Source organism: Ursus maritimus, assembly GCF_017311325.1.
Source record: "Ursus maritimus isolate PB19 chromosome X unlocalized genomic scaffold, ASM1731132v1 scaffold_X1, whole genome shotgun sequence".
NCBI lineage: Eukaryota > Metazoa > Chordata > Mammalia > Carnivora > Ursidae > Ursus > Ursus maritimus.
In genome coordinates, this window is record NW_024423319.1 from 26,714,534 (window position 1) to 26,778,713 (window position 64,180).

At 40.1% G+C, this 64,180-nt stretch overlaps 1 long non-coding RNA gene and 1 pseudogene across 1 annotated transcript; both read right to left on the reverse strand.

Moving 5' to 3' along the window:
* Positions 1 to 15,879: 15,879 nt before the first annotated feature.
* Positions 15,880 to 26,313, reverse strand: LOC121102426. The gene is made up of 3 exons (XR_005834501.1): positions 26,105 to 26,313; positions 25,467 to 25,664; positions 15,880 to 16,661 (listed from the first exon to the last, which is right to left on the reverse strand). It is a non-coding gene; the product is annotated as an uncharacterized LOC121102426 (long non-coding RNA).
* A 3,409-nt stretch (positions 26,314 to 29,722) lies between these two features.
* On the reverse strand, positions 29,723 to 30,683 carry LOC121101487 (annotated as a pseudogene).
* Between the last annotated feature and the right edge of the window lie 33,497 nt (positions 30,684 to 64,180).

Consider the following 64,180-nt stretch of genomic DNA (forward strand, 5'->3'; position numbering starts at 1 on the left):
AGAGAGAGACAGCCAGCGAGAGAGGGAACACAAGCAGGGGGAGTGGGAGAGGAAGAAGCAGGCTCCCAGTGGAGCAGGGAGCCCAATGCAGGGCTCTATCCCAGAACCCTGGGATCACTCCCTGAGGCAAAGGCAGAGGCTTAACGACTGAACCACCCAGGCGCCCCATATTAAGTTTTGAAATCAGAAAATGTAAGTCCTCCAAAATTATTCCTTTTCAAGGTTGTTTCCACTATTTGGGGTCCCTTATAATTCCATATGAATTTTAAGATTGATTTCTTTCTTTCTGCAAAAAAAAAAAAATGCCATTGGGATTCTGATAGAGATTGCATTGAATCTGTAGATCACTCTGGGTAGCTCTGCTATCCTAACAGTATTAAATCTTTCAATCCATAAACACAGGACGTCTTTCCATTAGGTCTTCTTTAATTTCTTTCAGCACCTTTTTTAGTTTCCAGTATGTCTTGAACCTCCTTGGTTAAATTTATTTCTAAGTATTTTTATCGATGTTATTATAATGGAATTGTTTTCTTAATTTTATTTTCAGATTGTTCATTGCTAGTGTATAGAAGTAAAGTTGATTTTTTAAAACTTCTTAGGTAGGCTTCATGCTGGGTGCAGGAGTGAGCTCACAACCCTAAGATCAAGACCTGAGCTGATGGGGCGCCTGGGTGGTGCAGTCGTTAAGTGTCTGCCTTCAGCTCAGGGCGTGATCCCAGCGTTCTGGGATCGAGCCCCACATCAGGCTCCTCCGCTAGGAGCCTGCTTCTTCCTCTCCCACTCCCCCTGCTTGTGTTCCCTCTCTCGCTGGCTGTCTCTCTCTGTCAAATCAATAAATAAAATCTTAAAAAAAAAAAAAAAAGACCTGAGCTGAGATTGAGAGTTGGAGGCTTAACTGATTGAGCCACCCAGGCGTCCCAGTAAAGTTGATTTTTTTTTTTTTTGAGAGAGAGAGAGAGAGAGCAGGGAGGGGAGGGGCAGAGGAAGAAGGAAAGAAAGAAACTTAAGCAGGCTCCATGCCCAGTGTGGAGTCTGACTCAGGGCTCGATCTCACAAACCTGGGCTGAAATCAAGAGTGGGACGCTTAACCAACTGAGCCACCCAGGTGCCCCTGTAAAGTTGATTTTTGTATGTTGATCTTACACTCTGAAAATTTGCTGAAATTTATCAGTTCTAACAATTATTTTATGGATTCTTTAAGGTTACCACATAAAAGATCATGTCATCTACAAATAAAAATAGTTTTACTTATTCCTGTCTGATTTGAATGACTTTTTGCTTGCTTAATTGCTCTGGCCAAAGCTTCCAGTACAATGTTGAATAGCAGTGAAGAAAGCAAACATCCTTATCTTCTGCCTGATCTTAGGAGGCAAGTTTTCAGTCTTTCACTATTGAGTATGATCTAGCTATAGGTTTTTCATTGATGCCTTTTTTAAAAAGTTTTTTAAAATTTATTTGACACAGAGAGAAAGCACAAGCAGAGGGAGCAGAAGAGGAAGAGGGAGAAGCAGGCTCTCCGTCTAGCAGGGAGGCCGACTCAGCGGTTCAATCCCTGGACCCTGGGATCATGACCTGAGCCCAAGGCAGATGCTCAACCCACTGAGCCACCCAGGCATCCCTCCTTGATGCTTTTTATCATATTGAGAAAGTTCCTTTTTATTCCTTGTTTTCTGAGTGTTTTTCTCATGAAAGGATGTTGCATTTTGTCAAATGCTTTTACTGCATCAATTGAGATGAGTTTGTGGGGTTTTATTCTTCATTCTATTAATATGATAATATTAATTAAGGAATATTCTCCAATATGGTATATTACATTGTATAATTTTTATATGTTAAAACCACCCTTGCATCTCTTGCATAAATCCCACATGGTCATGGTGTATAATCCTTTTAATATGCTACAGGATTCAGTTTGCTAATATTTTGTTGATGATTTTTGTATCTATATTCCTACAAGATATTGGTCTGTATTCTTCTTTTCTGGAGCGTCTCTGTCTGGCTTTGGCATCAGAATAATACTAGCTTCATTGAAGGAGTTAGGAAATGCTCCCTACTGTTTTATATTTTGAAGAGTTTGAGAAGGGTTGTTTCTCTCTTTAGTGTACTTTCTGAACTAATTTTGTAAGGTTTATATTCCTGGTGGCCACTGAATTCCTCATTCCATACACTTAGTGGTCAGCTAGTGATTTAACAGAGAATTCCTTAAATGCCTGGAATAACAACAACAAAACCCCCAATGTCTGAGTCTTTGGGAGGGGCTCTGTGTGTATTGTGGTATGCCGTCAACACTTAGGTAGTTAACGAGTCTGCCTGAGCCTTCTTTACCTGCTTGCACGGAGACTGGAGGTGAGCCATACATGAGAGCTTACGGCTTTCTCGGGACTTCCCTGAGCATGTGCCCTGTCTTGGGCATGCACATGGCCTTCTAGATTCCCAGGAATATATAGGAGCTTTCCAAAGCTCTTTTCCCCAAAAGCAACTCATTTTCCAGCCTCCTCTCCAAAGCTTTTCAGTTTTCCATTGTTTGCCATTACTGTTATCTCTTGCTCCAGGCAGCAGCAGCTAAAACATTTGTCTTCCTATATTTTCAGCAAATAGCCCCACCTCAGCTCTGTGGGAGTTCCAAATTAGGTAAAATAAAGGTAAGCCCTTTGAGCTAATCCTCCAGGGGGATGTCAGACAGGCCAAAAAATTAACCACAGTTCTTTGAGAATAAAGTCTGTTCTATTCCCTTCAGCACTGGGTGATTATACCAGGAATGCAGCCTGTTGTCTTCAAGGCCTCTGCCAAGCTTGGGAATGGGGAGGGGTACCACGGTAAGTTTAAATGCTACAAAGCTCTCTTCCTGAGAGTCAGACATAGTTTTTTTTTTTCCTTTTTCAAATTTTTATTTAAATTCTAGTTAATTACTATATAGTGTAATGTTGGTTTCATAGACATAGTTTCTTGATTAAGCATTTCCCTGGTTGTTGTAAGGATTTGATTAATTTCCAGAGTTCTGAAAAAGTTCCTCCTGACAGTTTCTGCCAGTTTATTCATTGCTTTTGTGGAGGGATGGAGTTTTGGAGTTCCCTATTCTGCCATTTCACTGATGTCTCAGGCAATTCTTTTTTTAAGATTTTATTTTACTTCATTAAGTAATCTCTACGCCCAACATGGAGCTTGAGACCAAGAGTCACATGCTCCACCAACTGAGCCAGCCACAGGCCCCCAGGCAATTCTTAAGATGAAAAATAGATGTGGGGTGCCTGAGTGATTCAGCCGGCTGAGCATCCGACTCTTGATTTCTGCTCAGGTCATGATCTCAGAGTCTCGGGATCAAGGCCTGCATCGGGCTCTGTGCTCAGTGTGGAGTCAGCTTGTCCCTCTCCCTCCCCCACTTTCTCTCTCTAAAATAAATAAAATCCTTTTAAAAACATAAAAAATAGATGACTGTCACCTCACTAGTTATTAGTGAAGCACTTATTAAAATGAGATTTTTTTTCTTGGTCCATCGGTTAGCAAAAAACAAAAAGATTGAGAATATCTAGTATTGACAACAATGTGTAAGGAAATAGGAACTCACATGCTATTGGTGGTATAACTTCTAGCATGCAATTGGTAACGTCTCTCAGATTTTTCAATGTGCATTCCTTTTGACTCATTAATTCCAGTCCAAGGAATAACTTACGGACACACACATGTATAAAGATATATTTACAGGGATGGGTTTTGCACAAAGTAAGTAAAAATCTGAAGACAAACAGGGGTGCCCAATAGGGGAGTGGTTAAGTAAATTATGACATCAAAAAAACCTGCAATATACACCTTGTGGTAACACAAATTCCGTCCTAACATCATTGGCAATTGGCTTCTTCCCCTGCCCAAGTCTTGGATGGGGAGGACTAATGTTCTTAGCTTGTGGGGTTAACAGGGGAAGGAGTTTGGGACTTGGAGAGGAGAACAAAATCAGACAGCAAAACTGCAGGCCACCATGGAGAGGGAAGTGAGGAGCTGGAGGTAAATTCCTTGTCTCCAGTATTCTTCCAGTTCAGTCCCCTCAGATTCAGTCTATGAAAGCAAATGACAAACCACGATGCATAGTATGACCCCATTTACGTAAGTGTGAATGTGCGTGTGTGAATTGCACACATGTATATATATTTATGTATGTAAGTGTATTTTAAAAGAACTAGATGGAAACACACAAGCTAATAACCGTAGCTACCCCTAGGAAGAGAAAGAGGAAATGGGGAAGGAATAAAGAAGTCTCCCATTTTATTCTATGTAGCTCTGTTGTTTGAACTTTAAAACAGGAGTATTCATCTCACACAAAAAAATCATCTAAATCAAAACCTTGTTTAAGATGAGTAATTAAAGCAGATTGGGAAGGGGAATCAGTAGTAGTCCCATTTCTCTAGCAACAGCAAGCATAGTTAGAGAATGCCAGAGCCCCGAGTGAACTTACAGATTGCAATCTCAAGAGATGAGAGTTGCCCACATTAACATAGTGAATTAGTGACAGTTATGCGTACAACCCAGGTCTCCTTAATGCAATAGGAAAACTGGATTCCCAAACCAGAGAGAAAACCTGAAATGACAGTGGGAATCAATGAACCACTAAATGTGAGAAATGTGCTAGAGGTCAGTTGCAGCTCAGGGTGCTCTCCATCTCCGTGAATGTGGAAAAAAGACCAGAGGCTTGTTACAAACCATGGGATGTATTGAGTTGGAGGCGTTCAGAAAGAGGCTGTGGCAGTTTTGCCTTCTATGAGGCCTCTAGTGCTGGTGCCTGTCACTTAGAATTCCCCAGAAAGCTGTTTGACAATCATAAGAGGAAGTTAAGTGCTTTATCGGTATCTGTGGAGTTCTTGACTTTAAAAGAGTCCCATGCCATGTTTAACTAGAAGCCTCAGCAGTAATAAGCTGTTCTCACTCTTCAAGGTACACTTTTTCACTAACTGTTTTACTTCGAGAAGCTAGGGAGAGAGGTAACAGAATCCAAATCTGGCTAATCTGAGTAAAAAAAGAATTTCCTGGAATGGTATGGTCAGTGGTGCACTGGTAAATGTTTAACAGCCAGCCCTTCAGAACAGCAACAACAACAAAAAATCTGATTTGTAGTGTTTACTTATTCCCATCAAATAAGTACTCCCAACCATGGCCTATTGTAAGCTACCAGTGTGACATCATCTGGCTCACAAAATTCCTAAAAAGTTAACAATGGCCCTCAGAGCTGATAGGGAGAAGTTCACAGAATGGAAAGGAAGCAGAAGGTCAGCAATCAGGTGGTACCAGTCTCCATGACAAGAACTACGCAAAGATATTGTCAGGTCACACCACATTAGCCTCTCTGCACAGTTCTCTATATTGCTTCAATCACTTATCATAGGTTTTATGATCTTTAGGGGAAAAGTTACTCATTCACTTCAATATCCACTAACTATGTAACCTAAAATTAATGCCCCTGACCACACTGCTACATCTCAAAAACCCCTTAGCTATGGGCCCTAGTTCATACCCACAAGCTCCAACTTGCAAGGTTTCTTCCTGCTGGCTCCCAATCTATACGAAATTTGTTTGTACTTAGTTTGGGGCAATGGCTGAATTCATGGCTTCTTACTTTTTTTATCTTTTAAAAACCCTTCATTATGGAAAATTCACACACACATACAGAGGTAGAGAAAATAGGGCAAGGAACCCACATTCTCAATAATCATCAACTTGTAGCCAATTTTGTTCCATCTATATTCCCATTCTTTTTCCCCCCCAAGGAATAAAAGCATCACATGGAAGATTAGATGAGTTGTTAAGACAGTTATTTGAAATTGGAATAACCTAATAAAATAATTAATAGTTATGATTTTAAGAGTAACTATGGGTTAGGTGCTTTACCTAAATTATCTCATCAGATCTTTACAACAGCTCTGCTAGATTGGCATTATTACCTGCTTTTCAGATGAGGACATTGAGGCCAGAAAAAGTTGAAAACTTGGCCAAAGTCTAAAACTCGGCCGCAGTCCAAAAGTTGAAAACTTGGCCAAAGTTGAAAACTCAGCAGAGTCATAACATAAACTTGGAAGGATATAAACTGTTTTGTACCCCAAGTGTTAAGTACCAAAGTGGTTGCCTCTGGATAGTGGAATCATGGGTCATTATTTTCTTTTTTGCTCAGTTTCCCTTATTTCTCTATAATTAACATTCCTGGGTAGCATATCAATGCAGATATTCCAATGGGAGCTTGGAATTTTATCTCCACAGGCTCAACTGGTTTGCTGCCAATGCATCCCCCTGAAGCAGCTTCAAAAGACCCAGTTAAGTAAGCTTCTAGACTTTGTGATGTCCGTGAGGCTTGGGGTAGAAGCGAGCCCAACAGTCATTATGGAGTGATTGTTATCATATTACCAAATGTGGTCTGAGCTCACTAGACTGTATTCAGATAAAGAGCACATCTCAGCCAAAGAAGTAATCACCAGTCTGTATGTACAGTTGAACCCAATTTGACTGTATCCAGAAGACTGACCAGGAGAATCATTAGTATAAACCCACGTGAATGAGTCAATTACTATATACCTACTTTGTGCCAGACCTGAAGATACAGTTCCTGTCCTCAAAAAGATGACTCCAATGAACCATGGAACAGCTGAAGAAACTGGGAAGTATGTTTAGCCTGAAAAAGAGATAGCTCCGAGGTAGAGGGGATGGAGAGGTCAAGTAGAGTATAAGGCTTGTTTTATTTATTTTTTTTAATTAAAAAAATTTTTATTTATTTATTTGACAGAGAGAGAGACAGCCAGCAAGAGAGGGAACACAAGCAGGGGAAGTGGGAGAGGAAGAAGCAGGCTCCTAGTGGAGGAGCCTGATGTGGGGCTCGATCCCAGAACGCCGGGATCATGCCCTGAGCCGAAGGCAGACACTTAACGACTGTGCCACCCAGGCGCCCCTTGTTTTAAACTCTTGAAAGGAATGTTGTATAGAAGAGAAAATCACTTGTTCTACCCGATTCTAAAAGGAAGAATAATTCAAACCTTGAGAATGTGGCAAACACTGTCCACAAAACAGCACTGTGAAGGGCTATAATAGGGAATTTGCTAGGCTTCCTATGATGGGCTAGAAATAATTGAGGAAAAGTGAACTTCTGGATTGAGCTGAAGATACCAGGGACCAGCTAGGTTGGCAGGCATGTGGTGAACATCTCTCCTTTGTCCACCCAGCATCTGTTTCCTCTGCACTTCTTATGATCCCCTTGTACTGCCAATCACTAGCTCCCACCTCCATAAAAACAAGGGTGGGTGGGTGACCCAAGAACCTGAGCTCAGGGCTGGCCCAGCAGCAAGAGTGACCAGAGGAAGAGTCTCGGAGTACTGGCTACAAGCACTGACTTCCCTCTGGCCTGTGGTCAGGATAGATCCTTAGAACCAGGGACAGAGCTGAGGTTGTAGCTAAGGGATTGGATGATCCCCTAGTAAATGGTCCCAACTGGGGGAGTGTGTGAGTCAGGGTTTAATTCAAGAAGCAAAGCCACTAAGAGCGGCATTAGCTTCTAGGAACTTCTATACATATGTTATATGGATTTGTTTGGCATTACAGGCACACCTCGGTTTATTGTGCTTCACTTTATTGTGCTTTGCAGCTATTGCTTTTCTTTTACAAATTAAAAGTTTGTGGTAACCCTGCATAGAGCAATCTATTGATGTGATTTTTCCAATAGCATTTGCTCACTTCGTGTCTCTGTGTCACATTTTAGTAATTCTTGCAATATTTCAAAGTTTTTCATTATTATTTTATTTATTGTGGTGACTTACAAAAAGCTCAGATGTTGGTTAGCATTTTTAGCAATCAAGTATTTTTAAATTAAGGTATGTACATTGTTTTCTTAGACATAATGCTATTGTGCACTTAACAGGTTACGATATAGTATAAACATAACTTTTATATACACAGGGAAATCAAAAAATTTATTTGACTCTCTTTACTGCGATAATTCATTTTTTGCAGTGGTCTGGAACTGAACCTGTAATATCTCCGAGTTGTGCTTGTGTAGAATTGTGGGAGCTGGTGGGGGTGGTGCCTGGGTGGCTCAGTCGGTTAGGAGTCTAACTCTTGGTCTTGGCTCAAGTCTTGATCTCAGGGTCATGAGTTCAGGCCCTGTGTTGGGCTCCATACTGGCCGTGGACCCTAGTTTAAAAAAAAATAAGACTTGTGGGAGCTGATAAAGTAGTCTTGGGGTCTCCAGAAGGCTGTTATCTTTGTGTCTGATATTACAGCTTAAAGTCCACAGGACGAGCTGTTTGCAAGAGAAGATGAGCATATGGTGCAGAAGAACAAAGGTATGCTGAAACCCACAAACACAAGCTGGAGCCCACAAGGATAAGACCAAAACTCATGTCAGTCTTGTTGCCTCTGACTCTGGTAATACAGGTGTCCTGCTAACCATACACACTTGTCCTAGGACTTGGTGAAGCTGAAGAGAGATCCAGGAGCAGGTGGAGTCATTGCAGGCCCAACCATTGCCTCATTGGAATGAGGCAAGTCAACAGATCAGCCACATGTATGAACTACAAAATGGCTGTTGCTTCATTTCTGCCTTTCAAATCTCACACAAGAATCTCTCCTGTGGCTCACCCAAATGAGAAAGAGACAGGAAAGGAAATTCTGGGGAATGGAGTTCAGCCTAGCCAAGTCAACTGCTCAGAGGTAGAGGCTAAGAACCAGGAACAGCATGATGGGTAGACAAAAGCCCAATAGAAGTTATAGGAGTAATTCTCAAACAACCCGAGTTATCTAATAATTGTAATCCTAAGTCATATATCATAAACCAGGAAGCTCCTCAGCTCTAGATGTGTTCAGGCAGAGGCTTAGGGCCAGACTGTGTAAGGTCTTAAATACCAGTGAGGATCCACACAGTGTTTTTAGAACAGTCACTCTGGTAGATGAATGGGAAGAGGCAAGACTGAAGAAATGGAGACTCACTAGAAAGCTTTTTCAGGAACATGGGGTAAAGGTAATGGGAATGGGACCAAAGGCAATGTGGTAGAGGTGGCATGAGAAGAATGAATTTGAGAGACAGGTGGAGGGAAACTGGAGAGAACTTAGCAGCTGCTTTGAGCTGGGACGGTGTATTCATTTCCCATGGTGGCTGTAACAAACTGCTTAGTCTCTTACGGTTCTGGAGGCCAGAAGTCCAAAATGAATCTTATGGGACAAAAATCAAGGTATTGGCAGGGTGGTTCTTTCTTTTTTTTTTGTCTTTTTTTTCTAATCAAGAAATAAAGTTTAGAAACATTTGATTATTAATTCTCTCAACTGTCTTGTGAGGACAGCTAACAACTTTCGTGTTACAGACACAGTCATCCAAGGGCTCCATACCTTCACTGAATAGAAAAGAACATCAACACCTTTTTTTTTCAATATCAGGCTTGATTAATATTTTTAAAGAATAAGATTCTTTTGGGGCACCTGGCTGGCTCAGTGGGAGGAGCATGTGACTCTTGATCTTGGGGTCATGATTTGAGCCCCACTTTGAATGTAGAGATTACTTAAATAAATAAACTTTTAAAAAAATTCTAAAAATAAGGTTCTTTCAAAAATCACTTATAAAACACATGCACTACCCATACATGAATATATTCAAATATATATACTCAGGGCTCAGTAGGTTAAGTGTCTGCCTTCGGCTCAGCTCATGATCCCAGGGTCCTGGGATGGAGCCCCACATGGAGCTCCCTGCTCAGCAGGGAGCCTGCTTCTCCCTCTCACTCTGCCTGCCACTCCCCCTGCTTGTGCTCTCTCTCTCTGTCAAATAAATGAATAAAATCTTTTTTTATTCTTTCAAAACTTGGTCAAAGTTTAAAAAAATAGGCTGCTCATTGGGGAAGGAAATCTTTTTTCTTTTTTAAATTATTTTTCATCCAACTAAAATGAACATACAGTGTTATATTAGTTTCAGATGTACAACATAATGATTCAATAATTCTATACATTACTCAGTGCTCATCACAATAAACGTACTTAATCCCCTTTACCTGTTTCACCCATTCCACCACCCTCCTCCCCTCTGGCAACCACCAGTTTGTTCTCTATATTGAAGAGTCTGTTTTTTGTTTCCTTTTTCTTTGTTCATTTGTTTCGTTTCTTAAATTCCACATTTGAGCAAAATCATACAGTATTTATCTTTCCCTGACTGACTTACTTCACTTGGCATTATACCCTCTAGATTCATCCATGTTGTTGCAAATAGATTTCATTCTTTTTTTTTTTTTTTTGGCTAATATTCCATTTTATATCTATACCACATCTTCTTTTTTTTTTTTTACATCTTCTTTATCCATTCATCTATGGATGAACATTTGGACTGCTTCCATATCTTGGCTTATTGTACATAATGCTGCAATAACATAGGGGTGTGTATGTCTTTTCAAATTAGTGTTTTCATATTCTTTGGGTAAATACACAGTAGTGGAATTACTGGATCATATGGTAATTCTATTTTTAATTTTTTGAGGAACCTCCATATTGTTTTCCACAGTGGCTGGATCAGTTTGCATTCCCACCAACAGTGCACAAGTGTTCCCTTTTCTCTACATCCTCGCCAATACTTATTAATTCTTGTGTTTTTTATTTTAGTCATTCTGACAGGTACGAGGTGATATCTCGTGGTTTTGATTTGCATTTATTTCCTTGATGATTAGTGATGTTGAGTGTCTTTTCATGTGTCTGTTGGCTATCTGTATATCTTCTTTGGAAAAATGTCTGTGTCTTCTGCCCATTTTTTTTCCTTCTGCCCATTTTTAATTGGATTTTTTTTGGTGTTGAGTTATCCTATTTCAATATTTTTAATCACATCTGCAAGTCCCTTTGTCATACAAGGTAACACCCACAGGTTGCAGGGATTTGGATGTGGATATCTTGTGGGGAGCCATTATTTGCCTATCGCAGATAGCAGAAAGATAGAAGGCAACTATAATTCAGGCTTCACATATGCTGGTTCAGACCATGATAGAAAAACTAACCAAAGTAAGAATATCAACAAAAAGAGAAAACAGTTTGGGGGAGAAGAATATACTTTGGGATATGTTACCTATGATACAAGGGGTTGGTGGGACGTCCATATGGAGAGGCCCACAAGAAACAGAATATCAGAGTTTGAAGCTTTGGAAAAGTATTCAGGCTGAAGATAAAGATTTGAGAGCATCTACTGAAATATGATAGAGGAAGAGTTAAAGCTCTTTGAAAGTAGAGATTAGATGTTTGCAGTTTTATCCTCAGTGACTACCATGGTGTCTGGTTCATAGTAGATGCTCTCAACAAGTGTTTGTTGAATGAACAGATGAAAGTAAGATCCCAGAGGAGAACAGCAGGGTGGGGTAGAGAGTATGGAGGAGTGAAGTTTGGATGTGAGAAGAAAGTTTCCTTCTTTGAAACAAGAGGTAATAAAAGGGAGAAAAGGCGTTTACATAAAATAATTTTGAAATGAACAGGATATGTTGCATGATCTCACTTTGGACAATTCTGGTACCAACATGGAAGGTGAAGTCATCAGTGAGGAATGTTACTGAGAGTGAGATTGAGATTTGAGGAAAATAAACCATAAAATGTCAGAACTGAAAGGGACCTTGTAGAGTAGCTCATAGCCCTCATTTTACAGATAGGAAGACTGAGGATTCAAGAAAGGAATACATTTGCTCAGATTACCAAAGCAATCAGTTTGGTTCAATTCATGCAACATATATTTATTGAATGTTGACTCTATACCAGGCAGAGCCTAAGCTAGGTGATGGAAGCATAGTGAAAAACAAGGCAGACATAGGACCCAACCTCACGGAGTTTTTAGTATAGTGGCAAAGACACAGAAGTAAGCAGGGTGGTAAGTACTATGGTGGGAAGAGCTTAAATTGCTTAAGGAGAGCATAGAGGAGGAAGCATGTGAGGTAACAAGAAATGAATAGCAAGATTGGTGAGCTGATATTCCAGCCCAGCTGAGGGCAGACAGTGATTTGGCTGTTCACCCTGGTACCAGTTTCATGACCTAAGTGGTATTTATAATTCCAGGGAAAAGAAAAGAAGGCAACTCCCAGGGCTTTGACTTTGGTTCCAACATTCTTTTGTACTTGGCTCTTTTCCTCATGTTCCCCAGACAGGCCAGACCATGGGAGGAGCACTTCAATAAGATGAGTGATCGACTGGTGGATTAAGTCCTATAAATCGGAACATATTAACAAATAGGAGAAAAGCTCAGAAGTTTAGCTCTACTTTTCCAAGGGTGCCCAGAATTGATGAAGCTGACAGAATAGGGATTAGTTGCCTGAAGAAAGTGAGGTTTGCAGTGAGATTTCAAGTCCACAAGTGGGGAGATTAACAGAGAGGGCAGACCGCTTTGTTTCACTACTTTAATGTGCCATCACATCTCTCTTAAGACCAGTTGTGCAGGAGCCAATAATAGCTTAAGGCAATTATGTTTTGGCAAAGAACACATTTAAAGTGTACAAAAATATATATACCACTTCTCTAGCTTGAAGTAAAACAATTCCATTTCTATTACTTTTCTGATTAAATGATCCCTAGCCCCTCAGCTTACCCATCATTAGAATATGCTTCTTCACTTTCTAGGGTGCCTCCTCTTGCAAGGGTCCTATGAATCTCGGGGGTCCATACTCATTTCAAAGGGTCAGTACTGGCTTCTGTTGCCTTGAGGAAAGAAAGCTGGAAGGCAGCTCAGTCTACCTAGGAAATGTTTTCTTCAGCTGTTGTCCCTGTTGCTAAAACACAGCATTGCTAGGAGTCTAGCAGTCCAGCCCCATCCTGGGTGCCATGGTGGTTGAGGCATGCGCTGGCATAGAAACTTCTCTAGGTATTGGGGGTAGTAACAGAAAGACTGCTGTACTCAGCTGTGGGGAGGTCACGCCACCCGTAGGCCTCAGCCTCAAAGCCTGGCCGACCTGGGTAAGGGCAAGCTTCCATCTGCACTCAGATGAAGAAACCAAAACACTCTGGAGTACATGAGGACATGAGTGTAGTTTCCCAAAGAAAAGGGTGTGAGTGCTAGAGGGGCTGCAGATCAAATACTGGGGGGATGTTAGAGAGAGAGGTTGAGAGACAGCAAGCAAGAGTGCCAGTGAGACATCCCTCTCCTGAAGGCCTAAAAAGGTGAGATTTCCTGCCATCTCCTTGTGGAATTCTAGTGAAAGATTTCATAGATAAAGCAGAGCTTTCCAAACCATGGCCCTGACACACCAGGGTGCTGTGGGCACCCTAGAAGTGGGCACAGATTATTGATCTTTTAAGTGTTTGGGGCAATCAGAAAGGACTTAGGGAAGCCAGAGCCCCCAGGTCAGTGGTCACCAGCTGCTGGCAGCTGAGGTGGGTTTTTTTCAAAAGACAGACCCTGTAGATCAGAGTCTGTAATCTGCCCTACAGTCTTCACAGCCAGCCAGCACAAAGGGCACTTCCCGTGCTCCCTGCTCTGTTACTTCATGCTGAGCAGACCAAGGAGGCACTCCACCACCAGGACATCGATCCGGGGAAGACAAGGGGAGAGAGTGAGGACGGGAACTGCTGGGGTGGGGGCTGCAGCTCCAAGTAACAGACTCAAATTCACGTCTTCACACGTCACACACTTAGTGTCTATTTGCTGTGCCCTCTCAGTTGCCCCCAACTTAGCCATGTGCAGACTACACGTGTGTTCTGCAAATTGTAGTGTCATCATGATTTCAAAATACTGTGCTTGACATTAAAAAGTTCAACAGGATATGAAATCCATTTGTGTCATCAAAAGATACTTCATCATAATATTTATCAATAAGGGAAAAGGACTCTTTAAATATACTTCAACTCTTGCAAATTTTGGAATGATTGTAAAACAAGGTTTAAATGGTCTTTTTTAAAACAATTTTTTAAAGTAAACTCTACACCCAACGTGGAGCTCAACCTGGAGATTTAGAATCATGTGCCCTACCCACTGAGCCACCCAGGTGCCCCACATTTAATATCTTCTTTAACATTTTGTATTAATTTTTTCTTACAATTATATGACATGAAAAAGTAATGGATATCGTCAGTGGGTCTCCTATACATACCCTCTATTTTCTCCCAGGTGTTATACAGATGTTATCACTTTCCATTTGTGTCCTGATATAAAAGGGTTGGGAAACCACATTAAGATAAGAAGAAAGAGAGTTGCTTAAACCATTTTACTATCAAGACTTATTTAGTTCTAAGTGGCTCAACTACAACTAGTTTAAGCTGAGTAAGCAGTGGGGATGGAAGAGTATATTTACTGACCCGAGAACAAAAAGGTATCAATGGCAGAGAAAGAGCTGGCCGCAGTGATGACTGGATGAAGGAACGCAAATACCATTAGCTTGCTCTCACTATCTGTAGATCTCCATTTCTCTATTTCTCATTGCTGCTTCTCTTGCAATGTTTCCTTTTCTACCTCCTCCTGTCAGATTTTCTTCATGAGGCAGGGAAGAAGGCCCTAAACAGATCTGGGCTTATATCTTTATAGCTATGTCCTTTATTGGTATAAAAATTCTTGGGAACAATTCTGATTAGTCCACTTTGGGTCAGGTGGCCACCCCTCGACCAAGGGTACAGGGTCTGTTAGCAGAATAGTCACTGAGGAATTCATGACTCTTGATAGCCTCAAATTTTTGTTTCCCTAAAATCTACATCGTAGTTCTGTGTACTCCAGTCTGGAAGAGACAAGATTAGAGGGTTTGTGGAAAGGAATGGTATCAGCTTCCAGATTACCTTCTAGGATTCCAGTTGTTACAGAGCTGAGGGGGCACAAGTCCTTCCCCGGTTGATTATTAGGTAAAGCCACCAAATAGTCTTAGAGGGATACTACCGATGGTCAGATGGCTCCTCTAGCATGACAGACTCTAAGATTAACATCCCTGACTTCTCCTCTGTATGGAAGCAAGCCCCATGCTGCACCAGGGTATATCAATCAGGATGAGCTAGGATCTGTTGGAGTAAGAATCCTCAAATCTCAGTGGCTTAAAATAACAAATATTTATATCTCATTCATGCTTCATGTCCGTCATGAGTTGGCAGGAGTCCCTGCTCATTATGATCACTCATGGACCCAGCCTGAAGGAAAGAGAATGCCCCAGCGAGTCTACCATTGGTAACTAAATTCTTTGGTTTAAAAGCAACATATCACTACTACTGTCTTATCAGCTTGGGCTGCTATAATAAAATACCATAGACTGTGTGTCTTAACAGAAATTTATTTCTCACTGGGAAGTCCAAGATCAAGGTGCTAGTCAAATTAGTTCCTGGTGAGAGTTCTCTTCCTGGTTTACAGGTGGGTATCTTCTTGTATCCTTACATGGCAGAAAGAGCATCTCTCTTGTGTCTCTTATTTTCTTACTCCTCTTTCCCCAACCTTCCCCCTCCCCTCCCTTCTTCTTCTTTGGTTATTCTTTACTTTACTCTCTATTATTTTTTGTGTCTCTTCCTGTAAGGGCACTCCCATTTCTGAGCCCTCTACCTTCATGACCTAATTACCTCCCAAAGACCCCACCTCCAAATACTATCACATGGGCTTCAGAATATGAATTTTGAGGGCACACATTCAGTCTGTAGCAACTACTCACACATCACAGGCCCCACCCAACCTCAAAGAGGCCAGGAAGTGAAATATTACCATGTACCTAAGGAGAACCAGACAAACATGGTTAATAGCACCAACGTTTACAACATTGGTTTACAACTGTACGGATTGGAGAATGGGTGGTTGAGGCCTACAAAAAATGACATAGATAGGTGATCTCTCAGTATTATTGTACCTGATCTCAGAAGAATACAATATGAAAAATGCAAATTATCAAACCAGATCAAATGTGGGTTATGTATTCATGGTGCATAAAGGACACAAAAGGATTCAGCTTAGAATCTCTCTAACACATCTAAATGTTTATTTACAGATCATTTACTAAAGAATTCTGTAACTCTTGAGTTGAACCTTTCAATCAGGATAACTCTTCACACACGTTTGAATCTTTACTGTATGTTGTGTTGCCTATCCCAGTGTTTCTGACACAGCATATAAATTGATCCACAGGTTCTCCAGGGTGAGTTGTAAAGAGTCTCTTGTTAGTCAAACCCAAGGAGAAGACTAAAAGGCACAGTGAAATAAAAATTGTGACATCAATTATGCAGAATAAGAAATTCACAGGGGTCGGACGAGAGTAATCTCTTCCCCCACATGAACAGCTCCCCTTTTTCTTTTCAGAAGTGGCTGGTGGGATTTTCCAAGGAGACTCAGTAGTTGACATGTTTACACATTAAAATGAATAACAAAGGCCAGAGAAGACACTTTATTCCCACAGCAAAGTTGTTATAACAATAACCCAATATTAACATATGGCAATGCCTTCACTCAAGAGGACACCCCACGCCTCTGTAAAACAAGGACAAAAGCACACTTCTGGTCTGGTTATCTTCATCAATGAGACGCAAAATCATCAGCAACCAACGCACAGCCAAACTTTGCCGCCTCTGGCAAGACGAACCAAACAAAACACTCAACCTCCCTGAACACAAACTTTCAGTCAGCCCTTGGGGATGCCGCTTATCAAGTGTTAAGCACTGGGCCAGCAAAGTTGGAGGCCTTCAAAAGTGGTAGAAAACTTGGCATCAGTCCTCATGGACTTGACATTCCACTTGAAAGAGACCTGATATTAAGAAAATTTGGGAAAAAAAGAGGAAGAAAGAAAAGTTGTTATTGCAGGCATGTAGCCTTCGGCTACACAAGCAATACCACTAACTCACCAGGAACATGAGCACCACCATTACCCTGTTGCCCCACCCTCCAACCCCTTGAACTTGGCTGCTTTGCCCTGAATGTATCTGGAAGATTACATCGCATTCTTGGAGAAAATCAAATAAGAAAATTGGTGGGAGCTCCTTCCCAAGAAAACCCATCAAATTTATTGAAGGCTGAGGCACCAGTAGAATCCTGACACCAGGAGATACAGAATGTCTGACATTCATTCATTCCTTTACTTATTCATTTGCAAATGTTTATGAACATGCATTAATTGCTAAGCTGCGGGCTAGGCGTTGGACAAGATGGACATGGTCCCTGCCCTTATAGAGCTCACATCCTGGTGAGGGAGACTAGTACAGTTGACCTTGAACAACCTGGGGCTGTTCCAGGGGAACCAACGTCCCGTGTAGTCAAAACTCTACAAATAAATTTTCACTCCCAAGAAGCGTAGCTACTAATAGCCTACTGTTGACCAAAAGCCTTATTGATAACATAAACAGTTGATTAATACATATTTTGTATGTGGTATGTATGATATACTGTATTCTTACAATAAAGTAAGCTAGAGAAGAGAAAATGTTACCAAGAAAATCCTAAGAGAAAATACATTTACAGTACTCTACTGTAGTTATAAAAAAAAAATCCACACGTAAGATCCACACAGTTCAAACCTATGTCGTTCAAAGGTCAACTTCAAACTGTTAATTATGCTGCTATGACGGGAATACAGAGACCCATGGGGGCACCGAGGAGGGGTCCTCAGCACAACTTGGGTGACTCAAGGAGAGGTTCCGGTGACATCTAAGCTAAAGACTGATGAAGACGTGGAGAAAGAGCTCCAGGCAGAGTGAAAGTTATGTGCAGAAGCACCAAGCTAAAAGACTCAAGTGGAGATCTAGAAAAAGACCGCAGAGCAGCTCTTAGAGCGCAGGAAAGGAATGCGAGACTGACGGGAAGTGAAGCTGGAGAAATACTCAAGGCACAGGTATCGCAGAGCCTTGCAAACTGTGGGATCAGAATTTGGACTTTATCCTAATGGCAGCAGGAGTTTTAAGCAACAGAGTGGCCTGAACAGGTTTGCATTAGAGAGATGGGTCTGGTTGCAAAGAGGAGAAGGGACGGTAGGAAGGAAGGCAAGAGTAAAAGAAGGGAGCCCGGGTAGCAGCGTTTGGTGCCCTAAGCAAGAAATGATGGTGGGCTGGGAGAGGATAATAGATGTTAGAGTGGAGAATAAGAGAAATTGAATTTGAGAGGTGTTTTGAAAGTCAACTTGACAGGATTTGGTCATTGATTAGATAAGGAGAGCCGAAGAAAGGTTACAGAGGATTTTCGGATCTCTGACTCGAGCTATGAGTGAGGCCATTTACTGAGCTCGGGGAGGCAGGGTGTTAAAAATGAGAGGCACCTCCATGGAAGATCGGGGCTTATCAGCATGACGTGGTGATGGGAACCCTAGTCATAGATGAAGCCACCTCGCCTCACTACTCAGAGTGTGGTCGTGACCAGCAGCAAAGGCATCACTTGGGAACTTTTTAAAAATGCAGAATCTCCAGCCCCACCCCAGGCCTACTGAAGGCAAACCTCACTTCAGCAACCTCCCCAGCGTTCTGTATGCACATTAAATTCTGAGAAGCCCTGCTCTGGGAGGCATATACATTTCTCAACCTGGGCTCTATATAAACACTGCCTGTGAGGCACTTTGTCCCCCTCTCTCAAATGAAGTTGTTTATTTGCAATAAACAAAAATTTGTAAGGCAAAATCACTTTCACATATGAACATATTATAGATACTACAGAAAAGAGACTCAGGCTGTGGAATCACACAAAATTTGTGTGCCTTGCTCAGAAGAAGACAGAGATGCATTTTTTTAAGTTTTAGTTATTTAAGTCATTTCTACACCCAACATGGGGCTCAAACTCACAACCCGGAGATCAAGAATTGCATGCCCTTCCGACTGAGCCAGTCAAGCGCCCTCAGAGATGCATTTTGATGAAGAAATCAGCCCCTATGATAGACAGAGCTACATGTCACATGATCTGTTCGAGAAAGAAAGTTACAGTCTCAGCAAAGTGGCAGACCCTTAATCTTCCACTAGACACATTTTGTGACTCCACTTAAATTCATGTGATCAACACCCCTTACAGACATTCTTTTGAAGTGTCTTAATTATAATATTTCATACACCTCATCTCCCTACCAAGGAATCTCTACTAAAATTTTAAGAGTTTCTTCCCATCACTGCTGGAGCTATTCCAGAGAACCTTGAGAGGATGTTCGGCTAAGAATGAATTTTACCGATTTGTTTAAATCCATCAAAGTGTGGTTATAAAACTTAATAGATACTGTTTGTATTAGGATCATCCCAAGAGATAGTATGTGTGTGTGTGTTGGGAGGTATATGTGTGTGTATACAGGGAGAGAGAGAGAAAGATTTCTTTTAAGGAATTGGCTTACATGATCGTGGGGACTGACAGATTTGAAACCTGTAGGTCTGGCTGACAGTTTGGAAATTGGGGTAAGAGTTGTTGCAGTCTTGAGTCTGAACTCTATAGGGCAGCCCAGCAGGCTGGAAACCCGGGCAGAATTTCTATGTTATAGTCTTGAGACAGAATTCACTTCTTCAGGAAACTTCAGTCTTTGCTCTTAAGGCCTTCAACTGATTGAATGAGGCCCACCCACATTATAGAGAGTAATCTGTTTTACTTAAAGTCAACTGGTTGTCAATGTTGTGATCAACATCTAAAAAATATCTTCATAGCAACATCTAAACTTGTGTTTGACCAAACAGCCAGGTGTCACAGTCTAGCCTAGTTAACACATAAAACGAACCGTCAAACTGTTTTTCATTTCACTACTTTGTTATGGTGATCTCTGAGAATCCAAAAGAATGGAGCATTATTCTACATGTGCTTCTCTTAGGCATAGGAGTGACTTTTTCTAAGGACAAATGGCTCCTTTCTCTCCACAGTATGCCACAGCCATACATTTGGGGCTTGTACACTGTGGCTAAGGACCATACATTTTTCACTTATTTTTTATGACACATAATTTGCAAGATGGAAAAAAGCTCAGGCATGCACCTCTGTGGTAGCAACTTCTAACGTTCATTAATGTCTGGTTCTCCTCTCTTTCCTTTTTTTTTTTTTTTACTTATTTATTTTTTAGTGATCTCTGCACCCAACATGGGGCTTGAACTCATGACCCCAAGGTCAAGTGTCTCACACTTGAGAGGCCAGCCAGGCACCCCAGTTCTCCTCTCCTTCCAAGCACACAGGGAATTACACTTCTCCATCCATCATGAAGTTGGTGAGGGCCATGTGGCAAGTTTGGCCAGTGGGTTGCCGGCCGAAGTGGCATGTATCATTTCTGGAATGGAGTATTTAATTGCTTGTGCAAGATCCTCAGACTGTCTTTCTTCCCATGCTACATCAATCAAGTTTAAAACAATCATATGTTTAAGACGGTGCAGTTATCAGATGGTGAAGCCCCCATCAGCTTGGATGGTATAATTGCCATATAGAGGTGCAGTTGTGCTAGAAAGTCCCTCAGACTCACAGTGGATATGAGGGACAAATAAATCTTTGCTGCCATAAGGCACTACTTTGTTACTATATCATACTGGTATATCCTCAACTAATTGTCCCTACAAACTTGGAAGGACAGGAGGAGGCAGGCAGCTAGTTTTAACCAAATCATCCATTCTTCTCCTCTGCCTAAGATCTCCCTCCCTTCATCCTTTTTTCTTATTCTTTTTTTTCCAAGATTTTTATTCATTTATTTGAGAGAAAGAGAGAGAAAGAGAAAGAGAGAGAGAGAGAGGTGGGGGGGGCAGAGGGAGAAGGAGAGAATCTCAAGCAGACTCTCCGCTGAGAATCCCACCACCCTGAGACCATGACCTGAGCCAAAACCAATAGTCAGAGGCTCAACCCACTGAGCCACCCAGGTGCCCCCATTCTTTTCTCTGATGCACTCTCCATTATACACAGTCTCAGTCCATTTCCCATCTACTCCCAATATGCAAACTTCCCTGTGTTAAAACAAATGGTTTTAAAATGCAGTATTTTAAGATGCCTCTTTGAAACAGCCTGTACTTCTATCAAATAACAAATGAAAACTTGCAGAGTAATAAGCACTAATTTTCAAATTTAAAAACCAATAGGGTCCCTTCGGGTACCACCCTCTTCCTTATTCATAAAATTCAGTGTCTCTTTGATGTGTTCAAACACCTCTGCTTGAGGTTCTTAGCCAGTCAAAACAGACCAAAAACTGTAAAGCAGCACAGTTGACTCCATTGTATTAAGGGTCATCAACCAAAATGATTGCGTTTCTGGCATGTACTGGTAGAATGGAAAAAGCATCATCGGAATAAAATATGGCCACAGAGGTGCCTGTTTTTATAAGTAAATATGTTGGCAAGACCGATTTAGCAGCAGGCAGCTTTTATGAAAGGCCGCATTGTAGGTCATCAACCTTGTTCCATTTAAACTATCCAAGGTTGAGAAGGGGAAAGATGGAGGAAGGGATCAGTTGGAATCTGCCTGTTATAATGGAAAGTTAACAAGGCGCCTAGGATGAATTGTGAGGCCTAGGAATTTTTAAAAAATATTAGTGGATAAAAGTTGAGATAGCTGTTATTTAAAGAATATGAGCACAGAACTTGAGAAGTGGAAATACAAACTTGTCTTTAGTTGAAGCTGCTTCTTTGAGGGGAGAGGGGCTGGGGACAACGCTTGAATGGGCCCTTCAGTTCCAAACATGCAAAGTAAGTAATGACACTTTGTTCTTGAAGGAAACAATGAAGCAACCCGAATGAAGATATTTTGAGGCTGATAACCTGAGTTCCGTTTGATGATATAAATGGTCGTGAAAATTGTTGGGCGCTGTTGAACTAGCGTCACCTTATGTCTCTGTATATTTTTTTTTCTTTTTGCCCTGGGGACCTATCCCTGGCCTTATGGTTACCGTTTATTCTTATGGAAATACGTCTTCTCCTGTTCGAGTGATCACACACAAATAAGGCATTAAGCCTGAAAGGACAGACGGGAAGGGCCTTCACCTTAAGCAGAAGAGAAAGAAAATAAACTGGTTCTGAATTAAATGCTGGCTTCCTAATTCTGGTAATTGAGGGCTAGATTATTTGGACAAGCTTCCTACCGAAAACAAGTGAAAGAGCCGGAGAAAATATAAAAATCACCATCTTAAAAGCATAAAAGACCCAACATATGACAGTACGGAATTACAAGGCCAAAATGAAAGAGGAAATATTCACCGAGGAGCTGAATAAGAACGAAAGTAACTTTTCTCTAAGGGTTTTTGACAAAGCACTGGTGATTTCTACCAAACATTTAAAAAATAATTAACACAGGGGCGTGTGGGTGGCTCAGTCGGTTAATCATTGGACTCTTGGCTTCAGTTTAGAGCATGGTCTCAGGGTCATGAGATCGAGCCCCGCATTGGTCTCCCCGCTCAGTGTGGACTCTCCCTCTCCCTCCCCCTGTTTGTGCACACTCTCTCAAATAAATAAATAAATAAAACATTTAAAAAATAATACGAATTAACACTAGGGGCACCTGACTGGTTGAGTTGGTAGACCGTGCAACTCTTGATCTGGGGGTTGTGGGTTCGAGCCCCACCTTGGCAGAGATTACTTGAAAATAAAATCTTTTTTAAAAAATAATAATCAACACTAACCCTTCTCAAACTCTTCCAAAAAGCAGAAGTGGAGAAAATACTTCCTAACTCATTCTTGAGGCTAGCATTACCCTGACACCAAAGCCGGGCAAAGATATAACAAGAAAGAAAAACTACAGACCAATATTCTTTATGAATATAGATGCAAAAATCCTCCAGAAAATACCAGCAAACCAGATTCTGCAGCATATTAAGAGGATTATAGACCATGATCAAGTGGGATTTATCCCACAAGTGCAAGGGTAGTTCAACATGAGAAAATCAGTCAGTGTAGTAATTCTTCACACTAAGAGAACAATGGGAAAATCCACGTGATCATCTCAACTGATGCAGAAAAAACCTTAGACAAAATCTAATACCCTTTCAGGATAAAACATTCAAAAATTAAGAATAGAAGAGAATTTTCTCAACCTGATACAAGGCGTTTATGAAAATTCTATAGCTAACATCATAATCAATGGTGAAAGACTGTAAGCTTTCCTCCCAAGTTTCTAAGTTCAAGGATGTCTTTTTCTTCACTGTCATTCAACATCGTACTGGATGTTCTAGCCAGGTCAATTAGGCAAGAAAAAGAAATAAAAGACATCCAAATTGGAAAGGAAGAACTGAAATTTATTCACAGATGACATGATCCTATAAACAGAAAATTATAAAGACTCCAGAAGAATCTGCTGAAGCTAATAAATGAATGCAGCAAATTTGCTGAATTCAAGATCAACGTACAAAAGTCAGCTGTATTTCTGTACACTAGCAAGGTCCAAAAAGGAAATTGAGAAAATATTTGCATTTACCATAACATCCAGAAGAATAAAATACCCAAGAATAAATTAAACCAAGGAGGTCAAAGAGTAGTGTACTGAAAACTACAAAACATCAGAATGCAGGAAGAAATGAGAGGGTCTGAGTCCCAGCTGGAATCCAGAAACTATTACACCCTCAGATCTTAGCACACCAGTTTTACATTTCTTTTTCAATGGCTACAAAGATCTATCCCCATACCTTTTCAGGTATTGTTTTAGGATTCACCAGAAAGGGACGCTCACAAATCAACATATTTCAAAAGGTTAATATACATTCGAAAAGCAGTTTCAAGTCTACATTTTGAAAACAGGGGCAGTCAAAATAAAGAAGGTAAAATATTCATCAGATACACATGTTTGAGAAGAAAGAGAGTCAATCTTTGTCCAGAGAAACAAAGATGAAAGAAATAAGACATTAAAGAATTTTTAGTTGAATTTTTTTAACATTTATAATACATAATTTAGTTATTTGATTATGGAGAGACTGATTAGGTTAACAACATCCATTGGCCATTTTCCTAATTCTGATGCTGAGCTTTTTTTTTTTTTACTGATTTAAAAGAGCTCTTTATATATTAAGTAAATTTGCCATTTATCATAAATCTAAGTATTTTTTCCACAGCTCATTGTTTTTATTTTCAGTTTTCACGTGCTACTAGGAAACTATACATTTTTATGTAGTCAGATTTCTCAGTCTTTCTGTGATTTCTGAGTTTAGGATCAAACTTTAAAATATCTTCCCCAGGGTGCCTGGGTGGCTCAGTGGGTTAAATGTCTGCCTTTGGCTCAGGCCATGATTTCAAGGTCCTGCCCCTCCCCCAACTCATTCTCTCAATCTCTCTCTCTCTCTTGCTCTCTCTCTCAAATAAATAGATAAAATCTTTAAAAGTCAAACAAAATATCTTCCCTACCTTAGGATTATTGAAATGTTTATGGGGAGCAGGGTGGGGGGGCTTGGTGCGGGTAGGCACCTGGATGGCTTAGTTGGCAGAGCAGAGCATACGACTCTTGATCCCAGGGTTGTGAGTTCGAGCCACATGTTTCGTGTAGAAGTTACTTTAAGAAAAATAATTTCCAAAAAATAGAAAGACACAATTCTATTTAAAAAGAGAAATAAATGCTTACCGATATTTTCTCCTAATATTTTTGCTTTAATATTTAAATCTTTGCTCCATTTGGAATTTATCTGGTTTAAGGAATGAGGTAGGGATCAAGTTGTTTTGGGGGGGAGGGGAAGGGAGAGAATCAAGCTTTATTTTTTTTTCCCAAAAGGCTACCAATTGTTCCAACATCATTTCCTGAAAATTCCATCCTTTCTGTATCAGTCTGAAATGCTACTTTTATCATACAATTAATGTCCAAAGAGATTTGGGTCTCTTTCTGAACTTTCTGTCTACTCATCTGAAATGGAGTTCTATTTTTCCACTGAAAATTTTATTTCTGCTTACTGTTCTGAGTGTCCCTTTCCTGATACCAAGGTGTCTCTATGATCAAGCCAGAAAACAAATTAGTAAGCATGAATTGAGAATCAAAAGAAGTACACTGTTTGGGGACAATTTCATCGAGGCCATGTGTACTACCTCTATCCAGTGAGAGAGAATGCCTCTCTAATAATCAATGGTATACAAAGCCCTCTGTGATCTAGCTCTTGTCCCTTTCCAACATCATCTCTGGCCACTTTCCATCCTCTCCTCCCCTCGCCATTTGCTTAGGTGTTTCCAAAACACCTTGTCATTTCATATCTTCTTGCCTTGCACTTACTATTCCTTTTGCCCAGATGCCCTTCTCTTCCTTGCTTACCTGGTGAATTCCTACTCAATCCTTTAAAACCCAGCCACACTGTAAATTGTCTGTCACTCCTCCCACCCCACAATGCTTTTCACTGAAGAGTCAGAAACTATCTTATTCATATTTGTATTTCCAACGCCTAAAACAACAAGTATGCAGATATTCTGCTATGTTTGTTGAATGAAAAGCTTAATTCAAATCGTGCTAATGTTTCAACTGTGGAAAGTGTTCTTATACTATATTGGGGTGGTTGACATTCAGTAGTTCTTCAGAAAAAAAGTTTACTCTAACCAATATATCATCGCTTCCCTCCCTATCCCACTGGCCTAGTGCACTTTACTGAACTGGGCAGGGGTGAGGATGGGGACAAAAGAGGGGAAAGTAGGGAGAGGAAAATGAGTAGTATCCTTAAAACAGCAGTCAGGGGCACCTGGGTGGCTCACTCCGTTAATCGTCCGACTCTTGATCTCGGCTCGGGTCATGATCTCAGGGTTGTGAAATCCAGCCCCACATCCAGCCCACATCGAGCCCTGCATTGAGCTCTGCCCACGTCAGGCTTCTTGGTCATCAGGGAGTCGGCTTGACATTCTTTCCCTCTGCCCCTCCTCAGCTCACGCGTGTGCTCTCTCTAAAATAAATAAATAAATCTTTAAAAAAAAAAACCAGCAGAACCATATTAAACACAGCGGAGGGTAATAGGATTCTATTTCCATATGCATTTGCCTGAATTCATTGCTTGCGTAAAACAAGGCATACCGTAAAAGCAGCAGGATATCGATACCATAATAGAATATTCAAATTATAATAATGGAATTAGTCAGATATGGTGCTGCTTTGATTGGACAAATATTAAAAAGTAATTGAACTGTTTTCTTACACTGATAGGCACTCTATGGTGTAGTTTTTAAACCGGAGTTTCTCTTATAAAATAATTCTCATTTGGGTCCAAAGAAACCTTTATTTGCATGAACTACATTTCTAAAAACTAAAAATTTTAGAACCAAATGTGAACTTTAAAGTGTCCTCAAAATTTTACTAAAAACATGGCTGACATAGAAAAGTACTTACGCATTCAGATCCCTTTTCTCCAGGGACTAGTCATTTTAATCTGTTTTATACACACAGTCCTTAGAGTCAATTGTATTATAAATGACACAGGTTGGCTTGAATTCTGTCAAATTGTTCTCCAAGTTCTTGGCGCAATTTCTTAATCTCAGTTTTTCACTTAAAAATTTTTCCTCTTGATTTACCAGCATGCTTTCCACCATTTCCAACCACTATCTAATTTTATGGAAACAAAAAGGGTGAGGTGGTTACCAGATGATGAGGACGCAGTTGATTCGTGTTAAAACCAGCAACAAAAACTCCATAATTCCTTTTGTTCCCCTTATACATATTTCTTAGAAGTAGAATATATAGATTTTCCTTAAAACCTAGTATATTTACTTTGCATGATCTTTTCTGATGGCATTTTCCCGGAATAATGGAGAAAAAAGGAAGGCTTATCTGGATAAATTGCTTTGAACAAAGTCAACTCGGGAAATCCAGCCACTGAGTTATTTTCACCCTCTGACGATTTGTTTGGAGCAGCTCAGGAGGGATGAGCCGTAGCTTTGTGTATTTCACCTTGGCAGAGCAGTTCGGCCCACACCACTGGTCTTAGCAGCAGGCATCATTCGGCAGATGGCTAGGATGTCATGGAAGAGAGGGAGGCAATGTGATGTGACAGAGGTAAACCTATGACAGGGTGCTCATCGTCTGTTTTTATTTTCTATCTCGGTCTTTTAAAATGTGCTATGTTTATACTGTCACAGAATAAATAGAACCATGATTTCTATTTTACCAGCCTTCCTCCACCCAACAGCTTTTCTATGGGTAATCTGATTTCATTAAACTGAAAGACATTCATGCTAATCCCTGATGTCATCACCATATCTTACAACAAATACTACCGAACGCCATCAACCCATCAACGTGTCAGGCTTGATTAATAATATTCAAAGGACCTATAAGCAAGAACTCTAATAGGAGATTTCCCGGCATCAGGTCAGGCAGAGAGCTATTTTGGGTGGAACGAAGAGGCTACACAGATGACTGCTCTTCTGGTGGAGATAGTCTTGAGGCTCCTGTTTTCTTCAGTCTATTCCCTAATCCTGATCCTCAGTCAACTAAAAGATTTATTTACAGGATTCTACAAGAATAAGGAAATAAACCTTCATAGGAGCTTAAAGCGAAAACAGAACATCTAATCTTTGCCATTAAGATTTTTATGATAGCTTAACAGGAACTGAAGTTTCTTTTTTCTTTTTTTTTCTAAAGATTTTATTTATTTGTCAGAGCGAGAGAGAGAGAGAGAGAGAGAGCGCACAAGCAGGGGGAGGCTCCAGCAGGCAGAGGGAGAAGCAGGCTCCCCGCTGAGCAAGGAGCCTGATGTGGGACTCGATCGCAGGACCCTGGGATCATCACCTGAGCTGAAGGCAGAAGCTTCACCGACTGAGCCACCCAGGTGCCCCAGTAACTGAAGTTTCTACGGCCACCTTCAGGACTCTTGGCAGCAACCTGGCCTAAATGAGGGAATTTCCAGTGGCCTCTCACCATCTCATTCTACAGCCCATCCTTCACTTGCGCAGTCCCCACAGGAGCAATCACCCATACTCTGTACTCAAGAGCTTTTCTTATTCCTCGTCTAAGTTTACTGCTCTGGAAACCTGCCCTGCTAAGTGACTAATGCTCGCTCCCACAGTGCTCTGAAGCGCAGCTGCACTCACACAGTGTGCAGTAGAAGACACCTGCTTTTACAAAGGAACCTGTGGGGCGGTGTCCACAGAATGACCAGCAGAGAGGACATCGTGCATTTTGGCCCACCGATGGGCGGGGCAGGCTCTGGAGGCTTCAGTAGATCGCTGGTGCCCAAATTTCTTTGAGCACTTTCTTTGTTGAGACACAGTCATTGGACTTTTAACCATAGGCCCTTCCTTAGTCCCTCCGGTCTTCATACTATAGAACGTAAAATGAACAGCAGTATGCATTTTTACCATGAGTAAACTGGGCCTTAAAAAGAAAGATAAACAGTAAATTTTCATTACAGACATAAACTCAGGTAGAACTCAACATCCATACTACTTGATATTTAATACTATACTTTCTTGTACTGTGGCCTTATTTTCCCATAGACACCTCTCCCTAACTCAAATGAGGACACGAGGCCCTGTCTGGTAATTTGTGCCCATTGTACTTAGCCAAACCCATGCCCACAGTAAATTTTCAATATTCTTTGAGGAATTGAAGCAACACCTGATGCTTGACCCCAAGAGAATGTTCAGTGTCACATGGTTTGTGTATTTGTGTGTGTTTCATACAACGGTCAGAGGTCCTTTTTCTTCTCTCTCTTACGGTTACCACCATTTCTTATAGTAACTAACCTTTGAGGTGTCTGTCTACACAGCTCACAGTACTTCTTGCTTCTCTCAGCACCACTTTTCTACCAATGTGGATAGGAAGTCATGTCTACACTGTGTGACGCTGCCCCCATGATGGCAGTTGATTAGATGAGGGGTAGTGCCTGCCAAAAAGTTAACCAATCAGATTCTTTCTCCTGGGAATTTTCATGGCGCCTAAGTCAGCCAGTCAGTCTCTGTGTCGGCAGAGAAGCCAAGAATGTCCTTCTGCAAAGAGAGAAAAGCAAAGACGAGACACCCAAAGAGAGTATGCGTTCTGGGCTCCTGTGCTGACTTTCTGGTCCCTGGTTCTGATTTCTTCTTGAGGTCCAGCTACATCCTCGCCTGCAGATACCATGAGACCTCCACCATTTCCTTTTCGTAAGTGATCATTTGTGTATTTTTGCTGAAGCTGGCTTGAGATACAGTTTACTACTTTATTTTTTTATGTTGTCATGTTTTAAGCAGAATCGGATATTAAGTGGCATAAAACACTCCATCTATCACTTTGCTGTTCCCAATATCATGAATTCAAAGCTCAAATATGACACAAACAGCTTTAAGAATTATTTTGACTGGTCTCCCCAGTCCCAAGGGAGATTAAAAAGTAATCATGTAAGAAAGCTAAGGTCGAGGTGTCTTAATATCACAGCTAACAACTAACCATTTGTTTACTGGTGGCTTCTGTTCCATCCTACAAGCTGCTGAGCTTAACTCAATGTCAAGTAAGTGGTTAGTTATTAGTTCCCCGGGTGACTGTCCCTCAAAGTAAACCGTGCTCTGGGGACACACTAGGCACTTTCAGTGGAGGCGGTTACCTTTTCCAGTTTGGGCACACGTTTGGCTCTCAAAAGCAAGACAAAGAATTTACAAACAGAATGTACTGTGATTCTGCGCCCTTGGGATTAAGCCCTGAGATTTCAGAGCCTTCTCAAGAACATCTGTCCCAGATGTTCTGGAGAGAGATTTGTGGGTTGACGAGCAGGCCGTTTAATTTCTGCATGCGCTGCATGGGCACCGGCACGCTGCCCACTCTGATTTGTATGCTGGCGTCCTGAGTGCGAGCCCGTCTGTCCAGTGGTGCTTTCAATACTTAGCGACAAGCGGCCTGGCGCAGGCACCCGCGATCATCAGAACGATGCTGATGCAAATACCCTGTAAGCCTGCCGGGGGTACATGCTGCGGGGCATCAGCTCTGTGCAAGGAGCATGCGCAGCCCGCACGCGCGCCGCGACGCCTGCTCAGGGCCCTACTCTGCCTCGTCCACGTCTTCTGCAGGAGCTGCTTCTAAAGCTGCAAGGGCTTCGGCCGCGGCCGCAGCCGCAGCCTCGTCCTCCGCCTCCCCACCCGGCTCTCCCGCGGGGCCAGGTGCTTCCTCCCAGCCGGTTCTCGAATCGACCATGGACACGGCCTGGGCAGCATCCTCTTCTTTAAAGTAGGCATTTAGGACTTCTGTTGCCGCGGCCTCGTTGAACAAACCCCAGCTTCTCTTCAAGGGGAAGGACATAGTCGAACCATGCTTCCTCACCCTAGGGTGAATTCCCACCGGGGGCTCCTCCTCAGTCTGGCTCTTGGAAAGACCAGCCTTTTCTTCCTGATCAACTTTGTCTACAGCTGAGCCCCGAAGGGGAGGGTAATCGGGAGCTGGTATTGGAGATCATGGTCTTGTACTTGTAAGGCAGGACCTTCTGGCCTGGAAGCAGCTGAGGAATCCCCATTTCGGATGATCTGGGTCTCTTGTGAGGCCGGCAGCACACTGTCCTGTTTTCTGGGGTCCCCTCCTTCCTGGAAGAGTTGAGTGGATGGGGGCTGCTGTTTGCGGTACTGACGCAGGAGCCCCTGTCACCCCGGTGGGGCCCATGATCCCCAGAGGGCTCAGGGGCAGCCGCGGGGCCAATGCCACTGATGGCACTGCCGGCCCTGTCTGCACAGTGTCCCCCCACTGTGTCCCCCTGAGGGGGCGGTCCTGGAGGAGGCCAGTGGGGCTCCTGCCCCCCGCAGGCTCTGCCTCTGCTGGTCGTCCTCTCCAGGCCCTCGCTCTGCAGCTCGTTTTTATGCACCAGGACTTGGCCACTCTCTTTGCCTTTCAGTCTACCTGCGTCACCTGCATCCACCTTGCAGCTGTTCACGTGCTTGACCTAGCGGGGGGAGGGCACCTGAACTGGACCAAAGAGATACCTTTGTATCCTTTTACAGCACCTGCACCCCATCCGGATTATTTTTTGTTACCATCTGTCGTGGAGATTGTCCATTTGGTTTCTCTCGAAGTTTAACTTCTCTTCCCGGGGCCGGGCAGGGGCGGCGGCAGTGGGACAGTGGCGCCCTTGGCTTCGCCGGCCTCCGGCAGCTGTGCCAAGAAACACCAGTGGCTCCTACGGTTGACTACTTTAAACCAGAATCTTACCTAATCCACTTTCCATTATCCAAAGTCTACCAGAGAGGAGTGACGCTACCAGACTGGTTGGCTGACGCAACTTCAGTACTGGGCATTGTGGAGCAAGCTAGGTCATGGGATGGCCTGGGACTCCTCATACATGTATCACCACTCAGAAATCCCAAAAGTTGTGATCTAAGGCACAGCCATCATGGACAGACTCAGGGAACATGAAGAATGCCTAGTATCATTACCAAGGTATGCCTCTTGTATTATGTGGCTAAGAAAAGAGAGGAAAGGAAGGAAGGAAGGAAGGAAGGAAGGAAGGAAGGAAGGAAGGAAGGAAAAGAATGAGAGAGAGAGGGAGGGAGGGAGGGAGAAAGGAAGGAGAAGGAAAGAAAAAAGTGGATGTGATGTATAATAATTTTTGAAGCTGTTTAATTTTTTAAATGCAGATTTTGGGGGCGCCTGGGTGGCTCGGTTGGTTGTGCATCTGCCTTTGGCTCAGGTCATGATCCCAGTCCTGGGATCGAGACCCACGTTGGGCTCCCTGCTCAGCAGGGGAGTCTGCTTCTCCCTCTTCCTCGCCCTCTGCCCCTGCTCATGTAGTCTCTCTCACTCACTCTCTCAAATAAATAAATAAAATCTTTTAAAAAAAATAAATAAATGCAGAATCTGACACAATGTGACAACATGCTAAGAAGAAAAACAAATGGAGTCATCTCATTCAAAAACTAGGGTTTAACTGCAGCTCATGTCTATAGGGAAGAAGAGAAGAAATACTTCTGGTTTCCCATAACTCTAACCAAAGGTGGCAACTATTAATTCCATGTGAACCGAACATTGGCTAATGCCTAAAGGATAACCTATGTTAGAGAATGAGCTTGTATTAAACCAACCATTACTATTTCATTATAATACATATATTCCCATTGAGATATTTTCCTCAAAATGTACACTAAGTACTCTGATGCAAGTCTATCCGCCTACTTCTTTTCCTTGGTTGTGTTCCCTTATCTCATTTTCCACTCCATGTCTGGGCCAGTCTTTATGTCCTTCTAATCTGACATTCTCTATTGGGTCTGCCTTGCCCTGATGGCAACATCTCTCTACCAAACCCAATATTCTACTTTCAAATTAAAGCTCTTGGGATGCCTGGGTGGCTCAGTCAGTTAAGTGTCTGCCTTCGGCTCAGGTCATGATCCCAGAGTCTTGGAATCGAGTCCCACATCTGGCTCTCTGCTCAGTGGGGAGCCTGCTTCTCCCTCTCCTCCCTGATCGTGCTCTCTCTCACTATCTCTGTCTCTCTTTCTCTCAAATAAATAAAATCTTTAAAAAAAATTAAAGCTTTCTCTTTTTTTTTTTTTACCCCAAGCTTTAGTTATTTTAAAATATTTTTGGAGTAATTTTACATTTATATAAAACTTACAAAGATAGTGCAGAAAGTTCCCATATATTTCCTCCTCATGCCCCAATGCCAACACCTTATCTAATCATGGTATATTTGTCAAAAGCAAGACGGACACCTGGGTGGCTCAGTCGGCTAAGTGTGGAACTCTTGATTTCAGCTGGGATTATGATCTCAGGGTCTTGAAATCAAACCCCGCATTAGGCCTCACGCTGGGTGTGGAGGCTGCTTGGGAGTCTCTCTCCCTCTCCCTCTGCCCCTCACCACCACTTGCTTGCTCTTTCTCTCTAAATAAATAAATAAATAAAAATAAATAAATAAAAAACCAAGAAACCAGCACTGATACATTACTATTGACTAAACTCCAGGGTAAGATTTCACCGATTTTTCCACTAGTTTCTTTTTTGTTTTTTTGGGGGTGTGTGTGTGTGTGTGTGTGTGTGTTCACCGTTCCAGGATCCAATCCAGGATACTGCATTGCAATTAGCAGGCCTTCCTTTTAATCTTTAATGGACAACCAGGAGCTTAAGCGAAACCTATCTCCTGGTCAGAACACCCTTTGAATCTCACTTTTTACAAAACCATAAAGACATCAACCTGGAAAGTCCGCCTAGTAAGTATGTTTGCTGGTTTCAGAGAATATCATCATTCCACTGAGATCCCACCTCAGCAACTTTCTCCATTTAACGGGCTCCTTCCATCGAAGAGTGTTTTTCTTAAAACTTAACAATTTTCACACCCATACCTAGGAGACATTAGAAACGAGTAGCTTCCGACAGCATTCAAATGACGCTCTCCCGCTGTAGCCTTCTCTAAAGAAAACCACAGTCCTCTTTAGTTCTTCTCGTAACTCATGTCCTGGTCACGTTCTCCTGTCTTTTCCCTTGGTATCTCTTCCCAACAGGTGCACTCCACTCACTTATCCACCCCATTCATCTTAAAAGGACAAATAGAAGAGATTTATGTCTCTTGGGGCAGGTGTGTGGTGTCGGTGAAGACACATGACATGATGTGGAAATAAAGCAGAATGAAGCAGGAGTTTATGACATTCCTCTGTGCGCTGCTGCAGATTATAATCATCCCAGCGCTTTGCCAAGTCACATTATCCAGGCAAGTTCTGGGGCAGGGAAATAAGTAAGCATCAGCTGTAGGAAGGCACTGGAGTACTTGGCCAAAATCTCTCAGATATGGCCTCAGCCTTTTAAAGGCCAAATTCCGCCTCTCCGTCATTTCTGCCATCACAGAACACGTGCAGGATGTAATGATGTATGTTACCGTCATATATAATCAGTATGAAAGTGTCAGTGACGTGAGCAAAGAATATCACTTAGATTTATTTTTAATATCTGAACATTTCTAATATAGTAAGCATTGGAGATGTCAGTTGGACTGAAAAGTCTCACTGTGTTCTTTATATGTTGAAATCTTCTGGTCATTTGACATATAAACACATATTTATTATGGCAGGAGTAAAATGAAAGGACTCTTAATGGTGACTATGAAAGCTTTTAATTTTATGTACAAATGTAATTATTAGGAAGTTACAGTTAAATTGGGAAATAGATAAAATCAATACAAATATTAAGAAAACATGCAGTAGGGTGCCTGGCTGTAGACTCCTTTTTTAAAAGATTTGTTTATTTTAGAGAGAGAGTGAGCAGGGCAAAGGGCAGAGCTCTGTCCCAGGACCCTGAGATCAGTCAGCCGCTGAACTGACTGAGCCACCCAGAAGCCCCGAGCATGCGACTCTTGATCTCAGCATTGTTAGTTTTGGGCCCGCATTGGGTATGGAGTCTACTTTAAAAAAAAAAATGCAATGACCAAATACACTTAAGAGCAATATTTTTTTATTCAAATGTAAGATAAAAATAAAAATTACATAGAATTCTAAACTTTGTAGAATTTTTTGTATTGGTATCCAAAACAATAAACAAAATAGCCTTTAAGAACTGTATTTAATTATTAATTACAATAAGGCTATGCTTGTTTTAAGAAAAAGTCTTATTTGAAAATCTTTACAGGGCACCTGGGTAGCTCAGTCGGTTAAGCATCTGACTCTATTTCTGCTCAGGTCATGATCTCGGGGTCCTGAGATAGAGCCCTGCATGGGGCTCAGTGCTGCGGGTGGAGCCTGCTTTGGATTCTCTCTCTTCCTCTCCCTCTCCCTCTCCCCACCCTCACTCCTGCTCTCTAAATAAATACATCATAAATAAAAATGAAAATCTTTCCATAGCTTATGAGGATGAAATAAAACCTAAATGTCAACTTTTCCACCTTAAAATTTCATAAGAAAGAAGAACTCCAAAATCAGGTACATCTGAGATAAATCATTCTCCATCTAAATATAGTAATAAAGATTGTAATGAGTATAAGGGGAAGAAAGTCTTAGAGACAAGTGAGATAGCCAAAGCTCGTTTGAGTCTTACTAAACAAACTTTAAAACAGACTTTACAGAAGTGTTTGAAGAAACTGCCTTATCGTTTTAGGTCTATGAGGTAAAAAACCTAAACAAAATTTGTTGAAGTGAAGCTTATAGACTGCCAACTACTCTCAGTAGTTGAAACTGAAGGTTTTGAGATTTGCTCAAGTTATGACTCCCAACTACAAAGTTCTTTCTAGAAATTAATGGGAAATGTTTATGGGAATTATATTCTACTGTGCACAAAATGATTAGTGTTACTAGGAGATGTGCTACTTTTTTTATTTTGTGCATTGTACATGTGGACATGCAGAAACACCCAGAAATCTTTTTTTAAATTAGATATCACAATGGATTAATGCTTTTGTTTTCCTTGTTTACAGTATCAGTTAGCTATTGCTATGTAAAAACGGCTCTCCAGGGACACCTGGGTGGCTCAGGCGGTTAAGTATCTGCCTTCAGCTCAAGTCATGGTCCCAGAGTCCTGGGATGGAGCCCTCCATCGGGCTCCTTGCTCTGCAGGGGAGCCTTCCTCTCCCTGTGCCTCTGCCCCTCCCCCTGCTTGTGTTCTCTCTCTCTCTCTGACAAATAAATAAAATCTTATTAAATAAATAAATAATAAAAAATGGCTATCCAAAAACTTAATGGTTTAATATAACAACCATTTATTTGGCTCACAATTCTTCAGGTTGGCAATTTAGTCTGGGCTCAGCTGGGCAGTGCTGGTTTCAGCTGGGCTTCTTAATGTGTCTATGGGCAGCTGTGTATCAGCTGGGTAAATTTGCTTCTGGGGGTTAACTGGAGGNNNAGGTATACATGCAATAAATACTAAGATATAGGTGAAAATTCATAGATAATTTTAAAATTTTGAGTCAATTACATTGCTCCATTGTCACATTTCTAGATCCATAGTTAAGAGGCAAATTTTTCACAAATTATCTTCTAAAACAGCAAGGGCTCATTTCTGTTCCTGCTAAGATGTAGAAACACATTCCATTCTGTCTTCCTCACTGAATGCTGCTGTAAAACCTGGATAGAATACGTGGTGCAGCTATTTGAGGATTCTCTAAACTAAGTGGTAGCAGACATCTTGGAAAAGAAGACAAGAATTCAAAGTAGCAACAAATTGGCATCCCTAAGCCACCCATGGTGTCAGGGGCAGCAGCACCAACAGCATCAGCAGCAGGGACCCACAGGGCCTAAAACTCTGAGGGAGGGGAACCTTCCTTTTCAGGAAAATGTAGGACCAAGAAGGTAGAGCACACCACCATTGTTTTTTTTTCTCTTGCCTTCCAGACATGAGCACAGTCACAAGAAGTACATGGCAGAACAGGGTACTAAAGTCCCAGCTTTCTGGCCAAAGAACTGAATAGGCAAGCCCCAGGAATCTGAAAGTATCAGAGAGATGGCTGAGAGAGAAGACCTCAGGAAAATGGCTCTGTAAAGTGGTTCATGAACTCCTTATAAACTGTACACCAGAAAAAAAAGTCAATTTACTGTATGTTAGATTGAGAAATAGAATGAAAATAAGATACATACAATGTAACATAAAAATTAACCAAAATAAAAAATCCCACCAAGAGCATACAAGGTATCAGAAATAAAAACATAAATGAGGGCAATAATCTTAAAACCACATCTGAAAATATTCAGAAAGCAAGATTTCCAGTTCCCATTCCAGCATGAAAGAAGCTTGTAAGTCACCACGAGGAGAGAAAATAGTTATTTCCCCATATCTGATACTATGCACTTGGGGAAAGAACCTAGGGCATTCAGGAGAAGGCTCTAAAGCTGTTGAAGGTCTTGCTGAAAACATCCGTAAATTGTGGGGCACCTGGGTGGCTCAGTCAGTTAAGTATCTGCCTTCGGCTTAGGTCATGATCTCATGGTCCTGGGATCGAGCCCTGTATCAGGCTCCCTGCTCAGGGAGGAGTCTGTTTCTCTGTCTCCCTTTGCCCCTCCCCCTGCTCATGCTTGTGCGCTCTCTCTCTCTCTCTCTCAAATAAATAAAGCCTTAAAAAAAAAATATCTGTAGGGGCGGCTGGGTGGCTCAGTTGGTTAAGTGTTTGCCTTCAGCTCAGGTCATGATCCCAGGGTCCTGGGATGGAGCCCTGCATCAGGCTCCCTGCTCAGCGGGGAGCCTGCTTCCCCCTCTGCCTGCTCTGCCTGCCACTGTCCCTGCTTGTGCTCTCTCTCTCTCTGACAAATAAATCAAAAAAATTTAAAAATCTGTAAATTGTTTTGCCAACACTCATTCTTTCACTCACTTATTCTCTCACTTACCAAATGTTAGCTGAGTACCTATTATGTGCCAGGCATTATGTAAGTTGCTAAGTTTATGACAAAGTTCAAGACACAGTTTCTGACTTCAAGGATTTCAAAGATTACTCAACAATGCAGGTCTGGTTTCCAGTCTAGCATGTAAAGAGCTTGGAAGTTGCTTCTCCAGGCTAACAACAAGTAAAAGGCTGAACAAAGTGAAAAATTGGCAACTCTCCTTAGATCTGTAAAAGACGTGGAGTTTAAAAAAAAAAAGTGAGGTCAAAGAGCAAACCAGTGCTCACAAAATAGAAGAGACTGACAGGTGAATACAGAGAATCACAACTTAGCCAAGCAGAAGCCTCCAGGGAAACCAGTGCTAGGGTAGGGAAACCAGAACTGTAATTGATGAATTGCTGAAGGCTCAGTGTGGACAATTCTGAGAGTCCCCAGGGGGACTCAGGTATCAGGGGTTCCCCACACTTTGGTGAGTTTTATCTCCTGGATTTCTACCAGATTCCCACAATGAGTATCAGAGAACAATCCCATCCTGCCTCTGGCAAGGGGAGGGGAAAAAGAACTATTTTGAAATATGCCAGAGCATTCTGTTCTCCTTAACAAGGTCTGCCCTATTTAACCAGTTAAATAGTTTCTCACCTGCTGGAGTTTTATCAGAGCCTAACTGACCTGAGGAAAAGAAATACTCAAATCCAACCAGTTGTAGCCTTCCACCTGGGAGAAGGAAAATACCCAACACAAGCTTACTCCAGCCTTCCTATCCCACCTAAGGAGGGAGAAAAAAACCTAAGAAGCACATGTGAGGTTCACAGTCCAAAGGAACAGGTTGACAAATATCTAAGACCTACTTTAAGACTATTGAATGCTCCTCCTTCCCCCACACCTTATTACCACATCACGAAAAGCCTATTTACAGCAGTTCCTTTTACCCAGTACATCATGCCTGCCTATAAAGAAAAAATTACAAGACATACTAAAGGCAAAAAACACAGTTTGAAGAGATAGAGCAAGAATCTGAATCAAACTTTAATATTTCACAGATATAGGAATTATCAGACCAGAAATCTAAAACAACTATGATTAATATGCTAAGGGAAGTAGACAGCATGCAAGAAAGGATAGGCAATGTAAAAAATAAGATAGAAATTCTAAGAAAGAATCAAAAAGAAATGCTACAAATCAAAAACACTGTAACAAGAATGAAGAATGCCTTTGATGTGCTTATTAGTAGACTGGATATGGCTGAGAAAAGAACCTCTGAGCTTGAGGATATCTCAATAGGAACCTCCAAAACTGAGTAATTAACAGAAAAAAAGACTGGGGATAAAACCCCACAATATCCAAGAGCTGTGGGACAACTACAAAAGGTGTAACATGCACAATGGGAATACCAGAAAGAGAAGAAAGTAACAGAAGAAATATTCAACACAATAATAACTGAAAATTTCCACACATTAATCTCAGACACCAAACCAGACTCAAGAAACTTAGAAGATATCAAACAAAATAAATGCCCAAAGAGGCTACACCTAAGCATATACTTTTCAAATTTCAGAAAATTGAAGAAAACTTCCTGAAAGAAATCAAAGGAAAAAGCAACCTTACCTATAGAGGAGCAAAGATAAGATTTACATCCAACTTTTCATAAAACATGCAAGCAAAAAAAGAGTGGAGTGAAATATTTAATGTTGAGAAAAAAAAAACCTACCAACCTAAAATTCTGTACTCCGCAAAGTAGAAATAGAGAATTTCCCAGACAAACAAAAACTGAAGGAATTTGTTGCCAATACACCTGCCTTGCAAGAGGTGTTTTAAAAAATTATTTAAACAGGCACCTGGGTGGCTCAGTCATTAAGTGTCTGCCTTCGGCTCAGGTCATGATCCCAGGGTCCTGGGATCGAGCCCCACATTGGGCTCCCTGCTCAGTGAGGAGGCTGCTTCTCCCTCTCCCGCTCCCCCTGCTTGTGTTCCCTCTCTCACTGTCAAATAAATAAAATCTTTTAAAAAATTATTTAAAGAGAAGAACAATTATACAGGTGAGAAATTCAGTCTACATAAAGAAAGAATGAGCACTGGAAAAGGAATAATTGATTAAAGATAAAATTAAAACTTTAATTTTTCTTATTCTTTTTTAAAAAAGATTCTATTTACTTGAGAGAGAGCACATGAGCAGAGGGAGAGGGAGAAGCATACTCCCTGCTGAGCAGGGACCCTCCCCCCAACACGGGACTCAATCCCAGGACCCCAGGGACCATGACCTGAGCCAAAGGCAGACACTTAACTGACTGAGCCACCCAGGCGTCCTAATTTTTCTTATTCTTAATTGATCTAACAGATAATAGTTTGTTCAAAATAATAAGAGCAACACTGTTTCCAGTTATGTATGCTTCTGTGCGTCATGTACATTTGTTATATAAGTGAAATAAATGACAGCAAAGATACAAAGGACAGGAGGGATATATTATAATTATTCTGTTATTATAAGATACTTACACTGTCTATGAAGCTGTATAGTCTTATTTTAAACTGGACTTGGATTAGTTGTAAATGTATATTACAAACTCTAGGACAACCACTAAAAAAAGTATAACTGATATGCTAAAAAAAAAAAGGAGAAAAAATGGAATTATAAAATGCTCATTTAAAATGACAAAATGCAGAAAAAAGAGTGGAAGACAAAAATAGGAACAAAGAACAAGGACAAAGAATAAAAAAACAGTAACAAACATGGTAGTCCAACTATATCAATCTCACTTTGAACACCAAGGGTCTAAATACACCCATTAAAAGAGAGAGAGAGAGGGGATCATAAAACAGGATCCCATTATATGTTATCTACAAGAACCCACTTTAAATATAAAGATACATATTAAAAGTAAATGCATAGAGGGGCATCAGCGTGGCTCAGTCAGTTGAGCATCCAACTCTTGATTTTTATCTCAGGTCACGATCTCAAGGTCATAAAATTGAACCCTGTGTGGGGCTCTGCACTCAGTGAGAAGTCTGCTTAGGACTCTCTCCCTCTCCCTCTGCCCCTCCCTACCCTGTTCTCTCTAAATATAAATAAATAAATCTTTAAAAAATATTTTGAACTAAATTAAAATGAAGACACAATTTATCAAACCTTGTGGGATGCAGTGAGAGCAGTGGTTAGAGGGAAAGTTATAGCACTGAATGCAGATATTAGAAAAGAAAAAAGATTTAAAGTGAATAATCTAAACTTCCACTTTAGGAAACTAGAAAAAGAAAAGCAAATTAGGTCCAAAGTAAGCAGAAGACAAGAAATAAAAAGAATTAGAGCAGATATGTGGAATTTAAGAAACAAAACAAATGAGCAAAGGAAAAAAGGGAGAGAGAGGGAGACAAAGCAAAAAACAGACTTTTAATTGTGCATAGAGAACAAACTGATGGTTACAAGAGGGGAAGTGGTTTGGGGGATGGGTGAAATAGGTGATGGGGATTAATGAGTGCACTTGTGATGAGTACAGGGTGATATATGGAAGTGTTGAATCACTCTATTGTACACCTGAAACTAATATAACACTGTATGTTAACTGGAATTAAAATAAAAACTTAAAGAAAGAATTAGAGCAGAAATCAATGAAATTGAAAAAAGGAAATCAATAGAGAAAATCTCTGAAACCAAAAGCTGGTTCTCTGAAAAGATCAATGAAAGTGATAGCCTCTAGGCAGGCTAACTAAGGAAAAAATGAGAAAACAGAAATTACTAATACAGGCATACCTTGTTTGATTACTCTTTGTTTTATTGTACTTCACAGATACTATGTTTTTTTACATATTGAAGGTTTGTGGCAACTCTGTTGAGCAAGTCTATTGATGCCATTTTTGTAACAGTGTTTGCTCACTTTGTGTCTCTGTGTCACATTTTGGAAATTCTCACAATATTTCAAACTTTTTCATTATTATTATATTTGTTATGATGATCTGTGATCAGTGATTTATTACTTACTAAAAGCTCAGATGATGGCTAGTATTTTTTTAGCAATCAAGTATTTTTAAATTAAGGTATGGATATTGTTTTTTCAGACATAATGTTACTGCATACTTAATAGACTACAGTATAGTGTAAATGTAACTTTTTTTAAAAGACTTTATTCATTCGACAGAGAGAGAGAGACAGCCAGCGAGAGAGGGAACATAAGCAGGGGGAGTGGGAGAGGAAGAAGCAGGCTCCCAGCGGAGGAGCCTGATGTGGGACTCGATCCCAGGACTCCGGGATCACGCCCTGAGCAGACACTTAACGACTGAGCCACCCATGTGCCCCTAAATGTAACTTTTATATGCACTGGGAAACCAAAAAATTCATTTGACTCACTTTATTGAAATAATTGCTTTATTGTGGTGGTCTGGAACTGAACCCTCAATATCTCCAAGGTATGCTTGTATCTGGAATAAATGGAGAGACATCACTACAGATCCCACAGACATTAAAAGGATAATAAAGGCATACTATCAATAACTCTATGCCCACAAATTTGATAACCTAGATGAAATGGACCAATTCCTTGAAAGATAGAATCTGCCAGAGCTCACACAAGAAGAACTAGACAATCTGAATAGGCTTGTATCTATCAATGAAATTGAACCAATAATGAATAATCTTTCAAAAAAAGCAACAGGCCCAGATGAATTTTACCAAACATTTAAGGAAGAACTTATACTAATTCTCCACAATCTCTCTTGGAAGATATAAGCAGAGGTAACACTTCCTAACTCATTCTATAAAGCCAGCATACCCTAATACCAAAACCAGACAAAAGACATTACAAGAAAACTAAAGATAGTATCTTTCATGAGCACAGATGGAAAAATCCTCAACAAAATATTAGCAAATTTAATCTAATAATGCATAAAAAGAATTATACACCACAACCAGCTGGGATTTATCCCAGGTATGTAAAGCTAGTTCAACATTTGAAATTGATTATTTAATTAATCACATCAATATGCTAAAGAAGAAAAATGACATGATCCTATCAACAGTTGCAGAAAAAGCATTTGACAAAATCCAACAACCATTTATGATTAAAAAAAAAAACTCTCAGTAAGAATAGAGAGGAACTTTCTCACCTTAAGAAATAATATCTACTGGGGCGCCTGGGTGGCGCAGTCGTTAAGCGTCTGCCTTCGGCTCAGGGCGTGATCCTGGCGTTCCGGGATCGAGCCCCACATCAGGCTCCTCTGCTGGGAGCCTGCTTCTTCCTCTCCCACTCCCCCTGCTTGTGTTCCCTCTCTCGCTCACTCTCTGTCAAATAAATAAAATCTTTAAAAAAAAAAAAAAAGAAATAATATCTACAAATAACCAATAGCTAATATCATACTTAATGGTGAGAAGCTCAAAGATTTTCCACTAAGAACATCAACAAGACACAATGTCCCTTCTCACCCCTACTTTTTAACATCATCCTGGAAGTTCTAGAAAATGCAATAAGACAAGAAAAGGAAAGAATAGGTAGACAGATTGTGAAGGAAGAAATAAAATTGTCTTTGGTTGCAGATGATAAGCTTGTCTATGTAGAAAATCCAAATGAATAGACAAAAAACATTAGAACTAATAAGCAATGATACAAGTCAGTTGTTTTCCTATATACCAGCAATGAATAAATGGAATTTGACATCAAAAATGCAATATCATTTACATTAGCTCAACAAAAAATGAAAAACGAAGGTATAAATCTAACAGTATGTGTATGTAGGAGTGCTGACAACACTGACTCCATCTTTGGGCCTTCAATCTTGTTTATGCCCGAGCAATTACCTCCCTGGAGGCACCGTGTTCCAGGACCCTTCGAGGTTAATGTATTTTCTGACTGGAATGCGAGAAGGCTTGTTCTGATCTCCCCTAAAGTGTGGCATGGATGACACAACTTTAGATAATTACCCTTTGACCTCACCACAATACGCTTTCCTCTATAAAACCTATGGATTAAGGTTTGGACTGTGTGTACAATAGCTGTGTAGTACCTGGACTGTCGATCTGCGCAATCCCCCCTGCTTGTAAGTTACCCTGAATAGAACTCTGTATAAATCATATGGAGTGGCTTGCATCATTTTTTAGTCTCAAAGTGCCTTCTCAGTCTGGAGAATACTTTACTGTCCCTCTTCCACCTTCTAGCATATGTACAAGATATATACGAGCAAAACTGCAAAAATCTGATTAAAACTACAAAAGAACTAAATGAATGGAAAGATATGCCATGTTCACAGATAGGAAGACTCAATATTACCAAGACGTCAGTTCTTCCCAATTTGATCTATAGATTCAATGTAATCCAAATTAAAATCCTAGCAAGCTATTTTGTGGATATCACCAAAATTGATTCTAAAGTTTGCATGGAGAAGTGAAAGACCCAGAATTGCCAACACAGTATTGAAGGAGAAGAACAAAGTCGGAAGACTGACCTTACCTGACTTCCAGACTTATTATAAAGTTATGGCAATCAAGACAGGGTGGTATTGGTGAAAGAATAGACAAATAGATCAATGGGAATAGAATAGAGAGCCCAAAAATAGATCCACATAAATATAGTCAGCTGGTCTTTGACAAGGGAGCAAAAGCAATACAATGGAGCAAAAATAGTCTTTTCAACAAATGGTGCTGAGACAAATGGACATCCATGTGCAAAAAAAAATAAATCTAGATATAGACCTTACACTCCTCAGAAAATTAGCTCAAAATGGATCACAGATTTAAATGTAGAATGTAAAACTCTAAAACTCCTATAATGTAACATAGGAGAAAATCTAGATGACCTTGGATTTGAAGATGACTTTTCAGATACAACACCAAAGGTACAATCCATGAAAGGAAGGATTAATAGGCTGGACTTCATTAAAATTAAATTTTTCTTCTCTGCAAAAGACATCTCAAGGGAATGAAAAGACATGCCACAGACTGGGAAAAATATTTACAAAAGACATATCTGATAAAGGACTATTATCCAAAATATACAAAGACCTCTTAAAACTCAACAATAAGAAAACAAACAACCAGAATAAAAAAAAATGGGCCAAAGAGGGGCAGCTGGGTGGCTCAAGTTGGTTAAGTGTCTGACTTCAGCTCAGGTCATGATCTCAGGGTCCTGGGATCAAGCCCCACGAGCCCCAGGAGCCCCATGTTGAGCCCTGTGTTAAGCCCCACATCGGGTTCTGCACTCAGCAGAGAGTCTGCTTGTCCCTCTCCCTCTGCTCACCCCTGCTCGTGTTAATGCTCACGCTCTTTCTTGCTCTCATAAATAAATAAAACCTTTTAAGAAAATGAGCCAAAGACCTTAACAGACATCTCACCAAAGAAGATATACAGATGGCAAATAAACATATGAAAAAATGCTCCACATCACATGTCATCAGGGTAACAGAAGTTAAAATAACAGTGAGATACCACTACACATCTATTATAGGCCAAAATCCAGAGCGCCAACAACACCAAATGCTGGTGAACATGTGGAGCAACAGGAAATTTTATTCATTGCTGGATGGCAATGCAATGAAGCCACTTTGGAACACAGTTTGGTGGTTTCTTACAAAATTAAATAAACGCTCACCATACAATTCAGCTATCATGCTCCTTGTTACTCACCCAAAGGAGACAAACACTTTTGCCCACACAAAAACCTCCACATACATATTTATAGCAGCTTTATTCATAATTGCTAAAACTTGGAAGCAACCAAAATAACTTTAAGTAGATGAATGAATAAATAAACTGGTACATCTAGATAATGGAATATTATTTAGTACTTAAAAAAATGAGCTATCAAAATTAACAAGTCAGGAAACAACAAATGTTGGCAAGGATGCAGAGAAAGGGGAACCCCTTACACTATTGGTAGGAATGCAAGCTGGTACAGCCACTCTGGAAAACAGTATGGAGGTTCCTCAGAAAGTTAAAAATAGAGCTAGCGTACTATCCAGCAATTGTATTACTAGGTATATACCCTAAAGATACAAATGTAGTGATCCAAAGGGGCACTTGTACCCCAATGTTTATAGCAGCAATGTCCACAATAGACAAAACATGGAAAGAGCCCAGATGTCCATTGACAGATGAATGCATAGAGAAGAGGTAGTATATATAAACAATGGAATATTATTCAGCTGTTAAAAATGAAATCTTGCCATTTGCAATGACGTGGATAGAACTAGAGGGTATTATGCTAAGTAAAATAAGTCAATCAGAGAAAGACAATTATCATGATTTCACTCATTTGTGGAATTTAAGAAACAAAACAGAGGAAGGGAGGGAAAAATAAAACAAGATGTAATCAGAGAGGGAAGCAAACCCTAAGAGATGCTAAACTCTAGGAAACAAACTGAGGGTTGCTGGAGGGAATGGGGTGGGGGTGGGGTAACAGGGTGATGGGCATTAAGGGGGGCATGTGATGTAATGAGTACTGGGTGTTATATACAACTGATGAATCACTGAACTCTACCTCTGAAACTAATAATGCACTGTATGTTAATTGAATTTAAATTTAGGGGCGCCTGGGTGGCTCAGTCATTAAGTATCTGCCTTTGGCTCAGGGCATGATCCTGGAGTCCTGGGATCGAGCCCCACTTCGGGCCCCCTGCTCAGCGGGAAGCCTGCTTCTCCCTCTCCCACTCCCCCTGCTTGTGTTCCCTCTCTCGCTGTGTCTCTCTCTGTCAAATAGATAAAATCTTTTAAAAATAAATAAATAGATTTTAAAATGAGCTACCATGCCATGAAAAGACATGGAGGAATCTTAAAGGCATATTACTAAGTGAAAGCAGTCAATCTGAAAAGGCTACACAGTGTATGTTTCCAACTACATGACATTCTGGGAAAAACAAAACTATGGAGACAGTAAAAATTTCAGTGATTGTGGGGCTCCTGGGTGGCTCAGTTGGTTGGGCGTCTGACTCTTGATTTGGGTTCAGGTCATGATCTTGGGGTCCTGGGATCAAGCCCCATGTCGGGCTCCATGCTTGGTGAGGAGTCTGCTTGGGGATTCTCTCTCTCTCTCCATTTATCCCTCCCCCGGCTCACACTCTCTCTTTCTCTTTCTCAAATAAATAAATCTTTTAAAAAAATGTTCAGTGATTGCCATGGGTTGGGGGTAAGGGAGAGGGATGACTAGGAAAAGCACAGAGGATTTTTAGGGCAATGATGCTACTCTTTACGATAGTATATTGATGAATATATGTCATTATAACTTTGTCCAAACCCACAGAATGTACAACACCAAGAGTGAACTCTAATGGAAACTACAGACTTCGGATGATAATGATATACTGACATAGGTTCTTTGACTGTAATAAATGTATCACTGTAGTGCAGGGTGTGGATAATGGGGGACACTATGCATATGAGGGGCAGGAGGTACATGGGAAATCTCTGTACCTTCCACTCCATTTTGTTATGAACCTAAAGCTGCTCTAAAGACAATAGTCTAGGGGCGCCTGGGTGGCACAGGCATTAAGCGTCTGCCTTCGGCTCAGGGCGTGATCCCGGTGTTCCGGGATCGAGCCCCACATCAGGCTCCTCTGCTGGGAGCCTGCTTCTTCCTCTCCCACTCCCCCTGCTTGTGTTCCCTCTCTTGCTGGCTGTCTCTGTCAAATAAATAAATAAAATCTTAAAAAAAAATAAAAAAATAAAAACCATAGTCTACTTCAAAATGTTCATAAAGCATTTTCTTCAAGCAGCACACAAAACCGACAGTGCTGAGAAATGTGTGTTTCTACGATGTAATGTCAAAATTTTAAATGTGAAAAAAAAATTTTTGATGTGAAAACCACATTTCTTAACAGAAATCTTAATACTTTCTCAATAGGATTTTGGATTTATTTTTATATTGCAGAACTTTTGTCTATGACAATGTTATTTAGTTTGGGCCTTGGCTTCAGGTAAATATTGATTTTAACACTTGGTCATTTAGCATTTTGCTTAAATGTATATCCAGTGCACCTCTAGTTACCAATTAAACAAGAACATCAGAATCGCTAGGAGCATTTCACTTAACCTTCTGCAAATTTTCTGATTCATCCAACAGGCATGTGTTCTTGCTCTTCCTCAATTTTAGGTGTATCTTCATAACTTAATATCAGTTTGAAATAAGAAGATAGATGCTTTATCCACTCCCACATGCAGGTTATATTATCACAGACCAGGAGTGACAATAATAAGAAAGGTTTCAGACCAACCCCTCGAAAATCAAAGTCACCATTTTTGGTAGACATTCTCAACATTTATCAAGGTCAGCACTAATAATCCTATTTAGCAAGGCACTTCATTTGGTTACCTCGGCATACATTTCACAACTAGTTTCTCTTTGGTGGCTGGTTCATTGGGAATTATCGTTCAAAGCGGAATCTTTCCTGACATTCATTTCATGACTGAGATTTGGTTACTGCTTTAATAAGTGGTGTTCAACCTCAAATTACTACAGGGACGCTGTCTAGTTTAGAATTTGGGGGTCTGGTTCACCCATGTGCTAAAGCAGATCACAACTTCCTTCTCAAGAGGTTTACTGGCCCTGACAGTGAGTATTCCCTTGGCCTGTCTCCACACAAAAGGGCAGTGGCTTCTATCCCAGGATGGGTTCTTCTTTGGCTCATCTTTCACTTGGGTTGACTTTTGAAACACAGAATAGTTGTGCCCTAAGGACTTGTCAGACAGCGTAACCTCAAACCCACGGCTGGTCAGCTTCATCAAAAGCTCGGCTGAGAGAAATCAAATTTATGGGGGATTGCCTGAAGACTATGAAGTCTATCCAGTTCTCTAGTCTAAAATTTATCCCTGGGGGCACTTGGCTGGCTCAGTCAGTACAGCACGGGACTCTTGATTTCAGGGGCATGAGTTCAAGCCCCCCATTGGGCAAGGATCCTACTTTCAAAAAATTTTAAAAAGAAATAAAAAAGAAATAACATTTATTCTCGGATAAAACTGTATCCCTGAATACAAAAAAACCTGTATCCTTGGACGGAATTTATTAGGCCCTACATAACTGCTTTTTAAAAATTGAGATATAATTTGCATACCATAAAATTCACCTATTTAAAATGTATATAGTTCAATGTTTTTCAGTATATTCAGAGTTGTGCAAGAGTCACCAAAATTATTCTTTGAAACATTTTCATCAACTCCCCGCCTGCCGAAAATCCCATGCCCATTAGCTATCACACCCTTTCCCCTTTCCACCACCCTCATCCACCGGAAACTGTTAATCTCTTGTCTGTCTCTTATAGATTTGCCTTTTGTGAACAGTTCATAAACGGAATTGTCCCAGATCTATACATAATATTTTCCAGGCTCATCCATGTTGTAGCATGTATCGGTACTTCATTCCTTTTTCATGGATGAATAGTATTCCATCCATGGATATACATCTTATTCATTCATCTGATTCATTTGTTCAACTGATGGGCATTTGGGTTACTTCCACATTTTGGCTATTGTGAATAATGCTGCTGTGGAATTGGTTTTAATGAGTCGCATTTTGGCATTACGCTAATAGCCTGCACTAAGGGATAGCCTAAGAAATATAATAGAAATGGGAAGTTTTCCTTGCTGTTCTTCCTTCCATTGCTCAGGATCCTATGTACGAGATTCATAAGAGCTGGGCTTAATCTGAAAAACTGGTTTTTTTTTTAATGTGCTTGGGGATACTGTGAATCCTATAATCATTTTTTTTACTTTTGTTGTTTACCTTTAGAAAGCTCAGAAACAAATTTATTGCCCACTCCTGGCAGGTGTACAGGTCCTCACAACCAACTGAGTTTTTACTTTTAGTTATCTTTTGTCCTGATTACTTGCTTAGTTTTATATTGTTGTATTGTCTTATTTTGAACAAAATGGGGTATAAATATTAGTGGCCATTTAGCCCACTCAAAAGTCATGGCTGAACAGCAACAAGGTCTTGAATATTGAGAGAAAGCAAACCAGAAGTCAGTTGGACAAAAAGGGAACCATACATGATCTCTCTTAAATTTCAATAACTGCCTTCAAGGCCAAGGTATAAAATTATGTTACCAAGACACACAAAAATCCTTTTACCTTTATCTACATTTTCCAAAATGAGCTCCTAGAAACATTAAAGGTCTTCAGTTAAATATTTTTTTTAGCAAACAATGGAGATTATACTACCTATGGGAACTCATTTGTTATTTTTATTTTTGCCTATAAGAAGGAGTTCTGTGTACTGTTTCATTTCATGAAATACTTCTGCTAAGATGTTGGAAAAGCCCTGGGAGTGAGGAAAATTAGAGACAGGTAGTCCAAACACTTAGGTCTGCCTTTAACCTCCTTTGTTAGTCCTTGGGTGTGCTTCCATCTGTGTAGAGTGAAGTGAGATGGATTGGAAATGTCTGAGGTTCCTTCCAATTCTGCCATTCTATGCTAAGTCACAAAAATTAAATAGCTTTCTGAATGCAGCCACACTACCAATTACTCAACAAGGCAAAAATCTTATTTAAACAGATTGTGCTCATTTAAGTGAGGAGTTCTGCCATAGGGGAAGTGAATAAGCCAGCAGTGTTGTTCTTCTTGCTGTTGTTGGCTAAGCTCTTGAATTACAACTGTACACACTTTTACTTATTTATTTCAGAAAGAGAGAGAGCACGCACAAGTGGGGCGGGGGGCAGAGGGAGAGAATCTCAAGCAGACTCCATGCTGAGCTTGGAGCCTGACATGGAGCTTGATCCCATGACCCTGAGGTTATGATCTGAGCCGAAACCAAGAGTCGGCCACTTAACCAGCCGAGCCACCCAGGTGCCCCACACCTGTACATACTTTTTAAACAAGGGGAAATTGTTTTCCAAAAGCATATACTGTCTGTGAACGATCAGTCAGCTACCTCAGTCTGTTTATTTGATACTAGAAACAGGTTGTTAGCATTCCCTGTTTCCACAGAACACATCCTTTTTTCTTAGAAGCTAGGGATAAAGTGATCTTTCTTTTCTTTCTCTTCCTCTCTCCTCTCATTCCTTCCTTTTCAGCATTTTTCTCTGAAGGTTTTCAAACACACAGTTTTCCAGAGTGAACACTCATATACCCACCACCTGGAGTCTACAACTAACATTTTAACTGCGCATATCCATTCATCTATCCATCTCATTCATGAATTGATCCTATTTTTTTAGGATTTTATTTATTTATTTGTCAGAGAGAGAGAGGACAAGCAGGGGAGCAGCAGGCAAAGGGAGAAGCAGGCTCCCCTCCGAGCGAGGAGCTCGATCTCAGAGATTGTGACCTGAGTTGAAGGCAGACCCATAACTGACTGAACCACCCAGGCATCCCGAATTTATCCTATTTTTGACGCATTTTGAAATTAGTTAAAGATAGCAATACATTTCACAATTAAACACTTCAGTATAAATATTAACTAGAATTAAATATTTGTTTATGGTTTTTGTCATTAGGTAAAATATAAATAATATGAAATGCACATATCTTAAGTCTAAGGGTTTGAGTTACACAGGACAAAGCTTGTGTCACTTTCCAGTCAATTTTGGCTTCTACACACCAGAGGCAAATAACTGTTAGGATTTTTTCCACTATTCCTTTTTTTTTTTTTAAGATTTTATTTATTTATTTGACACAGAGAGAGAGACAGCCAGCGAGAGAGGGAACACAAGCAGGGGGAGTGGGAGAGGAAGAAGCAGGCTCCCAGCAGAGGAGCCTGATGTGGGGCTCGATCCCAGAACGCCAGGATCATGCCCTGAACCGAAGGCAGATGCTTAACAACTGAGCCACCCAGGCGCCCCTCCACTATTCCTTTTTATTGCTGAGTAATATTCCATTGTATAACTATACCTTGGTTTATTATCCACTCTCCTGTTGCTGGAACTTGGGCTATTTCCAGTTTGGGGCTATTATCAATAAAGCTGCTGTGAACGTGATTGTACAGGTCTTCTGATGAGCATATGCTTTTACTTCTTTTCGGTGAGTAGCTATGAGTGGAATTGCTAGATCACAGGGCATGTATATGTTTAGTGTCCTAAGAAACTGCCAGACCTTTACCCAAAACAAAATATTAGAGTTTCACTTGTTCCACATCCTTGCCAATCTTTTGTGTCATCAGCCTTTTTGATTTTAGCCATTCTGGTAGGTGTGTAATGGTATCTCATTGTTGTTTTAATTTGCATTTCCCTCACGATGAATAGTACAGAACATGTTTTTCATGGGTCTATTTTCTGCCTATCTTCCACTGCAAAGCATGTGTTCAAATCTCTTTCCCATTTTTATAGGTATTTATTTATTTCATTGAGTTGTCAGGTTTTTTTTTTTTTTTAAGTATCTCTATGCCCAACATGGGGCTCGAACTCACAACCCCGAGATTAAGAGTTGTGTATGTTCTACCGACTGAGCCAGCCAGACACCCCTGGAGTTTTTTATTCATCCTGGGTACCAGTCTTTTCTCAGATATATGTTTTGTGAATACTTTCCCCCAGTCTATGGCTTGCCTATATATTTTCTTAATGGTGTCATTTCATTAGCAGAAATTTTTAATTTTGAGAGCCTATTTTATCAATTTTTTCTTCGATAGATATTGTTATCTATGCCTTAAGAAACCTTTGCCTACTTTCAAATCATGAAGATATTCCTCCTATGTTTTCTTATAGAAGCTTTAGATCTATAATCCATCACAGATTGATTTTGTGCAGGGGTTGAGGTTCATTTTTTTTCATATGGTCATCCAGTTGTTCCAACACCATCTTATCCAGGTTGGAATCAGAATATAAAATTAAGATACAGAAGTCAATATCCTTCATATATGGAAGAAACAATTAGAGAAGATAATGGTAGAGAAAAATTCCATTCAAATTGCAATAATGAAGGTAAAGTACTTAGAAACAGACCTAATAAGAAATGTGCCAATCCTCTGTGAGGGAAATTTTAAACCCTCCTGAAAGACACAAAATAGAGTTGAACAAATGTAAAGATAGTCCCTGTTCTTGAATAGAACAACTTAGCATCATAAAAATATCAATTATCCTCAAGTTAGTTTTTAAATTTAACACAAGCCCAATAAAAAACTAAAAAAAAATTTATATGGAGCTAGACAAATTGATACTATCTATAGAGAAAAATAAACACGCAACAATAGCTGGGAAAACACTGAAAAGGAAACCACATATGGGATGTTAAAGCATACTATAAAGCCTTTATAAATAAAACAATGTGGTACTGCTCACATAAATAGACAAACAGGCTGGTGAAACAGAATAGGAAGTCCAGAAATATAAACCAAGTACACAGAGAAACTTAGTGTATGATAAATAGTGGCATCTAAAATCACTAGGGAAAAAAATAAAATAAAATCATTAGGGCAAAGATGAACTTTTAATAGTGCAGGATAGCCATTTGGGGAAAGATAAAATTAGAGTCATACCTCATACCACACACAAGAATAAATTTCAAATGGATCAGAGAGCTGAATAAATACATTGAACCACATAAGTCCTAGAAGAAAGTTTTGCTGAATTCCTATATAGGCTGGGTATAGGGAAAGGTTTTTTTTTAACTATGACTCAAAATCCAGATGCAATAAAAGACTGATATAGTTGACCACATATAAATTGTAAAAACTTTTGCATGGCAAAAAAATCAATCATTAGCAAAGTCAAAGGCAAATGACAAGAGCGCCTGGCTGGCTCAAACAGCAGAGCATGACTCTCTTGATCTCAGGGTCATGTGTTCAAGCCCCACATTGGACATAGAGCTTACTTTAAAAAAAAAAAAAGAAATTACAAACTGGAAGAAAATATTTGCAACATGTATCCTACATAAGGGGCAAATAACTCTAAAATCTAAAGAACTCTTTAAAGTTAAGTGGAAAACACAAACAAACCTGATAAAACATAAGCAAAACACATAAACAAACAATTCACAAAAAAGATGTAAAAATGGCCCTTTTAAACAATAAAAATGTTCAACTTCACTTAAATAATAAAAATGCAAATTGATGGGGTATCTGGGTAGCTCAGTTGGTTAGGCTTCTGACACTTGATTTCGGCTGGGGTCATAATCTTGGGTCATGTGATCCAGCCCCGAGTGGGGCTCTGCGCTCAGCAGGGAGTCTGCTTGGGATTGTTCCCTCTCCCTTTGCCCCTCCCACTTGGGTGCACATTTTTTTTTAAAGAAATGCAGATTGAAACTACACTGAGATACCATTTCTCAGCTATCAGATTGTAAAAATTTAAAAAGTAAGACAAGACGGTTGGTGAGGCTGTGGTGAAATAGGCTCTCGGACATTCAGTATCATATGCTGGTGGGAATGCAAATTGATACAAACCTTACAGAGAGGGAATTTGGCAATATTTAACCTAAATACACAGGCATTTACCATTTTATTTTTTTAAAGCTTTTTTAAAAAAAGATTTTATTTATTTATTTGACAGAGAGAGCACAAGCAGGGGGAGCAGCAGGCAGAGGGAGAAGCAGACTCCCCATGAAGCAAGGAGCCCGATGCAGGACTCGATCCCAGGACCCTGGGATCATGACCTGAGCTGAAGGCAGACGCTTAACCAACTGAGTCACCCAGGTACCCCAGCATTTACCATTTTAACCAGTATTTCCACTGCTAGGAATTTACTCTGAAGATATACCCTCAACAATACAAAAATACATATACACATGGTTATTCATTGCACCATCTTTTTGTGAGTGCAAAACAATGGAAACAACCTCAATGCCCATACACAGGAAGGTGGTTAAACTATAGTATGCCCACACAATGAAGTATTATGTAACCACAAGAAAGAATGTGCATCTAAATGATTTGGAGTGATTTCTAGGAAATATTGTGGGGTTTTGTCTATTTTTTAAAATTCCCGTAGAGTTCACATACAGTGGAAATATTGTTAATTAAAAAAAAGAAGGAAAAATAAGAAAATACCCATGTATCTGCTTAGTTTGTAAAAGGAAACACAAGAACTATAAGCCAGAAACTAAAAAGACTATTTATCTACAGGGAATGAGTGGGAACAAGATGGAAAGAATGGTGGATGAGAATGGATAGAAAAAATCAGGGGTGGGAGTGAGACTTCTCTAAATATATATTTTTGTATAGCTTTGGCTTTTGGAATCATGTTAATAATGTTTCACATATTCAAAAATGAATAAAATCAATAAGGATTGAGGAGGACCCCAAAATTCGATATAAACAGATGCAAATGAAACTAACTATATGTCAAATGAATCACATAACCCCATTGTGGTGGCAGTAGCGAGGGAGGAGGGTGACACAGAACATACAGATAGATATGGAAGTGTGCATATGTATATGTATACGGACAGGTATTTCCTCACTCTGTCATTTAAGATGGCCTCTAGAAGCAATCACAACCCAGTACCAATGAACGTATGTAGATCCCATATCCTGGTTTTTAAATACCATTCTCCAATGAAAGGAATTGGGGCTTATTGGAGAAAGGGCTGATTCCAAGGCTGAGCAGGGAAAATACAAAAGGAGCCTGGAATATCTTGTGGTATCAAAAAGTAATGAAACAAAGAATTATGAGAACATATCAAAAGATAAATAAAAACTTGAAGAAAAAAAAAAGAACAGGGGCGCCTTGAGTGGTGCAGTGAGTTGGGCGTCTGACTCTTGATTTCAGCTTGGGTCATGATCTCAGGTCCTGGCATTGAGCCCTGCAACAGGCTCCATGCTCAGTGCAAAGTCTGCTTGAGATTCTCTCTTCCTCTCCCTCTGCCCCTCCTGCTTGTGTGCTTTCTCTCTAAAATAAATGAATAAATCTTGAAAGAAAGAAAGAAAGAAAGAAAGAAAGAAAGAAAGAAAGAAAGAAAGAGAACATACCAAAAAACACAGGAGCTAGCTTTTTGTTTGTTTGTTTGTTTATTCATTTGACAGAGAGAGACAGCCAGCGAGAGAGGGAACACAAGCAGGGGGAGTGGGAGAGGAAGAAGCAGGCTCCCAGCGGAGGAGCCTGATGTGGGGCTCGATCCCAGGACTCTGGGATCACGCCCTGAGCCGAAGGCAGACGCTTAACGACTGAGCCACCCAGGCGCCCCAGGAGCCAGCTTTAAACGATTCCCATTGACCAAATCTGGGACAAATTGATCAATGAAATAAATAATGCTATTAATGAATTATAACCATAGATTTAAACAAATATTGCTGAATCCATACTGATATAAATAAATAGTAAAAATTAAGGCAAGAAAGTTGATGAGTTACAGAATATTTACATAGACTCCAAGTATCTCCCCACAAAGTACTTATTAAATACAAGGCAAAAAAATAGTAACTTCATAGTGGAGAAACCCAGAATCATCTCAACCAAGTAATTAAAGTTAAAATCACCAGTACAGGGACAAATCAACATCATGTGCCTCCTGATATGATGCATTGAGAACACAACATTATTTCTGTAGTATTCTTGCTAAAACTGGGTAAGCCTGAATCTATCTAAACATGAATAAATATTAGACAAGCCCAAACTGAGGGACATTCCATAAAATGGCTGGCCTGTACTCTTCAAAAATGTCCATGTTATAAAAGACAAAGATTAGCGATATCTCTGGATTAACAGAGAATGAAGAGACATGACAATTAAATACAATATGTCATCATGAATTAGTTCCTGGACCAGATATTTTTCTTTTCTTGATATAAAGAACATTAGTTGGATAGTAGGAAAAATTTAAATAAAGTCTGCAGATTAAATAATAGTGTGTCAATGTTAGTTTCTTGATTTCATTAATTGTACTGTGGGTATATGTAAGTGAATATCCTTGTACTTAAGGAAATACGTATTACTTAGAGCTAACAGGGCATTGTGTCTGCAACCTTATTAAACTTTTCAGAAAAAAATCTGTGTACATTGAAAGAGAATGATAAAATATGGTAAAACGTTAATGTTTAAAAAATATGGATACAGGGTATACAAGACTTCTTTGTACTAATTCTTGCAACATTTCTGTAAATCTGACATTATTTCAAAATAAAATATTTAATATATAAAACTTACACCAAAAACCCTGTAAATATTGGACTCTAGTAAGTGATATACCTCCTGAACAAAATAGTTTTGAAAAATGATAGAACTTTGGTGCTTGGGTGGCTCAGTCGGTGACGTGTCTGTCTTCAGTTCAGGTCATGATCCCAGGGTCCTGGGATGGAGTCCCACATCGGGCTTCCTGCTCAGCGGGGAGCCTGCTTCTCCCTCCCCTGCTCCCCCTGCTTGTGCTGTCAAATAAATAAATAAAATCTTTTTAAAAAACGACAGAACTTCCCACTGTCAGCCCAGATAACCACAAAGAGGAGCGACACCCTAACCTAGATCAGCTAACTTGAGCTGCAGAAAGGCAGAGAAAAGCCTCTCCTACATAAGCCACTGTATATCAGCCATGGTGAGGTCTTGTAACCGCAGTGTATTCTACACCAACTAATACAGATCAAGTATCTGAAAGAGGGATGCTTTCAAACAAAATAAACTATTTATCGTTGTCCAATTCAGAGGAGGCCATGTTGATAATGGACAAGAAAAAGCTGCCAGAGGGAGGATAAGGAAGACAAAAGATAAGGAAATCCCATCCAGAGAGCAGAACCAGAACCTGACCAAAGGACTTTCACTGCCAGGGTAGGAAGTCTTCACAATTTCCGTGTAGCTGGTTTCCTATGGACCAAGTGACTGCTACATTTCCCATCCTTCTCTTTTCTGAATGTGACAATGACTCACCTGTCCATGCTTCACATTTCTATACAGGTGTCAGAGGATATTTGTATTTGGACCTGATGGAGAAGACTGAACATAACCCAGAGAAATTAGACTTGGAGCTGCATGTAGTAACTGGGATAGGACTTCAGGTTGTTTCCCTTGAGGGAGGAGGCAAGTATGTCCTAAGAACTGCAAGATGGATATACATGGATGGCAAAAGGGGAAGACCGAGGCAGAGACTGCCAATGGTCTACCAGTGCTCTCCATTCTTCCCTTCGCCCTGGGCATATGACTAAGCTGCGTTTCCCCGACCCCCAAGCAAGTTAGGTGTGGCCATATAACAAAATTCACTTCAAAGGAATGTGAACAAAAGTGATAGATACCACTTTCAGGCCTGGCCCATGAAAACCTCCCACATGCACTCCTCCATGATGTTTCCCCACATCCTGTGGGCTAGAATGGTGATGACGAAACAACCTTGGAAGATAACGTGTTAAAGATGGCAGAGTTGCTTTCCATTAGCCAGTGTCTCTCAACAACTATATAGAGAAAAGGCACCTGCCAATTTGGAAGAGTTGTCCTGAATTGCTACCAGAGGGAGAAATAAATAAATGTATTAAGTCACTGAACTGCTATTAAGTCTCCTCTTACAACAGCTGAGCCTTCTGCATACAGAGGCCCTGAGACTGTCAAAGCAGACAATTCTTAATAAAAGGACTTTGAAGGTGCTAAACTCCTAAGAACATGTTGGATAAACCTTTAAATGCTATGGAAGGGCTGGTTAAAATGTGTCTACACTTACACTGAGACTTGATACAAAGGACACTGGTCCCAAGAGATTTAAGAGTTGGAAAATGTGAATCTGACCCAAACAGGTTTTGGCAGGCATGAAATTGAGTGCCACCCTTTTGCTCCAAGCTTAATTTTAACACCCCATCCAATCTTTTCTCAACTCACTACCAAAACCACTTGCAAAGGAGGGGAAGATGATGAAATTGGTTGTTCCACTAACACAGAAAGCCAGGATATCACAGGGAAATTTCCATGTGGCATAAGCCAAACTCTGACAGCTATGGAGGTTAGGGACTAAATACAGCAGTTACAAGTTCATTTACTCTTGTGCAGGCTTTGGGAAAGCCCCATGGAAATACCCCTCTGTCAGTTCCCTGTGATGGCAGCCAAAAAAAGGGCATCCCCAGAACTCCACCAAAAGGGCACAACATTCAACCTGCCATCGGTGGGTCAGCCTGAGGCAGAGGGAAGGCTGTGATTTGGAGGAAAACTAGTTCTATAGACAGGTTAGAGAGAATAATACTGGTAAGAAAATTTGGCAAAATGCAGGTCATTGGGACACTGAAGAGTTTCAGTGGCGTGCTAGGAACGAAGGCTGGATTGGAGTGTATACAAGAGAGAATGGAAGAAGGAGGAATCCAGGCAGCGAAGAAAGAGAAATGGAACAGTGACTAGAAGGAGAGGTTTAGTCAAGGAGTGTTTTTCCCCCTAGTTTTGAAGATGAAAGATGTTTTTATGTTGCAAGGAATGACCCAGTTGAGGGGAAAATAAATAATGCAGGGGAGGTTAGAGGGGAACCCGATGTCTCATATACAGGGACAGCTTATCCACCTACCAAAAGGAAATGTTGTATGTCACACTTCCAAGGCGAGTAGGTGGGTACATTTACTAGCACAAAGATGAAGTGGGGTGGTTAAAATCATGGACTGGGAAGTCAGATGACCTGGGTTCAAATCTAGGCTCCGTCACTTATGAGTTATGCACCCTTAGGCAAGTTGACTTAACACGTGCATCAGTGTCTTCACCTGTGAAATGTGTACACTATCAACTATAAATTCAGAGTAAGAATTAACTATCAGTGAAGCACCTTGAAGTGTTCAGCACACAGTAAACACCCAAAAAATACTATTTCTTCAACATTTCTTATAATTTTGCCATAAGTACTATAAAATTATTTAAAAGCTAGCTTGCCAAAGATTCACTAAACTTCTCACGCCTAAGATGGCAGAGGGTAAATAAGGTAAATTCAAAAACAAGTAAACTTACTGTAGCTGACCTTTTTTTTTTTTTAAGAGTGAGCCAGCACACAGGGAGGGGAGGGAGGGGCAGAGGGAGAGGGAGAGAGAGAGAGAGAGAGAGAGAATCTTAAGCAGGCTCCACAGCCAGCACTGAGCCCAAAGCAGGGCTTGACCTCACCACCCTGAGATCATGACTGGAGCTGAAATGAAGTCAGATGCTTAACCAACTGAGCCACCCAGGTGCCCTGTAGCTGACCTTTCCCTTTAAGTTTGCACTATCAGCCCCTCAAAACTGATTTCAATTGATCAACCTACTTTTCAAGAATTTACAACTCATTTTTAATACAACCACATAACTGATGAACTGTATGAACTATATTTCTCAATGGTAGAATAAGGCCAGTGTGACTCAAACATCCATTTTAGTAAACAAATCGATTTATCCTAACTCATAAAGGCACCCTACTGACTACTTTGGGTATCTACCAATTCTGAGAACATTGCATGTAACACCGGTTACAAAAGGTAAGGGTTGTGAACACACTTTTTCATTTTCTAAAGCTGATACGAGGTAGTGGATGGCCAACTATCTTCCAGTCTTGCCCCGCCCACCCTTAACAGTTACTGAATAGTTCTTACATCCATGACATTTATGCTGTGGCCTTGGCCTGGAATTCTCAGCCTTGTTCATGCCATCCCATTTCACGTAGCCCACCTCTCAGCTTTTAAAATTCAACTCAAGTAGTAGCTTTATTCCTAAAAGCCAAAAGGTGGAAACAATCCCAGTGTTCACCAACTACTGAACAAACTGGACACATACAACATGGATAAATCCCAAAAACATACTAAGACTTTGCACAAAAATACGTACTGTGTAATTCCATTCATATCAAGTTCTAGCATGACCAAATTTGATCTATGGTGGAAAGAAAACAGTTGTTGCCTCTAGAAGGGATGGAAACAGGGATTGGTTGATAAGGAGCATAGAGGAACTTTTTGGATTGATGGTAATGTTCATTACCATTACTATCATTTTTGATAGGGATTTGGGTTAAACAGCTGTTAAGCATTTGTTAAAACTCGGCAAATATATACTCACAGTATTTCATACATATTTTACAGCAAAAGAAAAAATGGTAAACAAATATTAAACTCCTATGATAGGCATGCTAAATATTTAAATGGTGGATCCATGTTTGCAATTTACTTTGAAATAAATTTTATTTTTTTTAAGTAGGCTTCACACCCGGTGTGAAACCCAGCACAGGGCTTGAACTCACAACCCTGAGAACAAGACCTAAGCTGAAATCAAGAGTTGGGACACTTAACTGACTGAGCCACCTAGGCGCCCCTACTTCGAAGTAAATTTTTAAAATGAGACATATTGATAGATGGATATGTGGTAAAGCAAGTACAGTAAAATACGTTCACTGTAAAATTCTGTCTTGCTGTGTGAAAACTTTAATAATAAAATGTTGGGGAAAAGAAACCTCAAGTGACAGCCTTATAGGAACACTCCTCCCAGAGCACACCCAGTTAGTGCCCCTCCTCTGGGGTCCCAGAACACCCAATAAAAACATTGAATGTACTTCATTTTATTAGTTTCACATCTGCAGCGCAAGCCCCCAGAACTGTAAACAACTTGACAACAAAGTCTGTCTTATTGGGCTTTGCTTAGCAACACAAGGCCAGATCCACAGTAGACAGAAAGATTTGCTGAAGCGGTATTTAGTGACGGTCATCACCTAGTTTCCTCATAACCAAAAGCCTTGTTCTTCACTGGCTCGTTTTCTTTGGCTGAGTCATTACAGCTACCAGAATAATCTCTGACCTGGAACTCACTCATGTAAATCCTTACAAGTTCCCTTTGAGGCAGGATATTGAAGACCTCTCTTCTGGGTTATCCTCTTCTTTCCCAGTCTCTCAACTTTTAAAAACTATCAACTGGTAACTATTCATAGGCTCAGGGCTCAGATTTAATTTATACTCTCTACAGAAGCCAGCTGGGTAGCGATATTGAGGACAATGTTGCTTCACACCACTCAGTTACATAGCCAGATGGACTCCTTAAAGATGCCCCATTTCCTCACCATGGCACAATAAATAATTTGCTATTCTATGTTAAGCAATTATCTATGTTATCCTTATGTATGAAATAGTTTCAAAAGCTCTTGGGACTTACTGTAGCCAGAATGCCTAGACTTCAGTGCCAACTCCCATCACTTACTAGCCATATATTCCTTGCCCAATGGACTTTAATTTATCTGTGTTTCATTTTCCTCACTGCCTCCTGATTTGGAAAAAGGTGGCAGGATGGGGGGGGATGACAATAACAACTGTATCACCTACTGTCATGATGTTTAATAAATTACTGCATGTAAGCCACTTAAAACAGTGTCCCAGGCTAATAGCTATCATTTAATATGCTTACTTCTGAATCACCAATGACAGAAGACTGGTCTTATAATATGATCTACAAACTAACCAATGTGCTAGTGTTAAAAGGATATGAAGCCTTTTCTAAGAGTACAATGCAAATCTTGACACGTTGAAGACAAAAGTTTTGTTTTTAAGTCAATTAGGAAGTTCTTTTTCAAAAGTTGGCTTTCACTCACCTCCAAGCATGAGCCCCTTGTCTAAGGGAGTTTTCACACACACACACACACACACACACACACGCGCACACACGCTCATTCTCTAGCTCAGCACACACTGCTAATTTCCTTAACATTCCTTACAAGTTTAAGTATTTTGTTTGTTTACTCCACTAGATCTATGAGGGAGCAACCTTATCTATCTTCTTCACTGTTAGATCTTCAACACATGCCTAGCACATAGTAGGCACTCAAATGTATCCTGGATGAACAATGTAGACGTTTTAAAGAGTGCTTAACCCATACCAGATACAAATTGAAGTAATAATGGTTGCAGGTTTCTCTTTTAAAGTAATAACCCAGGGCGCCTGGGTGGCTCCGTCGCTAAGCTTCTGCCTTTGGCCCAGGGCGTGATCCCGGGGTCCTGGGATCGAGCCCCACATCGGGCTCCTGGCTCCGCTGGGAGCCTGCTTCTTCCTCTCCCACTCCCCCTGTTTATGTTTCTTCTCTCGCTGGCTGTCTCTCTGTCAAATAAAAAAAAAATCTTAAAAAAAATAAAGTAATAACCCAATTAGGGATTTAGTCTCATTTAAAAATACATATGATTTATTAAAAATATAAAATGGCAATGTTTTCTATAAATTATCCCCACCCAAACCTGTTAAAAGCTGTGATAAGAGGCATGTTTTCTAAACCATTCATAGCCACCCTCCTCCTTTAATTATAAAAGATAAAACATACAACATACTGTAGGTTTATTTTTATTCAAAAAGTTACTGTCTCAAGACATAAATACAAATCAGAAAACAGTACAATTAGGACAATAGAATGTGGAGGACAACAGGTTAGAGTAATATATAAAACATTTTTAGCTGGTTGAAAACAAAGCTGTAAGAACTGCTTTCACAAAGAAATACTCCTTTCAAGAGTGAGAAAAAAAAATCAACTTAGGTTTAAAATCATATATACAGTCCTCTCAGCAGTTCTAGTAAATGCAGTGGTTTGAAAAACAACATAGGCAGTACTTTTTGCACATAACAATATTTGTAGATGGAAAATCTGTTAGACAAGTCTCGTTTCATTTGTTATTAACCATGATTTAACAAAACAATTGTACTGTATCATGATCTTTTAGCTAACCTATGGTTTTTGGCTACCACAGCCCAATGCTTGTTGATTTCTGACTCTAAGAACTGAAAGCCTTTTGGTATTCACCCATTTGAAGATATTCTTGTATTGCAAGCATATTAAGGCATGGAATGATTAAAATAATATACCTCAAGAACTGAGAGACGACTGACAAAAGATAGATATACATGTAATATAAGTTAATATTTTGTTTTAAACGATGTCTAGCTGCCTAAGCCTCGCAAAATGAGTTGATGTCAAAATGGCAAGTAGCCACTTTCTGTTTTAAACTAATTTATTTGTGAAAGGACATAAAATGAAGTTTAAAGCTTAGCTTTCAAAGAATATTATGGGTTATGAATTCTATTATCCCATCTAATTTACATACAGAGGAAATGTACTGTAACCTGTTAGAAGTATCTTTAACCTGAAGACTGCTTGCAAAGACAGATAGATAAAACAATATAAAATACAAATTTAAAAATCATTTTAAAGCATGAACACTCATGCTTTTCTATTTTTAAACATTGTTAAACTTTCAATATATTTCTGAAACCTCATAATTTTAAGTTGGAATTTAAAAGTAAGAAAAAACTAAACAAACTGCGCAATTATAAAATCAGCACCAATTTATATATATATATAATTTTATTTAAAATTTAGATCCCTATTCCCACACTCTAATAAGCTGTATAATTTTTGTTTAGAATTTTTCTGCAAACATACTACAATAAGCTTCTTTTATTTGGAGACAAAATACAGTGGCACTACTGGAAGGAATATCACAACATTACATTTTTATCTTAAAGGACAAGCAAACTTTCAGGGTTGATAATGGGATAAGCATGTTTGAGACTGGTTACCTTCTGGCAGTTCACTGCATCTGGATTATTTCTGAAAAGTATAGAGAAGCTCTTGGATTTTAAAAATATCTTAAAATACATTTTAGATGAAAAAATTGTAAAAGTTCTGCTTATAAGTTTACTTTTCTCCACAATTACAATATTTAAAAGAAAGCTTTGTTGATTGATGTTTTAAGCATTTAAATTTAGAATGCTAAAAACAATTCTATCCTATAATTTCAGGGCAGGGGAATAAATTCATCCTTAACTTTGTTTCTTGGATGTAAACAGAAATCCAGCAGAGGTCATCATTACTTAGTACACCCAGTAAATAAATGTGAGAGGATTCATGTCTGTACCAAATGCCTCTTTAGATTGTTATATTTTCTTTAAAAAAAGCATGAAATAATTGATTCAAAAGCCAACTAACAGCGCATAAATAAAATATTTACTTTCTAAGAAAAACTGTAGCTTATCATCAAATTGTTTACTTGTCCTTTACTTTTTTCAGGCAAACAAAACTGCCCCTCAATGCACTTGATCTTGGTAAGCGTAAGCATGTCATATTCTCCTTAGAGAAAAATCTGTACAGAATTTCACTGTATCTACCACACTTTATTTTAAAACTTCCTCTTCCACTTAGAAAATGACTTCACCACAGATTTAACTGAGTACTGGTATTAAAACATTGACACCCCAAGAACCTAATGAGAGAGAAGAAAAAAAATCTTGTTAAAATTGTCATTCATTTCTTTGTAAAATGTATCTGCAAATGTTATATTAATATTTGTTAACATGAAGTTTAATAATATGCTAATAAAACCACTGAAAAATCCCCCTCCCTTCAGATATATAATTCTAAAATTAAAATTACCATGAATATGTAATGAAGTAACAACATCAGGCCTAATCAAGATGCTACTTACCCCACAAATGTAACTAAGAGCAGGGACCATGTCTCATTTACATGTTT